Raw genomic sequence first — 72089 nt, forward strand, 5'->3', positions numbered from 1 at the left:
TTCAAATGACACAAAATTATTTAAATTGGGAAGTAAAAGTTCCATGTTTCTCAAGAAATTAGACATCAAAACGACCAACAATCCAATTAAGAAATGGGCTATAGAACTAAACAGAGAATTCTCAACAGAGGAAACTCAAATGGCTGAAAGACATTTAAGGAATTGCTCAGCATCCCTAATCATCAGGGAAATGCAAATCAAAACAACTCTGAGATACCACCTGACGCCTGTCAGAATGGCTAAGATCAAAAACACTGAGGACACTTTATGCTGGAGAGGATGTGGAACTAGGGGAACTCTCCTCCACTGCTGGTGGGAATGCAAGCTTGTACAACCACTTTGGAAATCAATATGGTGCTTTCTTAGAAAATTGGGAATCAATCTCCCCAAGATCCAGCTATACCACTTTTGGGCATATACCCAAGAAATGCTCAATCATACCACAAGAGCACTTGCTCAGCTATGTTCATATCAGCATTGTTTGTAATAGCCAAAACCTGGAAACAACCTAGATGCCCTTCAACTGAAGAATGGATAAACAAATTGTGCACATATACACAATGGAATACTACTCAGCAGAGAAAAACAATGACATCATGAGGTTTGCAGGCAAATGGATGGATCTAGAAAAAATCATCCTGAGTGAGGTAACTCAGACCAGAAAGACAAATATGGTATGTACTCACTTATAGGAGGATACTAGAGGTGGAACAAGGATGACTGGACTGCTATTCACATCACCAGTGAGGCTACCTGGAAAACAGGACCCCAAGAAAGACACGAGGATTGCCCAATGACAGAGAAATGGATGAGATCTACATGAACAGTCTGGACATGAGTGGGAGCAATGAAGGGCGAGGGTTGAGGGAAAGAGAGCGGGAGATCCACCTGGATCAAGAACAGAGAGGGAGAACAAGGAATAGGAGACCATGGTAAATGAAGACCACATGAGAAGAGGAGGAAGCAGAGAGCTAGGGAGGCCCACAGAAATCCACAAAGATACCCCCACAATAGACTGCTGGCAATGGTCGAGAGACAGCCGGAATTGACCTACTCTGGTGATGGGATGGCCAAACACCCTAATAGTTGTGCCAGAAACCCCATCCAAGGACTGAGGAATCTGGATGCAGAGATCCATGGCTAGGCCCCTGGTGGAGCGCTGGGAGTCTAATTAGCGAGAAAGAGGAGGTTTTATATGAGCTAGAATGGTTGAAACCAAGGTTGGATAAAGCACAGGGACAAATAACCAAATGAATGGAAACACATGAACTATGAACCAAAGGCTGAGGGGCCCCCAACTGGATCAGGCCCTCTGAATAGGTGAGACAGTCAATTGACTTGATCTGTTTGGGAGGCATCTAGGCAGTGGTACCAGGTCCTGTGCTCAGTACATGAGTTGGCTGTTTGAAACCTGGGACTTAGGCAGGGATGCTTGGCTCAATCTGGGAGGAGGGGACTGGACCTGCCTGGACTGAGTCTACCAGGTCGATCTCAGTCCTTGAGGGAGTCTTTGCCCTGGAGGAGGTGGGAATGGGGAGTGGGCTGGGGAGAAGGGGAGGGGAGCAGGAAGGGGGAGAACAAGGGAATCCGTGGCTATTATGTAGAACTGAATGGTATTGTAAAATAAAATAAAAGGAAAAAAAAAGTTCCATGTTTCTCTATGTTCTATGAAGACGTTTAATGGTGTCTATTCTTCCAGTTTTTTTTTTTTTCCAAAATATGGGATCACATCAGTTATATTGTTTACAACTTGTATTGAGCAAGACAACAACAAGGTATAATGGCTGATGCCTAGAATCCTAGCTCTTGGTAAGCAGAGGCAAAAGTATCATCACAGTTTTGAGGCCAATTTGATTGAGATCCAGGTCAGCCAGGGCTATATAGTGAGGTCTGTTTAAAAACCAAATGATACCAAACCTAACCTACGAACCAAACACAAGATAGATTTCCATGGCAGTACATATATCTTTACCTAATTTCCTTTAAACTATTCAGAGAATTATACTGAGGGAACGTATATTCATTTTTGGTGTGGAGGACTGATGCCAGGGATATATGCATGCTAGGTATACTGGCTAGTTTTATGTAAACTGGAAACAAGCTAGAGCCATTTGAGAAGAAACCTCAATTGAGAAAATGACCCCACTAGATTGGCTGGTGAGTGAGCCTGTAGTATATTCTCTTGATTGATGATTGATGTGAGAATGCCTAGATCATAGTGGGTGGTGCTACCCCTAGGCAGGTGACCCTGTATGATGTAAGAAAACAGGTTGAGAAAGTCATAGGGAGCAAGATGGTAAGCAGCATTTCTCCATGGCCTCTGAATCAGTTTCTGCCTCCAGGTTCTTACCTCCAGATTCCTGCCCTGACTGCCCTCAGTGATGAAGTGTGATGTGAGAGTTGTATGCTGAAAGAAACCATTTCCTCTCCAAGTTGTTTATGGTCAACTGTGTCTTTTCACAGTAGTAGAAACCCTAACTCATACCCTAGGCAAGAATCCTATTACTGAATGTGGTAGTTTGAATGAAAATGGCTCCCATAGGCTCATATGGAGTGGCACTATTAGGAGGTGTGGCCTTGTTGGAGGAAGTGTGGCCTTGTTGGAGGAAGTGTGTCATTGGAGCTGGGCTGGGTTTCAGAAGCTCAAGCCAAGTCCAGTGTCTTTCACTTCCTGCTACCTGCCAATCCAGATGTAGAACTCTCAGCTACCTCTCGAGTATCATGTCTGCCTACATGCCACCATGCTTCCCACCATGACAATAATGGACTAAACCTCTGAACTGTAAGCCAGCCCCAGTTAAATGTTTCCTAATAAGAGTTGCAATAGTGATGGTGTCGCTTCATAGCAATAGAAACCCTAAGACACTTAACTGTACTTCTAGCCTCGTGAAAGTATACTTTTTCATGTAAACAGCCAGCAATGAATTTATTTTAGGCTCTTTTAAAATAGTTTGCTTCTAGAAATCATGAAAAAAAGGACATTTTAATATATACATTTTAGTCGTGTGTGTCATCATTTTTGTATGATAAATTTATAGATGTGAAATTGCTGTCTACAGTAACACATGCGTTGTCTATTGTAATACATATTATGAAAATTTCCTTGAAAAGGTGAAACTGTGTGTAATCACAGAGAGGGTGTAGGAGAATGACAGTTTTTCCACTCCCTTTGCTTCACTATATATCATCAACATCTTTAAAACATTTTTGAGCTTCAATATTGTAAAACATATTTAAGTTTTGTTCTCATTTCCTTACCTAGAGTCTCTAAAGCCTTGGAATCCTCAGAGTGTTAAGTATCTTTTGTATATTGACTAGATGACTTGTGGCTGAGGTCCCCTATATGGCTAAAGGATAAGGCCAGGTTACTAGAAAGACCTGGTATAGAACATTGAACCACATTTTCCAACTGGAAGGAGGGGAGAGGAGCTGAAATTTGAATTGATCACCAGGGTCCATTTTTATTTTTATTTTTTTTATTTTATTTATTTATTTTTTTTTTTTTTTTTTTTTTTATATTTAGTTCACTCAAAATCATGTGTCCAGTGATAAACGGCACCAGGGCTTCATCATTTTTAATCAGTCACAAATATTGAGTTCATAATTTAAAAAAAAAAAATGACAGACTTGAGTGAGTTTTCCAATAGCTGATCAAATCGAGTTCCCAGATGGTGGATCACCTGGGGAGGGCAAGGAAGCACTATACTTCTTCTCACATATCTAGTCCTACGAATATCGTTTGTGTTAGACTTTTGTCACCATGAAAAAAAAATACTGGAATAAATCAGTTTAATTGAGGGAACATTTATTTTAGCTTGTGACTTAAGAGTTTTCAATCCACCATGGCAAAGAACATGTCAGGGCAAAGCAACTCACATCATGGTGGCCAGAAAAGGCAGGGATGCTGTAGAATATCATTCTGTACACTGTGAATACGTGTTGCTCTCATTGGTTTATAATAAAGCAGTTTTGGCCAATGGCGAGGCAAGATAAGGTTAGGCCGTACAATCAAACTGAGGATGGAGATGAAGAACGGTGGAGTCAGGGCAGACTCCAGCCAGCTGCCACATGTAGAAAATGAGATAACAAGCCACGAGCCCCATGGCAAAGCATAGATAAGAAATATGGATTAATTTAAATATAAGAGCTCATTAATAATAAGCCTGAGCCATCAAACCAAGCATTTTTAATTAATACAAGCCTCTGAGTGATTATTTGGATGTGGCTGCAGGATGAGGTGGGATAGAGAAAAGCCTCCATTTACACAGGGAGGCAAGAGAGAAAGGGAGAGAGGAAAGGAGACAGCTGCAGAGAGGGAAGGATGAAGGGAGACATGGAGGGAGGGAGGGAAGGAGGGAAAAGGAGAGAGAGAATATGAATATGTGCGTATGTACTAGCTTCATTTTCCTTTTACTCCTTTTATTCTATCCAGACCCTCAAAGAATTGCATGATATTACTCACATTTGAGGCTTGCCTTCTACCCCTTAATTTAATCTTTCTGGAAATACTCTAACAAATACATCAAGACATATGATAACTAATTGTCTTACATTCAATCAAATTGGCTGTCAAGATAACCATCACATCTTCCATCTGACCATCTGTGACATCTGTGTCCTTTGCATTTTTTTTATAAATGACAAGTAAGTGTAATTAAGTATTTCTCTGAGTTCTGTGAGCTACTTTAGTAAATTAATTGCCAAGGAGATTGTCATAACCTCCAATTTGTAATTGGTCATTCACAAGCCATGGTCTGTACTTGGGCTTCTAATGTGAGGATAATGGTGTGGGATTAAAGCCTCAACCTCTGGCAGCTGATGCTACCTCTAGTCAGGAGTGTATTGAATTTGAGGATACTCAGGTGGGGGTATCTGTTACACAACAGACTGGTTTGGGGTGGGGAAAATCTTCATACATTTTGTTAACAAGAACTCACAAAAGTATTGTGTGTTATGTAGAACAGTTGGGAAAACAGACTTTGATTTTTCCTTTATATCACAGACAGCCCCTTCTCCCATTAAAATCAGTCATGTGAACTGTGAGATGGAATTTAGCTTCTCTCTTCTCTAATTTTTCCTGGTGTTGTTGGCTGTGGTGGTGATTGTGGTTTTGTCAAATATGTAACTGCCTAGTACTTTCTCTTAACTTTTTATGATGCCTTGCTGCTCTTAATGTGCAGTGATTAATCCCTCCTTAAATTAAAGCACATGTCAAAATAAGGAAGTTAGGGATTTAAAGAGACGAAGTTCTTAGTTTTACACACACACACACACACACACACACACACACACCATGTACCATTTTCTTAAGATAAAATTTTAAGTGGGATTGCTATGATTCTGTAGAATCAATTTCCAAGTGAATTTTCACTAATTCTAGGCTGAGAGCATACATGTATCTTAAACCCAAACATCTTATTTTTATTTCCCAAGCTTCCAGATTCTCTGAGTTTCAGGCTTGGTATTAAACAGACTATTTTACACCTTAACATCATCTCAAACTCAAGATGTTCCCAAACCCAATTCATCATCTCTGCTTTCTCCTATTCTTCAACCTGTCCCCTGCCTTCCTTATCTCAGTGAAGAGCTGGCAGTGTCATCTATTTTTATAAGGCAGAAATTATGACTCCTATTTCACAGTCACCTTCATATCCAGTTTATTCCAAGGCTCACTGATTCTATCTCATGAGTCTGCTTGCTCCTCTCAGCCTTCATTACTATCACATTAGTGTGAAAGAACAACCTTTCTTAACCAAATCACTGTAAAGGCTTCCTCTCTGGGTTTTTAAGAATTTGATTGCTTTTTAAAAAGTAATTGCTATTTATTATGTCAGCATATGAAATGCCATTTAAACTATATTACTATCTATATCTTCACACAGAAAGTCTACTTCACACATACTTAGAATTTAGGCTTGCTTTACTTTGATTCACAGAAGATCAATATTTTATTATTTAACCTTTGCCCTTTTGTACTATTTCACCTTTTTTATTACTGTTTTCATATTTTTTAATTAAACTGGGGGCAGTGACTAGAGAAATAGCTCAGCAGTTAAGAGCACTTGTTGCTATTTCAGAGGCCCCCAGGGTCTGTTTCCAGAACCCACACGGTGGCTCACAATCATCTTGAACTCAAGTTCCAGGGCTTTGGGCGCCCTCTTCTGAACTCTCATGGTACCAGGCACATACGTGTTGCACATACATACATGTAGGCAAAACGTTCACACATGTGAAGTAAAATAAACTGAAAATTATTTCTGTTAGCAGACATTGTGATGTTTTAATACACATATCAAATCTGATCTTGTTCTACTCTCCTCTCACCACTTACGCCCCTCATGTCTGTTTTCCTCCTTTCTGTTCCCCCTTTCCTCCACAAGTAGTTCTTCCTCTGTTTTCTTTCTTTTTAAACTTTGTTATTTGTATTTTACGTGCATTGGTGTTTTGCTTACATGTATGTCTGTGAGAGGGTGTTGGATCTCCTGGAAATGGAGTTACAGACAGTTGTGAGCTGCCGTGTGGTTGCTGGGAGAATTGAACCCTGGTCCTCTGGAAGAGCAGCCAGTGCTCTCAACTACTGAGCCATCTCTACAGACCCTCCCTCTGTTTTCATAACGTTTGTATTCTATTACTCTCTCATGGGTTTTTACTCTCCTCCCTTGCTCCCTCCTCCTTTTAGAACTCTCACTTTCCCTTACACTCTTTCCATCTCTCTCTCTCTCTCTCTCTCTCTCTCTCTCTCTCTCTCTCTCTCTCTCTCTCTCTCTCTCACACACACACACACACACACACACACACAGTTTCAGTTCTGTCGTTGTGATAAAATAGCCCCACAACAAGCAACTCAGGGAGAAAATGTTTATTTTAGCTCACAGTTCCTGGTTACAGTCTATTATTATAGGGAAGTCAAGGTAGCAGGTACTCGAAGCTGCTAGTTACATTAAATCTATGGTAAAGAGCAGAGAGAAATCAAGTCATGCATTTTCTTTTGCTTGCTAGCTTGTGCTCAGCTCCATCACTCCACTCTTACGTAGTTTAGGACTGTCTGCCTAGGAAATGGTAGGCTGGATCTTCCCATACCAATTAAAGATAATCCCCCACGGACATGCCACAGGCCAACCCAATGGAGACAATCCTTCATTGAGACTCTTTCCGGGTGATTCTAGGTTGTGTAAAGTTGACAATTAAAGCTAATCACTGTGTGTGTGTGTGTGTGTGTGTGTGTGTGTGTGTGTGTGTGTGTGTGTGTTCACATTAGGCTCCACTTAATGCCTTTCTGAGTTTGACTTATTTCATTTAACACAATCATCTCCAGATTTGTTCATTTTCCCTCTGTACAAATGTCATGATTTTGTTTTTCTTCACCAATGAATACAACTCAATTGTGTGATGGCACATTTTCTCATCTATTTAGCTATTGGTGGGCATCTAGACTGGCTCTGTGGTACGTTAACTTAGCATTTTAGGTATATGCCCAGAAATGGTATAGATGGATTATGAGGAACCTCCATACTGACATTTATAGTGGTTAATCCAGTGTGCATTCTTTCCAACAGACTCTTCACAGAAGTGTCTTGTTTCCCTATATCCTTGGCAACATTTGCTATTATTATTTACTTTGATAGCCGTGTTGATTAGGGTGAAATGAAATATCGAAAATATGTTGCACAATTTTTCAAATATTTATTTACACTGTATGTTTATTCCTTTGAGAATTGTCTGTTAATGGGTCCATGTATTCATAGGATGATTTTTATATTTTATATTTACAGTTTATTTTTTAAATGATTTATTTACTTTTATGTGCATTTGTGTGAGGGCATCAGAATCTCTAGAACTGGACTTAGAGACAGTTTTGAACTGCCATGTGGGTGCTAGGAATTAACCCGAGTCCTCTGGAAGGGCAGTCAGTGCTCTTAACTGCTGAGCCACCTCTCTAGCCTCTAGAGTTCTTTAAAGCTGCTAAATATTAATATCTATATCTATATCTATATATCCTATTCTGTAGGCACATCTGGACTACTTTTAGGATTTAAAACTGGCTATGCTCTGTTTTATGTCCATGTCAGCCCTCTCCATCAGTAAGCCAATTTCTTCAAATACTTTATCTCTTTGTTCTTATTTAAAAACCATCTGTAAAAACATTATCAACTAATAAGTCAATCAAATTTGCTCTATTATTGTTTCTGAATGTGCCTTAAAAATCACATAGCTGCTATATTTGGTCTCAAAATTTCGTAGCACCCAGTGATTCTTCTGCATTTTACTCTTTGCCTTTTTAAAGATAATTGTTGGATTGACTAAATCAGACTTTCTCCACTTTTCTCAAAACTATGACCTTGTCTACCTTTTCATCCTTAGTGATAAACTCTTCATCTTTGATTTGGATCCCTCTCTTGCCTACCTCCTGTCCAATGTAGTTTCGACTCCATTCCAGCTCTTTTCATATAAAACTTTAATATAACCAATTTGCTCTCATTAAAAAAGCAAAACTCCAGTGAAATAAACAAGCTCTCCATTGACCTTGCCCCCTCCTCCAGCTGTTGTCCTGTTCCTCGTCTGCTCTTTGCAGACAAACCACTAGCAAGACTTGCATATAATCTCTAATTCCACTTGCTCGCCAGCCCTTCTCGGCCATCTGCTTTTTATCACCAGCTGTCCTATAAAATTACCAACACCAAGGTCATGAGTGACCTAATTGTTGCTGAATCAAATAGTAATGCCTTATCTTTACACTTAAATGATTTCTTCCTAGCATTTAGTTACCTTTCAGCTCTCTAAATGTTAGAAGAGAAATTTAAAAAAATCTTACTTAAAATCTAAACACTTAATAGATCGTTCATTTCAATTTTCAGAGAAAATAGAAGATGTAAGGAAAGTTCTTTTTCTTTCAGAAAAATAAATAAATCCAACTCTTTGTAATGTAGATGTTCAAAGAATTCAATTTTCCTTTAATGGAGTTTGCAAATTAAACATATTAAACAGTAATTCATTTGTATTTATTTCATCATGTCTAAAATATTGTACTCTAGCATATGACTCATTTTACTTTGTCAAATTTAAGTAAGTCTGTGGAAATATTCCTATTATATTTATTTATCCTGTGTGGAAGAAGCACATGGAAGTCAGAGGACAACTTGCAGGAATTAGCTCTCTCCTTCCACTCTGTGGGTTCTAGGGATCGAACTCAGGTCTTCAGGTTTGGCAGCAGGTGGCTTTATCCATTGAGCCCTCTTGTCAGACATGAAAATGCTTTTGTAAAAGGAGAAAAATGAGTGCATGGGGGAAATACCTTGATTATTAATCAAGTATGAAAGCTAATTAAAACACGTAATGATACTTCAAAATAATATGCATACTTTGGAAACATACAATACTTCTGAGTTAGTTACTTTTCTGTTGCTGTGATAAAATACCACAATTAAAAGCAGCTTACAGAGGAGGAGTTTATTTTGGCTTCCAGTTCCAGAAGAGTGAAAAAGAGTTCATCATGGCAGGGAAGCATAGCAACAAGCAGCAGACAAGGCAGCAGAGCAGGAAGCTGAGAGCACAGATGCTCAACTGCAGGTACACAGCAGCAGAGTGAGTGGAAACTTGAGTATGACAGGCTATGAACTCTCAAAGCCTGCCTTCAGTGGTGTACTTCCTCCAACAAAGCTCCCTCCTAGACCTCCCCAAACAGTGCCAGTATCTGAGGACCAAACATTTAAATGCCTTAGCCTATGGGGAACATTTCCTATTTAAAACACTACAACAGAGATGGAATATTGCTACAATTCAATCTCCTAAACTGCTAATATATGTGTGTTCATTCTTTTAGAATTTTTTCTATGGCAAAATTAACATACAGTAAGTAATGGTATTTTTAATGAAAAAAATCTAATTATTCACAGCTTATTTCCTTAATGTCTTAGATTGCATTCCAGTTAGTCTACATGGTTCTTCCTCATTTCTCTTAAGTGCTTCAACATTTTTCCATAGCAAGAGTTTATTATAATTCATGGGGTTCTCCTGTAGTACTTGCTGTTTATAAAAGTTTGCTATTACAATGTCATAGGAAACATTAACATACCTTGTGTGAGCATCTCTGAAATGAAATTGTAGAGCCAGAATTAAAATATGTTAATACTACAAAACAGTAATTTTAGTTCTGTAGAAATATGTGGTTATATGTAAGTTTGGGTACGAAAATTAAAGTTTGAAGAAAAGCTCGACCACTCCCCATTTATATATACTTAATCTGTTTTTTTTTTTTTTTTTTTTTTTTTGAGACAGGGTTTCTCTGTGTAGCTTTGCGCCTTTCCTGGAACTCACTTTGTAGACCAGGCTGGCCTCGAACTCACAGAGATCCGCCTGGCTCTGCCTCCCGAGTGCTGGGATTAAAGGCGTGCACCACCACTGCCTGGCAAATTTTGTCTGTCTTTGAGTGTGTGGCTACATTGCTGTTGTGATGTCATTTTATATTTATTAGCTCATATAACCTTGGACAGTCTTGAGGGGGTTGATGTTATTATACTTATTTTTATAGATGAAGACACGAAATCTTTGAGAATGTCTTAGTTACTTTTCTATTGCTGAAGATAAAAGCAGCTAATGGGGAGAATGGGTTATTCGGGGCTTGTTGTCCCAGAGGGCAATGATGAGGCATTGATGGCTAAAGCTGCAATCGGCAAGCTTGCAGCTTGAAACACACAGGAAGGAAAAAGCAAACTGGGAATGATTATCTTCTTCCAGTGGCTTCTTATATCAAGGCCACACCTCCTGAGCATCCCCAAAGAGTACAACCAACTGGGGACCAAGTGTTCAAATAGTTAAGCCTATGTGGGACCTTCTCATTCAAACCACCACAGAGGAGATGGAAAAAGTTATTTATGACTACATGATTAATAGGTACTGGAGTTAGCATTTTAGTCAGAGTGCTGTGCTAGGATCACTTGTATACTACCAAGACTGTTATCCCATTTTTTATGTTGCCAAACAGATGCTCCAAGAGGCTTTAGGCTGCTTGTACTGAGTCAACAGTCAGAAATTAGCATAGCTAAATTTCTAACCTGGGTCTGACTGCAGAGCTTTGGCTTTTTCTTTCAGACTACATTCCCCATATTTTATTTTTAATATATTTTGGAGTTTTGAAATTATGAAAGTAATCTGCTATTATCTCTAAAACAAAGATAGTCATGACCAAGTTTAGAGAAGAATTCATGGAAAAGAAATAATTAATGCTACCCTCCACTAATAACTGCTGTTTTGATTTATTCCTTTTCATTAGTTTCTCTACACACAGGCCCACAGGCCTTTCTTTCTTTCAAACCTTATGGTCTTTGTACACTGTGCTCACAAAAATGTTTGAGTCTAGTTGTGCTCTAAACATTTAAAACTATATTTCTATTTATTTGTGGGGAAGGATCATAGGACAACTTGCAGGAGCCGGTTCTCCCTGTCCACCATGAGATGTGGGTCCTGGGACTGAGCACAAGTCATCAGGCTTATCGTCAAGTGCCTTTAATCACTGCGCCATCTCACCAACCCCTCGTTGCACTTTCATATAGGGATTATTGAAGTACTACAAAGTCTATACAACTATAACTTATACAAATATAACAGCCTGATAACAATGCTTCTAAATACATGCCAGTGTACCTTTTTTTTCAATGATTTGTTTTGTAGACTGAAATAAAAGAGTTTCTATTTTGCTAAAACCACCATTGAAAACATATAAAAACCATTAATAAAACATTTCTGTCTTAGCCACTATGGAAATCAGTGTGGAGATTTCTCAAAACTGAAAATAAACTTTCATATGACCCAGCTGCACCACTCCTGGGTGTATACTCAAAGGCTTCTATAGCCTACAGAAGAGATTCCTGCACACCCCTGATCATTGTTGTTCTATTTACTACAGCTAGATAACCAACAACTGATGAATGGATAAGGAAAATGTGTTACATATATGTGATGGAATATTATTAAACTATAAAGAAAAAAATGAAATCATGGTATCTGTAGAAAAATAGAACTGGAAAATGTTATATTAACTAAGGTTATCCAGGGTCAGAAAGACAAATGCTGCATGTTGTCTTTCCTATGGAAATCCTAGCTTAGAAATATGTGAACAACAAATACAAAATGAAATTAAAGAGAAAATTTCAATGGCGGTACCTAGTGTGGGTTGATAATGCTGCTTTTAGAAGGCTTAGGTTATTAAATGAAAGCTCTGGTGCTAGAAGTCAGCTGCCTTACTACAGGTTGTTGGTTTAAGGAGGCCCCTGAGGCCCCTAAAACCATACAGACCATTGCTCTTGGTTACCTACCAGAAATACACAGTGAGACCATATTTACTGAAGACACCTTCTTAGTCAGACATAGAGAAATGACAGTGGATCTGAGCAGGAATTATCTTTCTTGCAACCTAGTCCTCAAAGTTCCAGAAAGAGCTATGCAGGCTTCTGGGAAAGACTTGTCAACAACAGCCTTATTCAGCTACAGACACCTGTGTTTAACAACACTGCTACTCACACAAGATAAGCCTACTGGTGCTACAGTGATAAGTCTGCTGTTATGTAAACAACCGTGTTCTTGTCTCTGAGACCATTTCCATAGGAAGAGATTCATATCTTACACTGTAAATTTGGTCAAAAGCCTGTGGCTGATGACGTCAAAAGCCCTAGTAAGGGAAGCTTCTGCTGTTTTTACTAGTTGAACACAATATGCTTGTTAAATTCCTTTCTGAATATTTATGTCTGTTCCCACTAGATTAGTGCTGTTGTTAGCTCTGTTCAGAGAAGCTTCTTTTGGCAGTGTGTGGAAGCTACTACAGGGATTTGTACCTGGTCAAAATATTAAGAATAGATGACAGTTGAATCCCAAGCCATGAACGGGATATCTGTATCAGTTTTTCTAGGTCATAGGGAACATGAAAAAGAAGAAGAGAAAAGAATGTAAGAGCCAGAGGAATAGGGGAGAGTACTGTGGAATACTGCCTTTCAGGAATGCCATGGCACAGCCATTGCAGTCATGAAGTTAAGCGGTTGCCTAAGGCCTGCCTAAGGTGGGCTTTGTGAACATTCCATCACAGATGAGAGAGGTGTTCATGGAGTCCCACCTCTCCCGGAGGAGCTGTTGGTGGGTAGTGATTGCTAGGGAAGGGAGAGTCTTTTTTTTTTCCAGTGGTACAGACACTGGCCATTTGTGTATGCTTTAGTAAATAATAACCCACCCATGTTTATTCGAGCAAACCCAATTAAACTTAGTGGTTGTCCACCCTCAAAGCAAAACAAAAAGATATGGCAATACTTTGAGGATTTTTTGGGAAGACAAAGGGGTTATGTGGGAGTGACAGGGGTATGGGGAAAGATGACGGGGGTGAAAGTGTTTGGAGTATATTATATACATGCATGAAATTATCAAAGAAAAAATAAATTAAATTAAAAAATATAGCAGGCCTGTCAGCATCCTGTTGTGGAAGACAGAGGGCTGCTTGAGGATTTATATACAAGTGATGGTTGATGAGGGAGGAAGAGACGTCTTTTCAGTGGTGTAGCTACTGGTAAGGTGGCCACACTCGAGCAAACAAGCTGTGGCCTATGCCCAGGTAAACACTCCTAATGAGACCCATTGAAAGTAGACGGGGTCTGGTTAAGAAGCAGAAAGAGAATAATGGGAGTGGGAAGGGAACAAAGGAAAGTAGTGTAGGAAAATATGACTAAAATACGCTATATACATGTATGAAAATGACATCCTGAAACTCATGTGTAACTGACACATGCTAATAAAACATTTGCATCCTATAGTAAAGGCAGAGGCTTAATATATTTAAAGCATGAAGATTTCCTACAACCTCCACTAGGAAGTTGATCATAAGAGCAAAAGAGTTATTTTGTTTAACTTCTTTATTTTCTTCTTTTTGTATGTGCATGCCTGCATGTGTATTCATGTTCTTGTGTTTGCACAACTTTATGCATGTGTGCATGTGCACATGCCTGCTTATGCATGTGGAGGCCTGAAGACAGCTTGGGGTGTCGATCTCTGTCGCTCTCAACCTTGTTTTTTGAAACAGGGTTTCTCACGGGCCTGGAGCTCGCCAGGTCGGCTAGGCTCCCTGGCCAGAGAGCCCCAGGGGTCTGACATTAAGTAGAGTTAAGTACATCAGAAACAGAAAATCATGAAAATTTGTTAGGTGATTAAATGATTGTTTAAAACAAGTCCTTCCAAGCCCTAGAATTTTTTTTTTCTGTTTGAATCGACCTCCCCAGAACTGAGATTCAAAGTGTGCACTGTCACATCTGACTCATTTATGTAGGTGGTGGGTGATTGACCTCAGGTCCTCAAGCTTGCAGGAAGGACTCTGCTGACAGAGCTGTCTCCCTGATATCCTATTTTAAAGATTGATTTTAAAGTTAGCATAGAGAGTAATGGGTTTTATAATGACACATTCATACATATGCACCATTATACCTAAGTTTTTTATTGCATAATGTAATTTATCACTCTGACTAATGATAAATAACTTACAGGAAATTTATCCCACTATTCAGTAATGTTTCATTATAAAGAATATTTTGGCCAATATGAAAAAAATTAAACTCCATTATGCTGACATTACCGGAAGTGGTGTTAACTTAGCAACAAGTCATCTTTATCAGGCCATTTATTCAGCTGAAAAGAAAGATGATACATTCTGGCTTCTACTTAAGTAGTTACTTAATTCAATAATTTGGTCTGTCACTACTTGAAAAGTGTATTTGCTTTTTCAGCACTGAGTGGCAATGAGGTGTAAGCAGCCTTCTTGGCCCCCACTTTCCCCCTAACAGAAAGCAATACTGAGATTCAACAGTGAACATCATGTGCTTCCTATGTAAACTCGGCTCCAAAACAGTGTGAGAACATATGTAAGACCTGCTCAAAGTATTTCCAGCTCAAACATTTTGCCCTAATAACATGTTGCTTGGATACTGATAAGTAATCTTTTTTTTTTTTTTTTTTGAGCCTCTGCCACAAGGGCAGCAGGGTCAGTAGCATCCCCTGGCCTGTGCTTTACATTTTGTTCTGACCTCTTGGCTGATAGAGGCTTTACACCGTCGTTAAGATGCCTAGCATATCTGAGTTTTTGTTCTCTTCACTTTTGAATCAGATAAACAGGAAACACACTTTGGTGGAGCCCCAGTAGAGGGAGCGGTAGGGGTGGAAGCAGGGGTCATAAGGGAGGAGGTGGTATTAAAGTAATCAATGTGGTAGAGTCCAAGTTGCTTGTACTCTGACTCTGCTGTTCCTGTAGGGTCATAATTTTGGCAATTTGAGCTTCGAGGGCAGCAAGTTCATTTTCAAGTGTAGAGATTTTCTGCGAGGCTTCCTTGTTTGCCAGTGTTACTGTTTTCAGAAAAGCTTCTTCCTGAAACAAATTTGTTGAGGAAACATGCCTGTGTGAGCTTCTCAAAGCAAGGAAAGCCTTCCTCAAGGGAAGGCTTGGGCCTAACCTCTGCCACAAATCTTATTGAGCACTCTTCTTCCTGTATGACTACCCACCCAACATCAGCAAGAGATGACATCACATCCTCTCTTTGGCGATTGGAACTCCATTCTGAGAAGTATTTAGGGAAATTCATACTACCTTATGTGATTCAGTGTCCAAGAGTTCAGGTTCAGTCTACCAGTCATGTGATGAACTAGATGAACCATATGGCTTCCCAGCCCAAACGACCGACTACATGCTTACTCCAATTTGTTGAAAATTCATCTTCTTCCAGAAGTGAATCTAGCCTAGTGCTTAGAGGGCCAAGTCTCCTTACATTTGCATTTCAAGTATTGCAGATGCACGTAGAAGCACATGGTCCATAAAGCACGCGGCTGTATAGTAGTGGTCACTTTCTCCAATTACTCCACAGTTTTCTTTACAGCTGCATAACATCTCATCCTGGATAAGGAATACACTTTGAACAAAACATTTAGAGACAAAAAATCAATAAAGAGCTGTACAATGATGTTAATAACTTAAAAAACATAAATGAAAATAAAATTACTTTTCATGGTTATCAGACAAAGATGAGAAATATAATTGACTCCCAGCACCATGAAGGATTTGGCAAAATATTGGCAAGACATTTTTTTTACATTCTTTTTTTGACACACTTTAAAATAATATTCCACAACAATTAGAGATGGTCAACACCATAACAGGCTTTTTGCGCAGTCCAGCAATTGAACTCAGTTCTTCAGGCTGTGTAGCAAGTCCTTGTATCTGCTGACCCATCTTGCCAGGTGGTTTTTGCTTATTTGTTTGGTTTGGTTTGCATTACATTTTTTTATATATATTTTATTTTACAATACCATTCAGTTCTACATATCAGCCATGGGTTCCCCTATTCTCCCCCCTCCCACCTCCTCCCCTTACCCCCAGCCTACCCCCCATTCCCACCTCCTCCAGGACAAGTCCTCCCTCAAGGACTATGCTCAACGTGGTATACTCAGTCCAGGCAGGTTCAGTCCCTTCCTCCCAGACTGAGCCAAGTGGGCAAGACATTTTTATATTGTGTGAAAGGCATGTAAAATGCTGAATATTTTTGTCTGGAAGATAGATTGGCATGATATGCTACATTCAAATATATTTACACTATATGATTCAAAAATTGTGCTTGTAGAAAATTATCCTTAAGAATCCCATTTTTAACCAAAAATATATGTGCATAAAATTAATTGTAGTAATAAATATAACACTGGAAATCTGGGATAGTGAAATATTAGAAAAAAATAGTGAAAAAGCAGGAATGATAAAATCTCTCCATGTAATGAAGGATAGCTCTATTTCAGTGCAATGCTTTAAAACAACGAAATACCCCAGCATCTAAAGTCCCATGAAGAAATTTTCATTAATTAAAAATAATGTGCTCACCGGGCGGTAGTGGTACATGCCTTTAATCCCAGCACTCGGGAGGCAGAGGCAGGCGGATATCTATGAGTTCGAGGCCAGCCTGGTCTACAGAGTGAGATCCAGGAAAGGCGCAAAGCTACACAGAGAAACCCTGTCTCGAAAAACCAAAAAAAAAATAAAATAAAATAAAAAATAAAAAATAAAAATAATGTGCTCAAGATACACTAAGTAGGGAAAGCTTTTTACAACCAAGTTGTCATTATTTTGTAAAATAATATCTATTTAGAGCTACACAAGCACCCTCAAATTAGTGAAAAACATAAGTTTATTGTTTGTTTTTGTTTTGAAGACAAGGTTTCTCTGGGTAGTCCTGGCTGTCCTAGAACTTGCCCTGTAGATCAGGGTGGCTTGGCCTCCTGAGTACTAGGATTAAAGGCATTCACCACTATGTCCAGCTGTGAAATATAAATTATGTTATATATTATTGTATTTGTATTATTACATTATATATTAGTATATCATATATAACAATGATATTTACTGTTTTAAACTTGAAGTAGGAATGAGAAATTTTATCCTTTTTTGTTTTTAGGTTTCCTAAATTGTCTTTAACGAAAGATGCTATTTGTATAATACAAATTTGAAATGTGATGATATATTATCATCAGAAGCCATTAAAGGTTTTTGTTTGTTTGTTTTGTTTTTGAGACAGGGTTTCTCTGTGTAGCTTTGGAGCCTGTCCTGGAACTCACTCTATAGACCAGGCTGACCTCGAACTCACAGAGATCCGCCTGACTCTGTCTCCCGAGTGCTGGGATTAAAGGAGTGTGTCACCACCGCCTGGCTAAAGTTTTTAAATAAAAATCCTATGCTTTATAATGTGTAACACACTCAGTATACTGCAAGTTCATTTTTGGTTCTCTTCACTCTAGATGACAGTGTGTTGTTTCCAGATAAATTATATGTGACATGTTAAAAGAGTTACACCATACCTTGGTGAGAATGTAAAATGTACTGAAAGATATTTTCAAAAATTCACATTGCTTCCAAAAAATAAGAAATAAGAGATCCAGAAGTACAACTTCTCCAGACTATGGAAATCAGATGCAGGAGCAGTACACGTGGTCTCATCAAGATGCAAGTGGTGGGGGAAACCTCACGTAAGATTTTCCAGTGTGAAGCTAGCTGCCTGGATAAAGAGTCCTTGAAAAGTAGCCACTTACTAACCACAGACATTGAAAGTGGAAAATGTTAAGAGAAAAGCTTGTCTGTTCTCTGGAAGAAAGGGTCAAGGATAGGGTGAGGGTTACGGATGGCTGCTATGTACATAGCTCAGTAATAAAAACCAGTCTTCTGACATTCAACACTGACATCTGGAGCAGCTTTTGCACAACAGCTGAATTAAATCAGTCTTGTCAAAATGCCCTGCTTTCTTGTGAGAGAAACGGCCTATGCAAGAGAAAAATAGCATGCAGGATGACAGGGAACACATGATGAAGGACTTGGGGGAGAACAGAGAATGGCAATTAAAAAAATCTATCTGGAAAGCTTAGTGATAATTGTCCAAACTCTGTCTCTGGTGAGCATTTTCTATATGTATGTGTGAGTGTTTATGTGTGTGTGCTTGTGTGTATTTATGTGTGCATATTCACCTTCTGTGTGGAGACCAGAGGGGAACCTCGTCTTGGGTGTCATTCTTTGAGTGCTTTCCATCTTTCCCTTGCAACAGGGTCTCTCACTGGTCCCCAAAATCAAGCAGACTGGGCTGGCTATCCAGAGACCCCAAGGAGCTGCCTGTCTCTGCTTTACTTCTTCGGGGCTGGGATTACGAGAGCATCCCACCATGCTCAGCTTTAAAGTGTGGGTTCCGGGGATTCAACTCAGCTGCTCATGCTTGTCTGGCAAGCACTCTACCAACTGGAGATTTTCTAAACAGCTTAAGGAAACTGGTCGTATACTTGCCATCATTTATTACTTTTTAAAAAGCAGACCGATAGCAATGAAAAAATAAATTCCTAAGAACCATAGTCACCCCCTCCCCAAGTTATTTAGAAATAAGGATGTAAGCTGATAATTAACTAATAGAAATCGACTAGCAACCGATCACTATCCAACTGTAGGACTAAAGATGAAAAATAAATACTGCATGCAGAATTTCTGTCCCGCTTCCTTCTCCAGCTAAGAACCAGCAAGATTCCTGGAGTGGCACTGATGAAAGGCACTTGAATTTATTGAGCAAAATCTCAGCTATGTCCAAGACATTCATTAGGAGCCTAGGGATAAAAACAGACGTCAGAAGTCCCAGAGTAAACACAGGAAGATATTTTTGGATGAAAACTGAGAAATTGATGGCATAAGTATGAGTCATGAGGAGGCAGAACTTGAGCAAGATACAAGAAGAGGGAAATGAGCTGTAAAATGACCCAAGCCTATTTAAATACACTGGATGTCTGGCCTCCGAGGGAAGGGTACCTGGAGAGAAGCTGGCCATAGAGGGGCACTATACTTCACAGTATTCTTCTGGATAAAAGCAGGTCTGTACAAAAGCCAAAACAACAACTGGGTTGTCAGAAGAAGCCTGGTAGAGAGACAACAGTTGGAAGTTTGTTGTAAAGTCCTGTGTAGTTAGGGTGGTTAACTCCAATGTCAGTGGAGTCACTGGTGTAAGCAGGACCAGTCACTAGGGGCAATGTCTTCCCAGACTCTTTCATGGACAAGTCATAAGGGGAGCTGAAGGTCCTCCTTCGTGAGTTTTCATAGTATATAAAAATCCAAATCCCAGAATCTATGCTCATCTCTGAAAAGTGGGGTCAGAGTGATCAAAGATGGGCTCGATGTGCCCATCTAGCCATCTAATCAGTGGCTATTCTAGGAGAAAAGATCTGGTTAAGAAGATGTCATCTAGAGAGAAAAGTTCCCTCTGCACTATTGTTAGAGCAAATTCTGACCTGTCTTTGACAAAAAAGGAAATGCAAACAAGTAAAACTCACACTCTATGCACATGTGTGTGTCAGAAATGAACTTAAAAGACAAAGAGAGGATTCCCTAACTTGAGAATAAATTATAGTAACATAATTAAGTTAATCTCAAAGGAACTGGAATAAAACATTATCAATATTTTCTATCGGTTTTGTTTGATCTGACACTCAAAGTTTGAGATTCTATTCTGACATTGATAATGAACTACAGGAGCAAAATTTACTGCCAGCTAGAAAACCAATCTCAAGGTTATAAATGTTTACATTTTGTAGACTCAGCAGAAGTAGACAGTTGGCCTATACAAGTTTGAAAGTGCTGTCACTATCCAAAGAGTTATAGGAGCCCTTCCAAACATTACAAAAATGAAAACTTTAAGTTCATTTTTCCTGTTACATTTTAGTGTCCTGAACCTTTTCACTCTTGCAAAGAGTTTATGATTCCAACTTCCAAGAGGCATTGTAAAGAATTACAGGTCGGTATGGAAAATTAGCATCCACTTCATTGAGAAGTTTTGAGTAATACCAATGGTAAAAAGCCATATTAAATATAAGTCAGGCAAATGAGGGACTCTGAATTGAAGATGAAAAACCTCATAACTCAACCAATATTTATTTGGATATGCAGGTCTATGGGCATCAAACTTACTTCCATTCCTCATGATTCCATATTTTGTGGCGATTTATTTTAGTCGGCTAGACTAAAGGTTTGTCTTAAGTACTGTAGGCCAAATCACCACATGCGCTCTCTCGCGCTCTCTCTCTGGCAGTGAAGTTTCATTGAAATGTTTTCACACTTTTGTAATATGCACTCCAACTCCTTGCCTTTTCACCGCAGCTACAAAGTTGAATAGCTAAGGCAGAGACTGCATAAGGCCCGCACAAAGGGCCAGTTCACAAAAGAATTTTGTCAGCTCCTCAGTTAGATGATCAAAGGTGGTGAGGAAAGCTTAATATACTTCCTCCAGAAGGCCTGTTTCCCTTGCCAGACCGACGAATTTTATCTTAGTTCTTTTGCTGTTTAACAAACATGGGAGCTAGAGGTCTTCGTTTTTTATGTGTTATAGTTTTCCTAAAGATAGCATGTAGGAAAGAAAAACACGGCTCCAATTCTTACTAAGAAATACCATTAATGTTTGTGAACAAAAATAAACAGTAGAAGCCTGAGAGAGACCACTGACTATTAAATTCACAGGTATGGATGACTGAGACCTCGGGCTTTCTAATGGAAGCTTGCAGTCCCTGACCCCATCCATTTCGTAAGGGTCTAGGATAAATTGTATTGTATACTGGACTACTAGAGGTAGAAAAAAGCACCTGTTTGTAAAGATGCTCAGGATTGAAAAAGCATGTGAGACTACTGAGATTCTGTGCCACTGCATGAAAGGGCCTCTCATCAACAGAGGCCAAGCAGAAGGGAAGCCACAGCTGCGGGTTATATTTTAAAGTTCTAGGAAAGAGGCCACATGGAAGGTCTATGTTTGTGTTATGAGTCATAGGAAGAGACAGGTGGTAGATCTGGAGCTTAATGTCCGTATGTGATGTCTCTGACTCCCAGGACTGTTCTGAGATGTGTGCAAAGCCAGCTTGGAAAAACAACGAGAGAATTCAAATGCTTCTTTTAATCAGGGGATATTTTATATTTTGGATTGTTTTTAGCCTTAACCTAGAATTCTATGTGTCATCTGTCAGATGCTTTAGTATGCCGTTGTAATGTATCTCAACATTTACTATATGGATCATTTACTCCTGAGTCAGCAAAGATTGACATCAACAGTGTGTTACATAGAACCACCATGTCTACTTAAACTATTGTCTTAATTTTCTTCAAAAAACTTGAAGTAGAAAATAATAGAAACCACCAGGCGGCCGTGGTGCACACCTTTAATCCAAGTACTTGGGAGGCAGAGGCAGGCAGATCTTTGTGAGTTTGAGGCCAGCCTGGTCTACAGAGCGAGATCCAGGATAGGCACTAAAATTACACAGAGAAACCCTGTCTCGAAAAACAAAACAAAACAACAACAACAAAAAAGAAAATAAGAGAAACCTTGAAAAAATAGCAACCAGGAAACAAAGATACAGAACTGCTTCAGGGAAGGAAGTGGAGAGGAGAAAAAAGGAGAGGGAGAAAGCTCAAAAGAGTATACTTGTGGACCACTGTAGAAATATGCAGCTCTCACACTCACAGAATTTTTCATCTCCAAACCTATTATTAACCCAGGGAAGCTGGGTGAAGGACAGCAATGTAGTCCACGATTTTTTAGATAGTTCAACCTTTAATTTCAGTTAGAGAAGATCAACAAAGATATGAACTCCCAATGGTGTGTTGGACCCATACTTTATTCTGTTGCTGTTAGATTTTTCACTTAATTAGAGCTGATTTATGGTGTAGAACTGAGTGAAGAATATCAAGACGTAAATACAATTGTCTAATTTGACTTCCAATTGTGTTGTCTTGGTATTTGAGTCATGCGATTGTGTTTTTGAATGGTGAGCTCACCTGAGACCTGTGAGTTTTTTCTGCAGTCTACAGCCCCATCAGCTAATTTCAGTTCTCAAGCTGGCCAGGCTTCCCCCAGAATGCTGTCTTAGTTTCATCTCCCATTGCTGTGATAAAACACTTTGACAACAGAAAATTAAGGGAGAAAGGGTTTATTTGGTTCACGGTTTGAGGTTACAACCCACCATTGTGGGGAACCCAGGTGGCAGGGAGTTGAGGCAGTTTGTCCCATTACACTTGCCATCAAGAGCAAAGATCAGCAAATTCATACCTGCATGCGAGTGCTCAGCCTCCTTTCTTCATCCTTCTGCAGTCCAGAGCAGAGAGCAATGAGTTCTCTGGAGTGGAAACAGCACAGAAAAACACCAAGGTCATGTGTGAATTTGGGACTCTATTACATATATAATGTGGGATTTCATTAACAAAATATAAGGCTCCCCATAGGAAGAATTACAATAGAAAAGCATTAAAGGAGAAAGCACATAGGCCAAAGCATGTGGCAGCTGCCAGTTAGGTGAATTTCCTTGGTTCTGTAGATATCAGAATCCATGGATAGCCGGGTATCATTTGCATTTCAACAAGTTTTGTTTTTATTTTACATCTTATTTGTGTGTGTGTGTGTATGTATGTGTGTATGTACATGTATGTGCACACATGCACACGTGTGTATGACAACATGCATAAGGGAAGTCAGAGGACAACTTGTGTGAGTTCAGTCTCTCCACTAAGTGGTTTCCTGGATAGAACTCAGGTCATCAAGCTTGGTGGCAAGCACCCTTACCTGATGAGACATTTTGATGGCCCCTTTGCCAGTAGTTAGAAATTTCACAAATAATTGTCATTTGGGTGCCTACTGTGTAGTCTTCTGTTATTTCTGCAAATTATTTTAAAATAACCTTTTGGCCTTAATAGATCTTCTCAGCTGGCATCTCATAGGTCTCCACAGTACTGTAGGACAGCTAGTGCATCCCAGTGGTTACTACAAGCTATAAACAAGGAAATAATTCATCCAAAATCCTATAATAAGTGCTATCCTGGGGCTTTGTACCAAGTAACTATCTTAATGCTAACTTTAGGATCCTTCAAGTTGAATAGGCTGGCACTGAACTTATTATGTAATGCAGACAGGCCTAGAAATTGTCATTCTTCCCCCTTAGGCTCCTGAGTGGTTGGGATCACAGGGCTGTGCTACCAGCCCTGTTTCATCGGTGTGCTTTGTGCTTCCACAGTCCTCCTGACACTCAAAAGACAGCAGAGGGGGCTGGAGAGATGGCCCAGTATCTACTGCTCTTGTGGAAGACCCTAGTTCAGTTGCCAGCATTCATGTCAGGAGGCTTGTGTGTTAGCCCCAATTCCAGGGGATCCAATGCTCCCCACCTCTGAGAGCACCTACACTCACATGCACATACTCACACAAGGCACACACACATACATTAAATTCAAATTAAAATAAGTCCTTTTGAAATGTAGCCAAGATGTCCACATTATGTGCTAGCCTGCCTACGTTGAAGTCCAAAAGGTGAAGAGTAAAAAATTCCATGTCAGTAGGAAACAATGAAAATTATCCTTCATCCCTTTCTAAGTTAGCATTTATTAGATTTCTGTGACACTGCAGTGATGTGTAAAATATTGTTAAATATCAGCAATTTAATATGATTTGGCAAAATATAAATGTGAGTGCACTATATTTCCTACATAAGATGAATATGTGTTGTCTGTTCTTTCAGTAGTTCCAGATGTTTTTTTAATCATATATTTTGGCAATTGCACTATTATAATACCTCCTCTGTCACAGAACAAAGGGGTTAAGATGAAAGCTTTGCTGTTTGATATTGGTTAGAACCTTGGTTAGTCACAGTTTTTCCTTAAATACTCGGACATTCTATAAGGAAGTATCAGAATCTTTTTTATCCCCATCACCTTACTAAGCATACTTTGTAAGGAAGGCTCCATCAAGTTGATTGAATTTTCGAACATTAGAGTGAGTAAGAGGCAGAGTAGGAATTCTACCCCAGCTGTCTTTGACTTATGAGCTTAGGCTCTTCTTATTCTCTCCCATGGCCTCCTTCTTGGGTGATGAGTGTTTAGGAGTCAGACCCCATTTGGTCTTGAATTTTTGAGTAAGGCCTATGTGAGCTCACAGACAACCAGTTATCCATATCTTTCTCAAATGACTATTTGGAAGAGGCGATATTCTATACATATGTGGGATTTAATAGAAATAAGTTATATGTTGAAGCCATAGAATTGAATTTTCAGTGTCTAACACATAAAAATGTTCAATAATTATTTTTGAGTGAGTAAACTGTTAGCATAATTTATTATACATTGTGAGCCACCAAGAAATAAAATTAAGAAGATATCCTTCTTATGTATTTCTATATACATTCATTTATACTTATATCTTATATTTTTTCTAAACATGTGTCAAAGTATTTAGGACAACACTGTATATACTGTTTCACAATCTTTTAAGAATAGCTTTTATTAATTTTGCTGGGTAAAGATTTTCAGGATATTAAACTCAGCTAATAAACAAATCTTTGTGTTTTCACATAGTTCATTTTAGAATAGATACAGTTCTGTGGGATGTTCTGTATGTCCTGTGGGAGCCCGTTCTTGGGTTCCTCGTGGCTTTACCCAGCAGGTCTGCATAGAGGATGATTAGGACCACGGGACTGAGTGCAGGTGTCTGAGATGGTCTACACTTGGCTGTGATGTGGGATGGTCTGTATGTCAAGTTGCTCTGATTGGTCAATAAATAAAACACTGATTGGCCATGGCTAGGCAGGAAGTATAGGCGGGACTAACAGAGAGGAGAAATAAAAGAACAGGAAGGCAGAAGGAGTCACTGCCAGCCGCCACCCTGACAAGCAGCATGAAAAGATGCCAGTAAGCCACGAACCGCGTGGCAGGGTATAGATTTGTAGAAATGGACTAATTTAAGATATAAGAACAGTTAGCAAGAAACCAGCCACAGCCATACAGTTTGTAAGCAATATAAGTCTCTGTGTTTACTTGGTTGGGTCTGAGCGGCTGTGGGGCTGGTGGGTGACAAAGATTTGTCCTGACTGTGGGCAAGGCAAGAAAACTCTAGCTACAATATAGAGCCACTTTCTTTCGGTTGTGGAAAATCTAATCTTGTCAATTGATGGCAAATCCAGATACCTTAGGGTTTGCTAAATCAGGTCAGCATGCACTAAATCAATTTAGACTGGAGTTTAAATTCCCAGGGGTGGAGGATTGTATTGTAGCATTGAATCATAGGTGGTTAGGTTTGGTAAGAATGATTGGTCTGTAAAGAGCTAGGCCTGTGAGGACAAGTAACTACCCTTAAATGAGGGAAGTGAAAAATCTACCCAGTAACCACATTTATCTACCTAATAAAACAATACTCCAGAGAAGACAACACTCACTTGAGGCTTTGAATATGGGGATTATGCTTCCAACCATTTTTATGGGAGTGGCTCCTAGATGAGAAATGTATTTTCTCTGTTAGGAAACAAAGATTTTATAGGGATATTGTATGTGCCAATTATGTTATTACCTTGATGTGTCCCATGCTGTCTCACATATACCTTTTTACCCTATAATGTTCCTCTTATCTGAATATCTGGGATACCACAGCCTCACAAGAATTCTATATATCATCTTAATGTGAGTGTGGTAATTTGAACGAGAATGTTCTCTATAGGAACATATGTTTGAATACTTGTTCCCCAGTTGGTGTCACAGTTTGGGTAGGTTTAGGAAGTGTGGCCTTGCTGGAGGAAGTGCCACTGGGGGTGGACTTTGAGATTCCAAAGCCACACACCATTTCCATTTTGCTTTTACTGTTTCCTGTTTGGGGCTTGAGATGTGAGCCCTCACCTATTCTATTCACTATGTGTGCCTGTTGCTACACTTCCACACCATGATGGAGATGGACTCACCATTCTGGAACCATAAGTCCAAATAAACCCTTTCTTCTATAAGTTACATTGGTTTTGCTGTTTTATCACATAAATAAAAAAGTGACTAATACAGTATATAAAGCAGGATAAAGGTGGCTTCATTTTATATCTTGGTCCTAAAAAGTCTGAGGCAGTTCCATTACATTTTCCTGGTCCCTCAGAACTAGGAGAATTCAACCCAGTTTTCTTGCATTCCCATTAGGGCAAAAAAGTTAGGTGAGCAAGAATGCCTATAGCCCCATGGTCCTGATAGGGGGTTCCAAATTATATATTTGAGGTTTAGATGAGAACTCCAAAATCTAACTTCAAACTCCATGTTTACCCTATATTTGTAAATATTGTTATTATTTATTGGTGAAAAAATGAGCATTGATCAGATCCAGAAATGAAATAACATTTCAAATAAAAGAGGACAAGAGGGAAGGTGGAAAGGATAATTATGATGTTAAAAAGCACATTCTAGCCGGGCAGCAGTGGTGCACACATTTAATCCCAGCAATCGGGAGGCAGAGCCAGGTGGATCTCTGTGAGATCAAGGCCAGGCTGGTCTACAGAGCAAGATCCAGGACAGGCACCAAAGCTACACGGAGAAACCCTGTCTCAAAAAAAAAAAGCACATTCTAGACATCTGTTCAGTAAAGAAACTATTCCTAAGATTCCTAGTGGTTTTCAGAACTCTCTCACATGTGACACAAGCACATACTTCCTATAAAAATGCACATAATACAGACATATGGACCTTAGAACGTGTTTCTATATTTCCCCTTTCTTCCAAAAATCACTTGATTTAGAAATTATTTGATCATTTCTTGCATTTATTGTAATAACCCTTGTTTCTATGCACATACTGTTCGTTTTTCAAAAGGTGCAGAACATTTTTTAAATTGTGTGTGTGTGTGTGTGTGTGTGTGTGTGAGAGAGAGAGAGAGAGAGAGAGAGAGAGAGAGAGAGAGAGAGAGAGAGAGAGAGAGAGAGAGAGAAAGAGAGAGAGGTATGTGGGTGAATGGTGAATGACTCAGAGGGCAACTTTGTATAGGTTCTTACCTTCATGTGAGTTCTAGGGATCAAATCCAGGCTATCAGGCTTCACAGCAAGCACTTTTCCTCACTGAACCATCGTTCCAGCACACTCTGGATTTGTAAGGGCCTTTATAAATTAAAAGTATTAACTGTTTTTTGAATTGAAAAGATAGCTCATCAGGTAAAGGAACTTGCTGTTAAGTCTGATGGCCTGAATTCCACCCCTAGAACCCACACTGTACAGAGAGAGAACTGACCCTTGCAAGTTGTACTCTAACCTCCAAATGTTCACCATGGCTCTTAAAAGTTCCACACATACATGCGCATGCCCAGACAGACAGACAGACAGACACACCCACGAAATTTTAAAACGTGAAAAAAAAATATTAACTATTTTTGAAACCCTTCTGTAACCTCTTCCCTGTAACATAAAGGCCATGCTGACATAAGGAGATTTGGTAATGGGTTCCCAGCATGGCAATGTGGCTCAGCCCAGGTCTGAGAAGCACCAAAATACATTCACCTTCAAAAATGACAAGTTCAATAAGAGAGGTCAGACCAAGAAAAATAATGCAAAATTTCATGATGGAGTTAGGTCAGCACTGAAAACAAGTTCTTGAATGGTGTGTAAAATACAAACCACTGTCAAAGCCTAAGAAGTGTGTTAAATGTTCACAAAAGACAGTGAATGACTCTTTCATATAATGTGTAGACCATGTGCCTGTGAACTTAAAGTCTGTGCAAAATATGAAAAGAAATTTTCATTATTCCCTTCAGTGAAGAACCAGAAACTTCAGCAAATTCTGAAAATCAATGTACTTGAAATATTTTCTTTTAGGTTTTTGTTGCATTTTATTTATTTTTGGTGATTTTTCTCACATAGGATATATTAATATTTTGTTTATATACAAAATTCAACGTAAAATATGGAGAAAGTACAAAGGTATTCACTACTCTCCTGATCGTATATTCCTGAAGGTGAACTGATAAAATGGCTAGAAGCCTATAAAACTCAAAACCAGGGAAATGCAGGGCTTTGTGTAAAGACTAGAGCATTCATTGTCAATGCAGCTTTGAATCTCTGGTCTCACATTTACATGCTAAATAGTATGCTACAAATACATAACTTATCTAAGCCTGTCATCATTTGGGTACTGTAAAAGGATCTAAAATCAAATGTTCTCTTTGTAATCCTTCTATTCCCATTCTTTAGTTCAGGTAGCATGTATTTATACTTTCTATTGACATTGTTGTCATCATCTTCTTCATCATAGCCATCATCATCATCTTCATGTTGTAATCTGGGCAGCACGGCCAGTAAGTAGAAAACAACTAGTCCTTGAATTCTGAAAATGTATCTAATAGATGAAGATGGTGAGAGAGAGAATCCTCTGGATCTTCTCCACTAGGTCCTTGACAATAGGAAAATTACTCACTTAGAAATCTGAGATTGATAATTGAAACTTAGATTATGGTACCTTTCTTTTTTCAGAGTTTCACATTTATTTCAATGGTTCAGCAAATAGATACACACATATATGCATCTACATACATGTCATATATACATACATGGAGATTGACAGTGAGAAAACATGGTAAAACAGTAAAATTGGGAACCTAGGTACAGAGTGTGGAAAAGTTCATTGCACCGCCTGGCTACTTTTAAACACAAGGACACAGATTTCAATAATCACATGAAGCTAGCCTACACTGTCTACAAGTAGAAACACTGGCAATGAAAAATTCAGAACAATGGAATTCTGGGAAGGATAGGCTTATGAGGGAGAACCTCACAGAAGCGTCTAATACTGCAAGTATCTCTACTTGAGTATGAATGTTGGATTTTTTTTTCTAGGTATTAATGATATAGTTCACACATTTTTTCTGAGAATATATTCCCAAACTGGGGTGGGGAAGGCAAAAACAATGGGATGAAGTATATAAAAATATGTTTGAAGGAAAATCACTATACATGATTTATATTTGTGTGTGTGTGTCTGTCTGTCTCTGTCTCTGTCTCTGTCTCTGTCTCTCTCTCTCTCTCTGTGTGTGTGTGTGTAAATAAACTTGTAAAGATGTAAGGGGGTTTTTGCTAGAAAGTCACACACCTGAGGTCAGTCTATAGAAATGTACTTGCAGTGAGCTAATCATCTTAGTTTTCCATGAGATAGTTCTGATATAATCACACTGGATAGTTTGACATTAGGTAATATGTTTTTTCTAAACAATTTCTAAAGCTTATACAACATGCCACAGTAAGTATTTTTACACATATTCTGTATATGCAGCTTAAATTTTACCACGAAAACCTGAAGGTTTGTTGTTCTAATGTTACAGACATTTTCTGTTGCTCATGAGCCCGCTCTGCTTCTTTTGAACAGCCTTTCTGACGCCCTCATGAGGAGGTCAGCATGTCTGTTGAGCTCTCTGCCGCTGACTGTGCTGTCAGGCCACCTGAGTGTCTTCATCTCGTCATCTGAGTCAGTCTCAGCATCCAAATCCTTATCACTGTCTTCCTTCCTTTTGCACCTTCTCCTATGGTTAGAACCTTGATTTTCAGAATTTGCTGAAGTTTCTGGTTCTTTGTTTAAGGGAATAATGACGACTTCTTTCTTTCTACACTTCGCACAGGCTTCAAGTTCACAGGCACATGGTCTATACATTATATGAAAGAGTCATTCACTGTCTTTTGTGAACATTTAACACACTTCTTAGGTGTCCCGGCCAGCGGCATCTTCAGCAGAGACCATAGAAGGGGGAATGGCGAATGAAGGGACAAGAGACACAAAGAATTGACAGCAAGACAGTATTCTGATCAAGCTGCAAAATTTTATTTTTCTCAGGTGGGTTTTATAGTAAGCAGACCAGGAAACTTTCTTTGGGAAAAGATCAGGGGACTGTTGAGTTGCCAAGCAACCCAACCAAGCAACCTAACCACAAAACATTGTTACTAATGGTCACTGTAGCAGAAAGATAAGGAAATGTTGTTTTCTAATAACTCAGGACTTGTTCAGGCATGTCAAAAGTTTCTGGTTAGTGGCTCAATACTGGACAACAGAAACTTAACTCAGGCAGGCAATATGGCATGACTCTTGAAATTGTCCTCGGCACTTAGGCGTTGACAGTGGTTTGTATTTGCTGTATTTTACACACCATTCAAGAACTTGTTTTCAGTGCTGACCTAACTCCATCATGAAATTTTGCATTATTTTTCTTGGTCTGACCTCTCTTATCGAACTTGTCATTTTTGAAGGTGAATGTATTTTGGTGCTTCTCAGACCTGGGCTGAGCCACATTGCCATGCTGGGAACCCATTACCAAATCTCCTTATGTCAGCACAGCCTTTATGTTACAGGGGAGAGGAACTATGATGCCTTTCTTACAGGATTTGTTTTCAAGGAGAATATGAGCAATCTATGCAAGAATGTCTGGCATGGGCTAAGGTTTCTAAGAATGTTATTATTACCTCAGCCAACTAGGCTCCTTTCCTTCCATTACAGAGATGACTTTTACATAAAATAAATAATGTGCCCTTCAATAATCCTTAACAGAACACACATATGTAGGAGAGAGGAAAGCTCGACAACTTTGGGGTGGAAAGAAAAGGCAGAAATTTGAAGTGAATTGTGGGGGTCTTTCAAAGGCACTGGCAGATAAAGTGCTTCCTACTATTGCCTGTGGTAGATGGAATGTGTTTCAAGGGCAACAGCAACAATTTTACCACTTTGCATGTCCGTTGAATGTAGTTTTGCTTCCATTTCACCAAGAAAAGAAATTTAGTTCCCTTTTCCTGGCATTTGGGTTGGTCTAGTGTTTGTTTGGGAGCAACAAAATGAAGCAGAAGTAATGTTGCATTCCAAGCTTTTACTTGCCTCTTGGAATGTTCATTTTTGGAACCTAAGCAAGCAGTTGTTCAGGGGCCCACGTGGGGGAAATGAATCTCCCTGATGTCAGCTTCAGCTGAGTTTATAGCCAGCAGTCTATAACACCTTCTGGTTATGTTTAAAAAGTGGGTTTGATATTTTGACCATCTCATAACCTCAACTGATATCACCTAAAGCAAAAACAAAACAAAACACCCAGGCAAAAACACTATCATGACAGGAACTATAACAAACTGTTGATGTTTTCAGCCTCCATGCTTAGAGTGGTTTATTATGCAACAGAAGATAACCAAATATCACCTCTTCTTGCATTGGTAGGCAATGGGAAGGCCTGTTTACAAAGGCTCTCAACTGGTGAAACCTGAACACTGCTCTCCTCATGAAAGAGCCTATCCTATTCAAGGACTGCTCAGAAACAGCAGATGCCAGTTGTCTATTGAATTTCAAAATTCTGAAAACAAGATGGGGTGTTACCTTGAGATGTTATTGCATAGGTAAATGACTTTGGAGCCTAATGCCTGCAGATGATGCCTTTGAATTTCTTTTGAAATATGGAAAGAATGGCTCTTGTGTTTGAAATAGAAATCAGGCATTAAATGGCTTCTTTCTTCATGATTATTTCACATCATGCATTGACTGCCTTCAGTTCAGATGGAGAACTTAATCAACATCTAAGACAGTGCTTCTCAATCTTCCTAATGCTGTGGCTCTTTAATACAGTTCTTCATGTTATGGTGACTACCCCAACCATAAAATAATTTTTGTTGCTATTTCATAACTGTAATTTTGCTAGTGTTATGAATCATAACATAAATATTTTTGGAGATAGAGGTTTGCCGAAGAGGCCATGGCCCACAGGTTGAGAATGACTGATTTGAGGGGTGGTGTAGTGTTCCAGAATTGTCAATATATCCTCACTAACAAATCCAATGAAAAAAACTTGCCCATCAGCTACTTCTAAAATTCAATTTGTTACAAAACAGAACGGGAAGGAAGAAAAAGAAGTCCTAGACTAAGAAAAATATGCCATACCATTGTAATAGGGGATAAGGCCTTGGGGTATTGTCTGTTTGGACACCTTGTTGTCATGATTACATCTCTGGAATGGAATGTACAGTTGTTCCAGACAGTCACAATAGCATCCATTAACATTCAGCAGATCTGCTCCCTGTTACAAAAGCCTTAGCATCAGGGTCAGTACAAGCAGAACTGACACACAATTCAATTCAAGTATGATTTTAGATATTTGCCTACACACCAAACTTAGATTTTTTGAGGAGGGCCTATACCTTGAGACCAAAAAAAAAAAAATCAGAAGGGAAGGAGTAAAGCAACAGAAATATATGCACATAATTCTTGTAAACAGAAGTAGAGATATAAACGATGCATATATTTGTGTATGTATATGTAATGCATAGTTACCAAACATTGCTGTTTTATAACCAACTATCTTTCAGAATAGTCTCAATCCCAGAGGCTTGCTGAGTTAACTGAATGTGTCAATTATATAAAGGAGTCTTTCAAAGCCTGTCTTTTGTTCTTTAAAATGTTTGTTACACATATTTATTTATAGTATGTGTGCTGTGATACATGTGTAGGCATGAGCAGGCTACAGTGGATATGTGCAAGTAGCAGATGACATTTATGAGTTATTTTTCTCTTTCCACCATGGAGGTCCCAGGGATTGAACTCAGGTCATCAGACTTGGCAGCAAGCACCTTTACCAACCATTGGCTCAAAACCTATATCTTATAAAATTGTTTTCTTGAGCCAGGCAGTGGTGCCACATGATTTAATCCCAGCACTCGGGAGGCAGAGCCAGGTGTATCTCTGTGAGTTCAAGGCCAACATGGTCTACAGAGTGAGATCCAGGACAGGCACCAAAACTACACAGAGAAACCCTGTCTCAAAAAATAAAAAAACAAAAACAAAAACAACAAAATTGATTTCTTGAACACAACAGAGATTTTACTTCTTTTCTAAGAAAGAATTCACTTATCTCTTCAGCATTTCTGAAAACTTTCAAGGGCTTTGTCCTACATCATGTAATACTTAGGAACTGGGGTCTGGACAGAGTTCCTGACCCTTGCTCTCCTATCTCTCCTGAAAACCATCATTACATGTTATGTTTCTGCTTTATCTTAGCATTCTGTGGTTCAAAGAGCACTAGAATCATCCAAGGAATACATGTGCATCATTCTAATATAGAAAGTTTGAATGTGTTAGATAAAGCACTATGAATTCTTCTAGCCAACTCCTATTACACATAAATTTCATTGGGTCATATCCATAATGCCAAAACACATTGGATTTTTATTTTCTCTTACATTTCTGAATGTTCTGTATGATACAGTTAATGCTGTTGGATTAGAGCATTTTCCACTAAGAAAGAGGGGAGATAGAGTGGATGTGTTAGTTTTCTGTTAACCCGACACAAACTAGTCATCTAAGAAGAGGGAACTTCAACTGAGTAAACCTCCCCTCCCCCCCCCCCCCCGCGTCAGCTTGGCTTGTGGGCAGGCCTCTGAGGCATTTCTTTAACTGATAATTGATTGGGAAGAGCCCAGTGCACCGTGGGTGCTGTCATACTTGGGCAGGTGGCCATGGGGTCTAGAAGAAAGGAGGCTGAGCAAGCTGATAAGCAGCACTCCTCTATGGTCTCTGCTTCAGCTTCTGCCTCCAGGTTCCTGCCCTGTTAGTGATAGATTAGAATCTGTGACGTGAAATAAGCCCTTTCTTCCCCAGGTTGCTTTTGGTCATGGTTGGTTTATCACAGCAACAGAGACCTAATTAGAACAGTGGGTAAATGTGAAGAAGCACTGAATTTTCAGACAGAGTGTTCAGAGACGCTGTATTCATTGCTTTCCCTTGGAAACCGAGATCACAATCTCCTTGTGCAGATCAGGAAATTAAGTCTTAGAGATGCTAAGTAAATGTGGCAAGTTTATACACCTTAGATAAAGTAACTGTCAGAAGAGAAATTTTAACCCGTGCCTACCTAATTTCCAAACTCTGGTCTATCCCTCTGCTCCAGCACACGAAACACTTAGATGGTAAGCCATCAAAACTGGGTGACTGTTAAGATTGTAACTTGAGTTGCCTGGTCTTATATGTCAATGTCTGTTATGTTGTAGTTGAATAGCAGGATCTGCTGATTAAAAGAAAAAGATAATGGTTAAGATATGATTTATTCTGGATATTCCTTTCACTTGCGTGGTATACAGCAACTATTTGTTGGATAAATGAAAAAGAAAGAAATGTATATTTGCTAGTTATCAAATAAGCAAACAAAACTGAATAACCATCTTCTTCTTCTCATTTATATTATTTAAAACAGATTAGGCTGGGTTGGACACATACCTATAATCCCAGCACTCAGAAGCACGTGTGTGTGTGTGTGTGTGTGTGTGTGTGTGTGTGTGTGTGTGTGTGTGTGTGTTCTTTGGTGATACTTATCTTCTCCCTTATTGGTCCCCTTTATATTTCCTAGTGGATCATCAGAGAGAAGTAGTTTTCCATCAAGGGTAAGAAATAAATAACAAACCCCAAATTGGACAATGTGCAATGAGTGAGAAATCTTGGAACACTTGGTCCTAAATGGGATGTCTCGATCAAATCTCTCCCCTCAGGACTCAGAGAACCCTGAAGAAGAAGGAGCAGAAAGATTGTTAAGAGCCAGACAGGATGGAAGACACCAAGGGAGCAGGGTCTTCTAGATATAGCAGAACTGACACGCATATGAACTCACAGAGACTGTAGCAGCATGCACAGGGCCTGCTTAGGTCTGTGTCAGATGAGGTCTCAGTGCTGAGAGAAGTGGACACAAGCTCCCATTCATCATCCAGAAGCTATGTCCAGTTGATAACCACTCAAATGAAAAATTAATTCTCTCCAATGGAGTCTCATTGTAGATACAAACCACACTTAAGGGCAGGTCCCATGCCCAGCAGTAGATGGCCAACCATAAATGAACTCAATGGCATTTTTGAAGGGTTCTTTTGTTTTGTTTCTTTTCTTTTCTTTTCTTTTTTTCTTTCTTTTTTTTTTTTTGAGCATTCCCCATTCTGGTCTTTTGCTTGTATATCATGGTTTCTCATTTTGTGCTTTTATTTAATTATTTAATTATTAATTTGTTTTTGTGTGTGTTTCTATTGCTTTTTTCTTTGTCTTTTTGTTTATTTTGTTTTATTATGGTGCTTTCCATTTTTATTTGTCTGTTTGTTTTCTAAAGAGAGAGACAAAGAAGGCATAGAGTTGGAAGGATGGAGAGTTGGAGAAATCTAGGAAGAGATGTAGAGGGGAAACTTGGTGTTAGGTTGAAAAAATTCAATTATTGGTCAAAATGTTCTGATTTTAAGTATTCCATATACAGTCCGTCTTCATATAACAGTAGTTAGCACAGGCTTACTGCAGTAATGTGTAGGCTTGAGACTTGATTTCATATCAAGCCAGTTGAGTATTCTGTGCCTGAAGTCTCTTGTCTTTTCAAAAGGGGATAAGAATATTGTCTGCTTCATTATATGTAGTTAAGAATTAAATATGTTAATGTGGGGAAATATTAGATACACAGCAAATACTCAATGTTAGTTACATTTGTTGTTGCTGTTGTTACTCTAGACCATCTGAGAGGAAATAATGGGGAAAACAATGTTTTTCAGCTCTGAAAATGTTTTATGAAGCAACAATATTAAAACAAGATAAGATTGGCAGAAAATCTGATATATGGTTTAGTGGAACAGAATCAAAACTCAGTCCCAAGAAGCTTTTAGAAAGTGATAAATTTGACATTTCTTATCAGCAAGTAGTATGGATTATTCAGGAAATGATGATGATTCACTTGGTACATTTCTTCATTTAAAAACAAAAAGTTTTACTCTTTTTTTTCACTGTAGAAAAAAGAAAAAAAAGGTTACCATGATCCTGGCGTGAAAACACATGGCTAGCTAACTGTTAAATGGTAGTTTATAAACCCCTTAGAAATACCACCAAATTAAGTTTGATGCATTTTAAGTCTGCTTTACTTAAATTTTCTACTTTCCAAGAAAACATCACATTATAGACAAAAACTAGAATGCTAACTAACTCCATGTGTTTTTAGAGCTGTGGGGGTCTGTGCAGACTTGAGAGGAGCTGAATCTAGACAGCAATATGGAAGTGCTTAGTCATATAAAAATACACATGCTCAATGAATCAGCAGAAACTCCAGGCTGGATATCTCACAGATATTTTCATATCACCAAATAGGGGAATATGTATGAGAATATATAGGTGTGGTGATGCAACATTAAAGGCAACTTAGGTGTCTATTTAAGGAGTAGTTGAAAATATTGGTCTGTTGTTGAGAGAGATTCGAAGTGCTGCTTCCCATTTTGATTACTCATTTTCCTTATCTATAAATCAGCTTTATCTTCAACCATCACTGAACTCAGCTCCTGTTTCCTTAACCACCAAAATAAAGGGATTGTTTGATCATCATGGTGTTGCTACATTCTTTTTTACGTCCTCAGTTGCATGAGTTCAATGATCTTTCCTATATTTTTGTGTCTCTGCTCCATTGCAGTTAGGATAATGGCTTTGAACAGCAGTTCAAACACTGGAGTACTGATGACTGTGTCTGAGATAAATTATTGCTGTTATATCTTCAAAATCCTAGAGATAGTCAGGCTAGAATTCACTTATGCCCTGAGTGGAGTCCTGAGTGGAGATATCTTAAGTGATAGTGTATCTATCAAAACCAGAACAAAACATGACATCTTCACTGAAATTTTACTTGGAAAGAAAAGGTTAGAGCGAACTAGATATGAAGCCCAGCTTATCATGGTACTTTTCCTCCTTTTAAATATTGACCATTATTTTAAGTTATAAATTATAAGACAATATGTAGTAGTTAACATATGAAAAATGTTCATGGCAAGTATAAACAACTGAATTACTTTAGGAATACCTGAAGTAATGTAAAAGTATAGTTTTTACAACCAAATAGCATCATGCAATGCCTATATCTACTCATTAAATTCTCTTGTAATTTAATGGTACAAACCTGCTTTTCCAGCCTTCTTTCTACAGCAACTGGCTGAGTCATAGTGTTTTTAGAGAGGCTTTGCTGTGCCAAACTCTGTCTGCTAAGAAAGAGATAAAAACTGAAATAAGAAAATAAATAACTCTCTTTGCAGAATCTAAAGCAGGCAGAGTATTTGGAACTGTTTGTTTTCTGCATCTGTACTGGGTCAGTCCTTACATAAGTCTTATACAATTCAGTGGTTTTACTTAGGGGCCAAGTGAGGCCAAGACTAGCCTCAGAATCAACAATACCTACCTAACCATTTGTTTTCATCTCTCTGTCCCTTGGTTCCAAAACTAGGAGAGTAACTACGTATGCTTTTCAGGATGGGTGTGCAACTTTCAGAAGAAGCATCTGTAGCATCTTGCCAAGTTCAAGGATGTTTATCAAGGAATTCTTAGCAATGAGTATCCCAGGAATGAGAATACCTCAGTGATCAGCTGACAGAGCAATACTGTTCTTTTGAGGAGATGGGAAGGTGAAAAATTGGTATGGATTTTGGTTAAATGTGGTGCTGATTTGGAGTTATAGTTGATTTGTCATAATGGTGTGGATAAAAGAATTTCATTTCAGTTTTATGTGTTCTTCACCAAATTAGAACTATGCTGCATGGCTGGTGACTCCCAATCCTGAGGTCGTTTTGTTAGTTATCCCCATGCTGCTTTATAATGTAGTTAGGTTTACTGATGCCTTTCACTACTGATCACTCTGAGGTGTATTCACGGTTATTTTTGTGGCTCTATGCTTTTGCTCAATGCTATCTAAGGGCTGCACTTTCTAACAGGACACAGTACAGCCATACTCCTCACTTCCCTGGGGCTTTTTTCCCACTTAATTCCAGTTTATGGACTTTAAATTGGTACAACCTTTCTAGGTAGCAGGAGGGGAATTAAATTAAACATGTGTATACCATTTGAGGTAGCAATTCCATGTCTTGAAATGTACCCTAAGGAAAGCGTTAAGGATGTGCACAAGAGTGTGGAAACAATAAAATTCATCAACCTAAATGGCATTTTTTGGCTTTACCACCAATGCAAATTTATTGGAGAGTAGTAGGAACCCAAAGAATATCAGTGAATAGAGTATAGAGAGGCATAGAGAAGCATTCTATGGACACACACACACACACTCTCTCTCTCACACACACACACACACACACTCAAGCACTCACGCACACACCCATCAAACCAGACACCACGGTTTATTCATGAAAGCTTACCAAGGATCCATACACATTTCAGAGGCACAAAGGAGGTGAACTCATAAATAAGCTAGATCTATTCCAAATGCAAATGACAAATACACCTTAGCAATAGAAAATGACTAAATGGCATTCATTTTGTTTATTATAGGAAGCATGTGTTAGTTCTAAAGTAAATTATGGAAGATTTATATTTTTTACCTTTTGATTCTTTATGGATCAATGCTATGCATGAACTAAAGCAAAATTAAGCAACAAAGTTCTGTAGAGAAATGTCATAAAGTTCTCATTAAGTATATAAGTCCCTATAATTTTAAAAATATATTGAGCTTGTTCAGTATGTCTTAAGCCAAGTTAAAATATAATTAAATTGTAAAAGCCCAAACACACTTTTTGATATCATAAAAATTATCCTAAGAATTAGCATTACTTTTAAAATGTAATTCAGAGTGTAGTTATGATGCTTTAGAGGTACAATACATTGCAATGGTAGATAAAACCTGGACTTAATCTCAGCAGAGACTGGATTTTTAAACAGTGTGGAGACTGTGAAAGACTTTTGCATTATGATATGGCCACAAGGCTAAGGAGGTCAGTAGGTAGAATGTCCAGGTGTTTGAGTGCTTGGTTCTCAGTGTGGAGAGGCTTAAGGAGCGTGGCTTTGCTAGAGGAAGCGAGTCTCTGGGGTGGGCTTGGAGGTTTCAAAAGCCTCCTACCATTCCCCCCAAAACCATTCACTCTCTTTGATTTCTGTTTATGGTTCAAAATATGAGCTCTCAGCTGTTCCTGCTGCCCTACCTCGACCTTTCTGCTACACTTCCCTACTTTAATTGTGATGGACTCTTCACCCTCTGGAACTGTAGGCCCCAAATAAACCCTCCCTTCTACAGGTTGCCTTGATCATGGTGCTTTCTCACAGCAATAGAAAGATAACTGATACAGAAGTAATGGTTTCTCCAGCCAAACTACTGACCTTTTTTTTTAATCTCATCTGTATTTACCTTTTAAAGTAGAATATGACCGAGCACTATATTTCCATTCAGAAGACTTGCTGGGTTACAAGACCTAGGGAGACTTTTTTTTTTTAATGAGTATCTTGCCTTGTAAAAGAATAAAGGAAAATGATTCTTGGTTAATGTAAAAAACATAAAATATAACCCCTAGCTTCTTGTGTGCTTGGGAAAGGATCTCAGACTTGAAGCAGAAAAAAGTTCTTATTCAAATCCTATTCAAAGAAGACATTGAACAACAACAACAACAAAAGAAAATAGAATATGTAAATTGTTCAAATCACACCCCCAAGAATGAGATAATCCCAGAAACCAAGCACCATGTTTAGGTGAAAGGGCTTTTGAAGAAAAATAAATGAATAAAAATTCATTATGACTGAACCATAATTAATGCCAAAAATACTTGTTCAATTTAATTTTTGTTTGTTTGTTTGACACAAGGTCTTACTATATAACCCTGCTGGACCTTGAGCTCACAGAGATCACCTGTCTCTGCCTCCTCCCATGAATGCTGGGATTAAAGGTATATGCTACCACACCAGGTCCTGTTCAATTTATTTCTATCTAACGGATTCTTCAGCAAGGTTTGTGGATTCTTGTCTGATGTATCTAGTGTCAAAACTTATAATAAAGGTAACCACAAAGTTCAGGAAAACTATAGGTCAGAAACCTAGCTTGATTAGGGAGAAAGGAGGGGATTAGACAGAGTGGGTAGGAAGGATGAAGGAGGGGACTGGGGTGGGGGAATAAATATGAGCAAGGAACAATGATATACATTCATCAAAATGTCATAATGAAATCTGTTATTTTCTACACCAACTTAAAACTTTAACGATAGAAAAAGGAAGAAAGAAACGCGCAAGCAAGCAAGAACAAAGTGATTGAGCTATGGCAATGGCTTGGTTAGTAAAGTGTTGTTTTGCAAGCATGAGGACCTGCTGCTAAACCCCAGAACTCATGTTTTTTAAAAAAAAGCCAGATGGGGTGGGGTGTGCTTGTAATCACAGCACTGGGGAGGCTGGAGAAGCAGAGACAGGTAGATCTCTGGGGCTTGGTGGTTAGCCAGGCTAGCCTACTTGGGGAGTTCTAGGCCAGTAAAAGACCTTGCCAACCCTCCTCGCAAATAAAAGGTGGACATCACTTCAGGCACCACACTCAATGTTGTCCTCTTGCATCCACACTCAAGGGTACACATGTGCATAGACACCTGCACACACATGCACACACACACACACACACACACACACACACACACTCAAGAAAAGGCATCAATCAAGTTGTAAAAAAACAGGAGCCAGACCAAAACGTGAAGCTCAGCTTCCAGAAGACAACTACTTCACCTCAGGAAGTCTTTAGCAATGATACAATAATCTACTCTTTTTTTTTTTCTTTTTGACTTATGAAATCTTAAAACTTTTTTTTTTTTTTTGAGACAGGGTTTCTTTGTGTAGCTTTGCGCCTTTCCTGGGACTCACTTGGTAGCCCAGGCTGGCCTCGAACTCATAGAGATCCGCCTGCCTTCGCCTCCCGAGTGCTGGGATTAAAGGCGTGCACCACCACCGCCCGGCTAAAACTTTTATTTGTGTTTCTTTTGCTATAGTATTTGGGGTATTGTTTCATAGGTGTATTCAGAATAAAACATCATAAAAACTGAAAGTTACCATTTACCTGCCTTTTGGTGGTTAAAAACAAGTCTCACTATAAAAAAAATGTCCATATAGTCGATGGCTCACTGACCATTTGAAACTGAAGGATGTCTGTTCAATAACAGACCTACACTGGAAGCATATCAAGCTATATGTTCACCTTCATGTCTGCAATACATGCAAATAATTCCACTTTTCTTTAGTTTTTTCCCATAGTTTTATTCTATGATATGATCTACCAACTACAGAATGAATGAGATTTTTACCTTGACTTTATATGTTATGGTTATTACACTAATTTTGACCATGATGCTAAATCTTGACAAAAATACCTATTTTTTTGAGAATTCTTGATCGTTTGTCTGCCTGTATAACTGATACAGTTATTGAAATTACAACCCTAAATAATTATTAACTACCTAATTTAAGCTAAGATACCATAAACAAAAAATCCTGTGCAAGTGTTTTAATAGAAAGTTGGTTTTTATTATTAAGAGAAATGTCTGCGGTTATTAATTCTAAATGTTTGAAGAATACACTAGGGTGGAGTAATTGCCAATCTATTGGGAGATTAGACAAAGTACATTCAAAGCTCATGAGGCCATAAGACACAGTGGGACTTTCTTTTAGAACAAGTCCATGCTTAGTGTCCCTGATCTGTAATTTACAATGTTGGTGATCTGGTTCTAGTAGATTAAATTGTACATCAGGAAGAAGCTATTATTCACTTCCTTGAATATTTGTTTTCATGGTTAAAGGGGGTGGGACAAAATTCCTATGATATTGAGTGACTTTGATATTCATTTCTACTTTCAAGATGACCTTCCCAGATTTTCAGATACTAAGCTGTCACCCGACCTTACTCACCACTTCAGGATCTCTTCATATGGCCCTACACACAGGTCTCCTGGCACAAAAAGTGATATTTCCTCTCTTTTATCTTCCGCATCACCTGAAAGAGCTATTAATGAGGGGATCCATGGGCCTACAAATAGTAAGTGAGCTAAAGTAATCCTAACTCAAGCCCTAGAAAGTAATCTTCTAAAAGATGTGTGTGTGTGGGGGGGGGTGCTCAGTATCCTCCGGGGAAAGTGAGAGACTGAAGAAATGACTTCTTCTTCAGATTCTCTTCTTCCTCCTCCTCATCCTCCTCATTGTTGTTATTATTATTATTACTACTTCTACTATTACACATATTGATTTCTTCTCCTTCCTGCGTGAAACTGGAGGTCAGGGGAAAACTTGCAGGAGTCTGTCCTCTCCTTCCACCATATGTGTCTTGGGGATCGAACTCAGGTTGTCAGACTTGGCAGCAGGTGCCTTTAACTGCTGAGGCATTTTGCTAAGCCGTCCTTCTTTCTACCCGTGTATGACTTTGGAAAACTAACTCACTGTCTGTGAGCCTGAATTTGACCACTGTAAAATGAGGGAAATTGATTCCATTGCCACAGAGCTGTGTGAAGGAAATAAGAAAATTAGGCATGTAGTATACCTTTAACAAATTTTTGCTCTCCCAACCATGACTACATCCCATTATAAAAAAGATTTTGACATAAAACAAAGAGCCAAACTGTTAGCAGTGGAATGGAAAAGTAACAAGAAATGAAACACAAATCTATACAATGTATTAGTTCAGTTGCCATCTTCAAGTGGTGAAATAAGTTGTCTGAGAAATTTGGGAAAAATTGAAAAAAAATCCACACTATCTGTTCTATATGACTTTCTTCCTGGATCATTCTGCTTTCTTCTTTTAAAAAAGTATCAAATTATAATTTTAAAGTTGTGTGTATTTGTGTATGGCTGTAAGTGGTTATATGCTTTATAAATGTAGTGCCCTTGGAAGCCAGAAGAGAGTGTCAGATCCCCTAAAGATAGTTAACACAAGTGTCACTTGCTTGATATGGGTGCTCAGAATCAAACTCGGGTCCTCTGGAAGATCAGTGAGCTGTCTCTGGCCTGTCACTCTACTTTCTAATTCAAGAACTTTAGAAAACCATTTTTAATAAGCTCAAGAAAGAAGAAATAGAACAGAGAAACAAACCACAATAGAGCATAGGATACTGAATGAGTCACTGCCTGTACGGTGGCCTCACCTCTTAGACTAAGCCACATGCAATATAACTGGTTAGGGGAGTTTGGCCTTGGATGCTACTATTTTCTAGTTGCATAATTGTAGCTGGAGTTTTGTCTCTGGGTCCCACCAAGCCCAGCAGTCTGACAGCCCACTTACAAAATAAACACACAGACGCTTATATTATTTAAACTGTTTGGCCCAATGGCTCAGGCTTCTAGCTATCTAGTTCTTACATCTTAAATTAACCCATTTCTATTCATCTAAAAGTTGCCACATGGCTCATGGCTTACCAGTATCTTAACATCTTCTCATGGAAGTGGCTGGCAGCGTCTCCTGACTCTCTGCCTTCCTGTTCCCAGAATTCTCTTCTCTGCTTGTCCTGCCTATACTTCCTGCCTGGCTACTGGCCAAATAGCATTTTATTTATACAGAGTGATATCCACAGCACATACTTTTTGGCAAATTTCTTAACTTCCTTTATATCCATTAATAATCTTTTAAATAGCTGCTATAATAGCAAAAATTCTGATTAAATTATACTTCAAAATTAAATGAGAAAATCCATTTAAGGGATATAGTAAAATATCTGGCTCTAAGTGCTCAATAAATATTATTCTTTAATATTAAACCTTTCAAGCAAAAAGAACAAATGGCCTCAGGCTGGAAGGGATGTAATGCCTGACCTTAGATAACAAGGTTCTGTGAAGATGCAGTATTCAATTGGTTGCTTTTAATTTTTGTGTATGCATATTTATTTGGGAGTGAGTACATGGAGATGCCCTGAAGTGAGAAACAGGACCCAATGAGGGAAAAAAAGAGGCATTAAGGGAGACAGGTAAGAAGGGTTATGGAGCACATTTGATAGGAAAAGGGAAGGGGAAATACCTTGAGTGGAAGAGTTCAAGCACAGATTAAATCAGGAAAGTGATGGAGAAACCAGGGTAAGAGGACAATCAACCCAAACTAAGCATGTATGTAAAACCCATAAGAAAGTCTGCTATTTTTCATGCTAAAATAAGTAAAAAGGATTAACATATACAAAGACAGGATGTAAATGAAAAAAGTAACAGAACCAAGTGCATAAAAATTTTGTGTATTTCATAAATAAATACAGCACTTATTACTTGAAGATTCATACAGAATAACAATTGATTTAGGGTCACATACAAATTGTTTACTAACAAAAGAATGAGAGATATTAGCCTCATTCTATATGTTATAATGTAAAGGTCAAGTATCAATACATAATACCAGATAAGCATCCAGTATTGTTCTAGTTACATAAAATGCATATGCAACTATACATATATGTGCATATGTGTGATTGCTTCTGTTTGTGTTAGGATGCAACAAAGTATGAAAACTGCTTATCAATGAATGTGATTGGGGATTACTTATGGTTTTTTTTAAATACAGGTCTGTACATTTGTTTCTTTTTATTTTACATGTAGGAATAGTGTGTCTGCATGGATGTGCATGCATTGCATGCATGCAGTACCTTTAGAGTCCAGAAGATGGTAGCTGAGCCCTGAATTAGAATTACAGATGCCTGTTAGGTGCTGAGAACAGAATTCAGGTCTTCTGCAAAAGGAACAAGTGCCCTTAAGCACCAAGCAGTCTCTCCAGACCCTCGGTCTGTACTTTACTATCCCACATGAATGAGATTACTTTAAAAAGAGAAAACTCTTTTTTTGAGACAGGGTGTCACTACATAGTGCTGGCTAACTTGGAACAAACTGTTCAGACTAGATTGGACTTGAACTCACCTAGATCCTTTTGCCTTTGTCTTTCACATTCTGGGAGGGATTAAAGACATGCACCACCATACCTGCTACCTCTGAAAATTTTTAAAAATCTTTTTTAGTCTCACAATATGAATAATTATAAATTTCAATGTATAAGAGTTGCAGCTTAAATGTTCTCTTTCATATGTTTAGCAGTAGCATAGAATTTATTAAAATTTATTTTATTGAGAAATAACACATATGGATCTTGTGTTCTTATTTGTAACTGAGTAACATTTCATGCCGTGAGAAATTGCCAAGACTTTGTTCAATAGAAAAATGTTGGGTTTTTTTTTTGAGCCTGTGAATCTTTGATCTAGCCATTCTGTCCTGAGGAAGTTTCCCTTGCAACACAGCAGGTTTTAAGAATTTTGTATAATCACTGTGATTATGTATGTAGTTTTGAAAATTTTATGTGATTTTTCCACAGGACAAATGCTGAAAAGAAAAAAAAGAAAAGACACCCCCTACCCCCCAACCCCCAACCCCCACCCCCCACCCCGAGCAAAGGCATATCACGTTGCCAAATACAGATGGAAAACATTCAGTACCAGTTTGCAGTCACGTTCTCTAGTCTGTTTGGGAAAGAAGAGGGAAAGACTTCAGGGGCCAAATGCACTGTGAGGAATGCCAAGGCTCAGTGCACAGCTACCACACTCCCCCAACTCTGGGTACTGTTCTTTATGTGTCAGGCACTGGGATTACTGCAATAGTAGTAGTCGTATCTCCCTTTAACTTCACAAAAGTTCTATTCTACAGATGAGGAAACTGAGGCTCTGAAAGGTGGAGAACCTTGCTTCATTGAAATTTATATGCCATCACTCAAGAAATATGTTATTTTAGGCGTTACTAACAAAGACAAAATTTTTGCTACTGTAGTGGTAAGATACCTATGACTGAGTTATTATACTTTTTTGAAATCACATCTTAGAATCTATGAACTATTCTATGTACAGTGGTTAATAATAGCCTGTTCGTAACATGAAAAATGAGATTAGGATCTATTTCTTTAGTATACAAAGCTCTATGTCCTTACCCAAAGACGAAAACCTCAATATTAAGTCCCTCTTGTCCTATGGTGTGGTAGAGTAGAAAAATACTCTTTTCTGAAAACTAGAAGTTGTTTTTTCCTTCTGTATAGTATGTGTGTGACTTTGGGACAGTGACTGCATATCTATCTGACACATTTCCCCAAGTATGAACAAATGGAATCTACTGTCAGCATCACTTGGAGCCATACAAAGATCCTTTTCATCTAAAATTACTCCCTGTTTGACACAGTTTCATGTTACTCTGAATCTGTCCTATGTATTCTCTACAGAACAATGAAAAAGTCTCTTCTTATGTTTTGGTCTGGGCAAGAAGCCATTGTGGTTAGATGGGGTGGTAGAAGTTGCTCTATTTGGAAGATGCCTGAAGTATGATTGCTAAGTAACAGGATTTACCCCTCCACTCATCTACTTAATAAAATCCATATTGCCATATGTGGATTACTTTTAATGTAGAACACATACACGCAGAAATGGAAAGTGTTGGGCTGTTAGAAATAACTCAAGCAAGACCTTGTAAAGGGTAAACCTATCAATTACATGGACATTTTTTTTTCATCAAAAAGTAGAAAATAAATGGTTTGGTTGGCTTTTAAAATTATAGCTGAAAGAAAGGCTGTGGGAGGACACAAGAAAGGTAAAATTCAAAAGGCTGAAAGTTTAGACTTTCCCCCTCCATTTTCTTTTGTACCTTTATTCTAATGATAAAATACTACTTATCCTGTTACAAGGTAACAAGCCATGAGTGAAGTAAAATGTAAAAGACTCTTTGTTGTGTTCTTAGTCATGACGGACTGGTACATACTGCTTGACACAATCACTGATCATATGTCCTGATGCACAGACATGGAGCACTGTGTTTGTCTTCTGCTTATATGGTTAAAGGGGCTAAAGTGAGATGGTTCACACTACACACCTCCAGAAAGGGCTATGGAGCAAAATGCTAGATGGGAAAGAGAAATGGGAAAGCTTTGTTTCGATGTCACATATCAAATAACTCGCGTTTTCTCACCTATGGGATCTGTTACTTCTGTTGAGGTACTGTTTTTAGGCTCTCTCTTAGAATTTAATTCTAAGAGAATTAATTTTATAGGTGTGTTTTGCCTCTTGGTATCTACAGGGAATTTGTCCTTGTTTACTTTAAATCATCTTTAGGTTATTTACGATACTTGGTATAATATAAACACGATGTAAATAGTTGATATACTGCATGGTTAAGGGGATAACAACAAGTATTCTGTAAGTGCTCAATATAGATGCAACTTTATTTTGAATATTTTGATCTGTGGTGATTGGGTTTCTGGAATCTGTAGACAGAAGGCTGACTGCATACTTTAGAATTAGCTGGTGAATATTTTAACTCTTGTCTTAGGGACTGCTGCAATGCCAATTTTTATAACCACTTCATTTGCAAGGTACTTGAGGAGCATTTTATTTCTCCAATTTTCATTGTAGAATCCAATCCATTAAATCAAGCTTGTTAGTTTTGTTTTTCAAACCTTCTGTATCTTTACTGCTTTTTCTTGCCTACTTGATCTATCAATTACCGAGAGAGGAATGTTAAGAACTCTTACTGTAATGGTACATTTGCCAATTTCTTTTTGTAATTTGTTGATTCTTTGCTGTAGATTTTGAAGCTGTGTTTTTAGGAGGCATAAAAGCATAAAACTGAGATACTTTTCTAGAGAATTCTACCTTTCAGCATTCTGTTCTGAGCCACATTATCCTTAATAATGTCTTTTGCCTTAAAGGCCATTTTTTTCTGATAAAAATATATAGCTACAGTAGATTTCCACAAATTTTCCCAGCATGTCTTTTTCTGTCTCTTTACTTTAAACATTTCCATGTTGTTATATTTCAGTTGTAAATCTTGCTTACTACGTATATATGGTTTTTTTCTCTGTGTGTTACTGAATTTTAGTTGAGACTCTTGTAAATTGCATGTAACTGGACTTAAAAAGTCAATTATGCACTGCTTTAAAAAAACCTAGATAAATTAGTTTATAAATAGTATGATTTCTTATGTATTTGCATTCTTTTTGCCATCTTGTACTTTTATTTTCCTGCTTTTTTGGTGAATCTTCTGAATTTTACCTTTCTGGCATTTTTGTAAATTTTCTTTACCTCTTGAATTCTTTATATTACTTCTATTCCTCTAATACATTAATTCACTAATATTTTAATCATTATTAAGAATTTGCTTTACCACATGCTTTATTTATATTAAATGTCATGAAAAGTAATTTCATTTATTTATTTATTTATTATTTGAGACAGGGTTTCTCTGTGTAGCTTAGCGCCTTTCCTGGAACTCGCTTTGGAGACCAGGCTGGCCTTGCACTCACAGAGATCCGCCTGCCTCTGCCTCCCAATTGCTGGGATTAAAGGCATGCACCACCACTGCCCGGCTTCATTTATTATTTTTATTGGAGCCTATTCATCATACATAGTGGTGGGTTTCATAACGATATTTTCATTCAAGTACATCATGTACTTTGACCATAGCCCACCATACTCTTCTAGTCTCTCTTCCTTCCCCTCCTGTGATTCTCCTTCCTTTTCTCAAATAGAACTAATAAGTTTTGTTTTTGCACTATGTATAAAATTTATTTTGTACACACTTAAATAAGATCTAGGAGCTACATATGACAGGGAGCAAGCAATATTTGCATTTTTCAGCTTGGTGTATTTCACTTAATGTCATTTCCAGTTGCATCAGTTTTACTGCAAATGTCATAATGCCATTCTTCATGGCTAAACAGAACTCCATTGTGTATATATACCGCATTTTCTTTGTCCATTCCTCTATTGACAGACACTTAGGTCAATGATTCCATAACTTGACTACTACAGATACTGCTATAATAAACATGAATGTGCAGACATTTTGTTGTATGCTCACATATTTTCTTTGGACATATACTCCCAGGAATGATATTGCTGAATCATATAGCAGTTCTAACTTCAGTGTTTACAGGAGCTTCTATACTGGTTTCCCTAGTGGGTCAATTAATTTACATTCCTAACAGCTCTGTGTGTTCCCCCTCCCCCCTACCCATACACAAGGATTCTCTCTTATTTGTTTTCTTAGTGATAGATATTCTGACTAGGATGAGTTGGAATCTTTATGTAGCTTCAGTTTGAATTTTATGGATAGTTATAAGTGTGTTCACTTCTTCATTGATAATTATTTGTTCATCTAATTAGTCTACTTATTGATTTTTATAGCTCTGTAGACACTGTAAATATTCATTTATTCTGTCAGATGTGTAGGTAGCAAAGAATTCATCCTATTCTGTAGGTTGGCCTTGGCTCTGTTAATTGTTCTGATTTCTTTGCAGATGTTTTTCAATTGGATGCAATCCCATCTGCCAATCCTTGTTATTATTTCCCCAATTATTGGAATATTTCAGAAAGCCCTTGTTTACACCTGTATATTGAATTGTTTTCTGTATGTTTTCCTCTTAAAATTTTTAAGGTTTAAAATCTTACATTACAGGCTTTGACTCATTTTAAGTAGTTTTTGTATAAAGTGAGAGATGGAAGGTATTTTTCCCCTATGTATATTTTTTATAACTTTGTAAAAAAATGAGGTGAGGTTGCTGTAGCTTTTTAGTCCTCTGTCTATCCTACTGGTCTAAGTGTTCTTTGTTGTGTCACCACCTGCTGTTTTTGTCACTATGGCTCTATAGTACAGTTTGAGGTCAGGCACTGGGATACCTCCAGCAGTGGTCTCTCTGGGAAGGATTCCTTTGACTGTTTGGAGCCTTTTGTTTGTCAAAATAATTTTTAGGATTATTTTCTCCAGTTCTATGAGCCATGCCACAGAAATTTTGTTTGGCATTGTTATGAACGTGTACATCATTTTCAATATAACAGCCATTTTCAAAATATTAATTTTTGCCAGTTCTTGAGCATGGGAGGTCTCTTCATATTTTAATGTATTCTTCAATTTTTCTCTTGAGTGTTTTAGAGTTTTTATTGTAGAGGTCTTTCATCAGCCTGGTTATGTAGTATGAATCCTAATTGGTGTTAATAATAAAAACCCAGAGTCAGATATCAGTGTGAAAGCTGAAAGATCAGAGAAGCAGAGCAGCCAGCCACTAGCTCTTACCACTACAAAATCCTCAGCCAAAATGGTTGAACTCTTGTCTTCTCCTGCCTTATATTCCTTTCTTCACCCAGCCATATCACTTCCTGTCTCAACTTCCCTAGTGCTGAGATTAAAGGCATGAGATCTCAAGGGCTGGGATTAAAGGTGTGTGCCACCACTGCCTGGCTTCTATGGCTAACTAGTGGCTAACTCCACCCTCTGATCTTCAGGTAAGCTTTATTTGTTAAAGCACAAACAAAATATCACCACATGGCTAAGTCTATTCCTAGGTATTTTCTTTGTTTTGAGGCTGTTGTGAACGGCATCATTTCCTTATTTTCTTTCACAGCATGTTTATTATTGGAATATATGCAAGGTACTGATTTTTTTAATGTTGGTTTTGCACACAGAGAGAGCTTGCACAAGAGTGAATGGAAATGATCAAATGTGAACACTTTTGGTCTTAGCTATTTTTAAATGTTTCCTGTGGCTTCTGATAAGTGTTCTCCTGTGTGTTGTACCAGACTATTCAACTCTGAATTGGTCTTAACTGTGCTGCATTTTTCTAAATTCAGGCTTTGGGGATATATAAGTTTGAGAAGTGAGTACAGCTGGCAAACCATAAACATCTGTCACAAGTCAAGTTTTGTTGTGTTCTCCTATTGTCAGTTACCAACACCCCCAGTCTCATCTTGCTTTTGCCCCTATAGTTTGAAATTTCTCTTATTTGTTTATTTATTTTATTTGACAATTTCACACACATAAATATATTAAATTTTTGACATTTTTCTCCCTGTCTCATACACCTCTCTCTTCTGCTGAAATGTTTTTTTCTTCCCTCTGTGATGGTTTTAGTTGTCAATTTGATACAATCAAGAACTGCCTGGAATGTGAGTCTCAATGAGAAATTGTCTAGTTTAGGTTGCCTGTGGGTGTGTCTGTGAAGAGGTGACTTTATTACATTAATTAAAGTAGAAAGAACTGTTTATTGTGGGTGGCACCATTCCCTAGGTGGGGGATCATTACCTATATAAGAGTAGAGAAAGTGAGCTGAGTATTGGCATGCATGAATTAATCCATTGCTCTCTGATGTGAACTGTGCTTGTAATGTGACTAGCTGATTCAGGTCCTGTTGCCTTGACTTTCCAGTCGTAATGGAATAGAATCTGGAATTGTGAGCCAAATAAACCCTTGTTTTTGCCAGAATACTTTATCAGAGCAACAGGAGAAGAAAGCAATAGAGTTTCCTATCTTTATTTTTGTGACCTACTGAGTTTGCTTCACTTTGCTTACACAAGGATGAGTGGGACATTATTTACAAGAGCCTGGGCGATTTAGTAATGGCCACACCACTGAAGAAAATGACAGCTCTTCCTCTAGCAACCATTTACTGCCTCATGAGCCACTCTCCATCCTCGATGGAGTGATTACCAGTCCTCTCAGAGAAGGAATTCCTTACAAGGAAAAGCATGCTCCCAATGAAGTGTAGAAGGTAATGTAATATGATTTACAATGGTGCAAATAAAGACAGAGTTACCCCAAATCATCACAATATATTGAAAGTAGTGAAGAGTTTCCAAGCGTCAGAAAGGAGACTTGAAAATTAACTGTGCTTGTCACTGGGTTGTGGGGTTGCTAGTTAGTTGCATTTACTACTCCATCTGTGAAGGCCTTTTCACTATTGTTTAAACTGAAAATCAATGTCTATTATAATTATGAAACAAAGACTGTAAAAGTATGCCCCACAATCAAGGCAACTCAGAGTGAAGCAGTGGGAAGACTTAGGATTTTAGAGTCAGAAATTTGGGCTTTGCCAATGACTGAGAGCATGCTTTTCTATCTAAGAAATTTCTTCTCTCAGATTCTTTGGTGGGCTTTGATTAAATATGAAACGCCTTTGAAATTACAGAGATGACTTAATCAGCTATGCTTTGACGTGAAACTATTTCTCTCTATCTATTTGTCTATCTATCTTCTCTCTTATCTGTCTATTCTGTGAAAAGAAAAGAAAAGCAGTATGCTGATAGTGCAGTGAGTGAAAGGAATTCAATGTTACATAATTTCAACTATAACTCAGTGTCTTGTTATACCTGCAGTTAATTAGAAAGTATATGTAGGATTTAAAATCTTTTCTTGTTTGTAATGTTTTTCCTGTCTTCAAAACTTCAATATCTTGGAAATGTTTTTAAGAGTAGCTGCCACAAATTAAAGTGTTTAGCGTGCTCAACTTTATTCTATCTAGAAAATTTCAATGAGCTTTGCTCTGCCAAACTCTCTGCTGCAAAGAAGAGATTGGCATTTCACTCTTCCACAGAATCTTTCCGAGAAGAGAAGGCATCCACCCATAGTCCTCTTCACTGCCAATAGCTTCCCCCACAAACATTCCCAGCTGTCTTGTATGAACTAAATCTAGACGTCCACTTCTTACTTGATCTGTGACCCAGTAGTCCCTCTCAAAAGTAGAAGAGCCAAAACCTAGGACCAACATTCAGATACTTGAAAGTTTCAGAATCTTCCATTGTGTGAGGCCACAGGCATGAGGAGTTAGGAGCTTCCATTCACTGAACTCTTTTGAAACAAAACTATTTGTCTTAAAGTGGTGAAGTTGATGGAGTTAGTGTTAGAGCTTTGAAGTTCCTAGGGTCATTGGAGTGTGTTGGGAAGATGTCCCACAGGAAGTGATGTTTCAGCTGAGACTGGAGGACTAATAAATTCAGTCAAGGAAGAGTGAGTGAAAGGAGGAGTTATTGAGAGATGTTAGTCAGATACAACAGGCAGGAAACATTCTATGACCCGGTTCATCCTTGGGGAATTCTTGTGTGGAAACCCACTACCCTGCAGTTGGGCGTGTCTAAAAAGTCTTCTTCTATACTTGTCCTGTGAAACGTCACAATTGCAGCAAATGCCCTAACTCATTCTCCTCTCTACTCTGACCCCAAGTCAGTCTTCACAGTGGAGTGTTACCTTTGTCACCAGGACTTACATCTGTGGAATTAGAGCAAAGAAGAAAACCATTAAATAAAATCAGTCACCATTTTGTTTTACTCATTCTTGCACATCTTGTAATGCAAAGCAACTCTCAATAAGGCATTTCTTTCACTTTCATAAATAATATCTTTTATTAAAGAAAGGCAGAAGTTGGAGATCAGTACCATCTAGTGACCACATCTGGAATGACTACTGGTTCATCATTTAGCAGGAAGCCTTGGAAAATACTGTCCTCCCACCAGTAGAAGGATTTTTCTAGAAATTTCTATGGTAAATGAAGTGACTCAGAGCCTATAGATATTAAATTATTTTAAACTGTGTGCTAGAAGTTTTCCATGATAATGGGAGACTCTATGTTGACTAATTTGAGTATGTGTGAGATAGCAAGCCAATCAGTGAAACACAAATGTCTGAATCTAAATAAAGACTGCTAAAATTTCCTCGTTGCTTCAAAAGTGTGTATACAAGTTGTAGAATATTTCACTATGCAAAGATGTGTTGCATTTGTTTATGTTGAGGAATATTTGTTTAACTATGTAAACATGTGTTGCATTTGTTTAATTATGTAAAGATGTGTTGCTGTTTTACCTCGCCTGTCTAAGGCACCTGATTGGTCTAATGAAAAGCTGGACAGCCAATGGGTGAGGGAGGAGGTGTAGGTGGAACTTCTAGGCAAGGAAAATAAGTAGGAAGAGAAATTTAGGCTCAGGAAAGAAAAAGGAGAAAGAAAAGGAGACGCTAGGGAGATGCCAGGGACCAGCCAGCCAGACATGGAGGAAGCAGGAAAGTAGGACATACAGAAAGGTAAAAAGCCCAGAGGCAAAATGTAGATGAATAGAAACAGGTTAAGTTAAGTTATAAGAGCTAATGGGACAAGCATAAGCTAAAGGCTGAGCTTTCATAATTAATAATAAGTCTCTGTGTCATTATTTGGGAGCTAGTTGGTGGCCCAAAGAAAATGCCAACTACATATACACATATAGAGAGAGCATATACATGTTTATGTCCAGACATGCATTTTGCCAAACTTTTCTATCATCACATCCAATTAATAATGCACAACAATATTGTAAAATTTTATGGTTTTCCTTTGGATTTCAAAATTAATCTTTTTGTTTCAAAAATAACTGCAATGGAGAAATAATTACTTCCTAGAGAAAATCTCTGTGTTGTCTTTTATCCTGATATATAGAAAGATGTCAATATGTGGTAATTTAGCTCATATTTTCTTCATATATTTCTGTGTGTCTCCTGATATATAAGTTATCACATAAATTTGTATAGTGTTTTTCAAATGTTGAATCATTACATCTGATAATGTATTTACATGTATATTCTTTTTAAATTTTTCTTTATTCTTGAGAATTTCATGCATGTATAAAGTGGAAATATGGTCATATCTACCCCATTTCCTTTGTTCAGCTCCTCCCATCTCCTTTTCAACATGCCTCTGCCCAGCTTCTAATTTTATGTCTTTTTTTTGTTTTTGATAGCCCACTAAGTCTAGTTAGTGTTGCCCATATGTGAATGGATGTGGGAACATCCAGTGGAACATGGGAAACCTACCAGTGACCATATCCTCACTAAAGAATGATTCTCCCTTGCCAGTACTTGTCCCCAGCCAGTAGCTCATCAGTAAGAGACCTGGAGATTCTCTACCTTCTCTACTCTGTTTTTTGCTAGAATTTTAGTTTCCTTGATTTTGTGAAGTAAACCACAGCTCTTGTGAAACCATGGGTATGTAACATGTGTTTTAATTTATGTACATTACAGTTTTCTTCTCTTTTTCCTATGTTTTATTATAGTGCAAGATTATTGTGGAATCATTTCACTGTAAAGTTTCAATACATTTTGAAACATTCTGATTTATTTATGTATTATGTATATAAATTGTCTGCCTGTAAAATATTCTGGAAATTTTTCACATAATTCACATTTCCTTAGAGTTATTATCTGGATTTTAATAAAGTCTCTTTTTCACTTTCCATCAATGTTTCTAGCTAAATTTACAATCTCATGTGCTATAAATATTGTCACTAATTATGTGTATTTATAACTTCATGATCACTGTCACAAAGAAAACATATAGCTTTGCCTATAATGTTCATGAATGGATGATTTTGTCTAGGAAGTTTTGTGTAATATTTGTTTACATTGTGAAGATATGTCTTTGCCAAGGTGCCTTCTGATTGGTTTAATAAAGAGCTGAATGGCCAAGAGTTAAGCAGGAGATATATGCGGGACTTCTGGGCAGAGAGAGAGGCACAGAACAAATCAGAGGTACAGAATGAAAGAAAGATAAAAAGCTATGTGGTAGAATGTAAATTAAAAAATATGGGTTAATTTAAGATGTAAGACCTAATTAGGAACAAGCCTAAGCTGTAAACCGAGCCTTCATAATTAATATAAGTCTTCATGTCATTATTTGGGAGCTGGTAGGCAGGACAGAGAAAGGCTCATTACAGGGAAGTGTGTATGATTGTGGTTTTTAGAATCAAGTGTGGAAAGTAAAGATATTTCTAAGAGTGATAAGAAGGAGAAAGAAGTTAGCACAGAGAGAGTACCGTATAATAAGAATGAGATGATAAAATCTTTCAAGAAAGAGAATTCATCTTTGAAACTTTCTGTCCTATGTGCTGGTCTGTCTCTGTGATTTCACCATTTGAAAATATTTATTTATTTATCTGATTTATTTCATTTAGTGTGTGTGTGTGTGTATGTGTGTGTGTGTGTTTGCACACGTGCATGCGCTCGAGCATGTGTTTGCCACTGTGTTCCTATGGAGGTGAGAGTTCTCTCCATTTACCATTCCTAGGAATCAAACTGAGGTCATCAGTCTTGGCTGCAAGCACCTTTACTCACTGAGCCACATCATTAACTTGATTTCACCCTTCACTTCAGCATTCAAGAAGCAATTTCCATATGTTTGATAAAGAAATGTCAATTATGTGTTTACTTGATAGAAGCTTGAAGTTTAGATCCCAGATCAACCACAAGTCACAAGCCTTTCATTCAATTCCCTGGTGCTGGCCTCTGCTCTAACATATAATATATAGTCTATGTGTGGAGATAGGTCACCGTGATCAGGGAGAGCTTTTGTGATTACATTCAGTTAAAACGTTCACATCAACTCCTGAGCACTCCCTGCCCCTCTTCCATGCTTTATGGTTTCTCTGATTGAAGTGGCATCGTCTTCATTCTTATCCATGTGCTGCTTCTCAGTGCTTCCCATGTACTATTCTATGTATTTCTTTACATGAACATTGAGAAAGACATGATATTATTGCTGTTATTTCGATTATTAGCTTTACCTTTGAGATGAGGAATGGGAGGGAATGAGAGGTTTAAAGTTAAAATGGAAGCTTTGTATTTTATTGTATATTATTTTGAAACACTACTTCACTTTTAGCTGATACATAATAATAATTATGCATATTTTGGAGCAAGGTGTGATATTTAAAACATAATTTTTAAGATGTGAATTTTAGCATATCCATCACTTCAAACATTTACTTCCTTGTCACAAGAGCATTTCGAATGCCCTCTTTTAGTTCTTGTGAAATATACACTATGGTATTATTAACTACAATAAACTCAATATTGCAATTGTCCTTCTATATTATAGAATGCCCAGAATTATTCCTCCTATGTGTCATTCTACAACCATTGGTCATTGTTCTCCTCACCATTGCACACAATCCTCTGATTGCCACGATTCTACTCTGAATGTCTACAGATGAGCATTTTTAGATTCCTCAGATATGTGAGATCATGAGGCATTTGTCTTTCTGTGCTTTGATTAAAATTTCACACACGTACACTCTGCTTTATTTTTAAAAATAAATATTTGGCCTATAATTCTACCTCTGGGTATATACAGAGAGTTGAAAACAGTTGTTTAAGCCAAAGGTTGTTCATGAATATTTATACAATATTATTCATCATTTTAGCCGGCAGGTGGAAACACCCAAATGTCAAGCAGTGGATAAATATGCAAACAAAACGTGATATAGCTACTCAATAGAATGTGATCCTGCTATAAAATTACTGATGTATACTATACCATGATGAAATCCTGAAACTATTACTGCATGGTTCTGTTGATATGAAATGTCCTTAGTGAATATAGGGACAGGGACTGGAGAGACGGCTCAGTGATAAGGAACACTGGCTGCTCTTCAAGAGGACCCAGGTTCAATGTCCATAACCCATATGGCAGTTCACAACCATCTCTAACTCCAGGCTCAGGGAATCTGACGCCTTCTTCTGGCCACTGTGGACACCAAGTATGCACATGGTGTCCAGGCATGCATGCAGGCAAAGCATCCATATGCATAATACATATTTAAAATAGACATAGAATAGATAGGTGGCTGCTTCTGTGGGGGGGAGGATGAGAGGGGTAGTAAAGGGCAAGAGTGTCTCCTTATGGTCACGAAAGTGTTAAAAATGAATTGTGTAGTTATGGTTGCACATTTTTGCAACTATATTAAAAACCTTGGATTGTTACACTTTAAAGAGGTGTATTATAAAGTGTATGGTTGTGAATTACATATCAACAAATAGTTACAAAATGTAATTTTTGAGAAAAAAAAAACTGGTTTTGATTCCTGACATTTTAGTACAAGGAGTTCTTGGGCCCACCATGGCAAAGTTTTCAAATTGATCCTCAGGGCTGCTATAGTAGGGCAAGAATTTTTATTCATTTTGTTTACCATTATACCTGTCATTTAGTAGACAAGTACATTCCCATGAGGAACTCTTCAGTATTTAAAGTAGCCAGTAGAATGCAAGCTTCAGGACAGAGGAAATTTCATCTGTTTTCTTCAGTGATATTTTCTGTTGTTCTTGAGCAGTGTCTAGCACAAGCAAGGTACTCAGCATTTGTAAAATGAGTGTACTGCTTCTTCTGACTCAAGTCCAATGGAAACTACTGTATTCAATATTCATCCCCATGGAAAACAGAGAAAGAGAAAAATACATGAAAACGAAGCAACTGATAATGAATACAACCTGAGCACTCAAAGACGAAGAAATGGCAATTTTGTGAAAAGTTTTCCAAACCCCTTAACAATGAAAGGAATTGAAGGAAGGAATAGTAAGTTTGGTTCCATTCATTGAAACTAAACTCCCATCAGCACATTAAGATATTCAGTTTATGCCTCCCCTACAGACAGTCACACACAGAGAAAGAACGGTGCATGGGAGACTGAAGGGTATTCAGGCATTGTGAGGTGGAGGTCCACTGATAGTGGTCCAGGTGGCTGTTTAGAAAGTCCTGAGCAGCCGGGCGGTGGTGGCGCACGCCTTTAATCCCAGCACTCGGGAGGCAGAGCCAGGTGGATCTCTGTGAGTTCGAGGCCAGCCTGGGCTACCAAGTGAGTTCCAGGAAAGGTGCAAAGCTACACGGAGAAACCCTGTCTCGAAAAACCAAAAAAAAAAAAAAAAAAAAAGAAAAGAAAAGAAAGTCCTGAGCAATGGCAACACCAATAGACATGCTAACATGGAAGGTATCCATTTCAAGGGGCCTCAGTCCTGGGAAAAGAACTCCAGGCAGCTAAGGAATGCTGAGAGTGGGAGAAAGAGTCTTCCCCAGGGAGGAGCCTCCAAATTAATTATCCAATACTGCATGGTCAGCCCTGAAAAAACATACATACAAGCAACATTATATGGACTGAGCAGGTTGTATTTACATTTTTAGAAACGTATACATATATGTAAAAACAGTTGAAGAAATAGAGGCTATGGATTTGAGAGAAAGCGGGGCAGGGGGGGGGGGTCGGAACACGGGAAGGGCTGCATAGAGGAAAGAGAAGGGAGGAATGCTATAATTATATTTTAAAAACGGCAGTAACTCTGCTGCTTGAGGACATGACCATGACACAAATAAACAAAGTCCTTTCCACTCCATAGCTCATGTTGATGTGAGATTAGTGAAAGGTAATAAACAAATAAGAAATAAAATATAGGGTGTGAGAAATGGTGTAATTTGGAGGCCAGTGACATGAGAAGCATGAGATTGGCATCCAAAATAGCAGATTTTCATCCGAGCTCTGCTCTCTGAAAAGCTGTGTGGGGAAAGCGATAATAGGGGGAAATTAGTTGACAGGTACAAAATTACTGCTAGATAAGAGGAATAATTTTTAGTATTCTATATCACAGCAGGGTGACTATAGTAAATAACATCACTGTATACTTCGAAACAACCTGAAGAGGTCCTAAATGTTCTCATAACAAACAGATGCTAAATATCTGAGGCAATGCATGCCAATTATCCCAATCTGATCACTGCACATTGAATACACGTTTAGAAATGCCACGCTACACCCTCAAAATATGAACAATTATTATGTGCCCATTAAAAACAGAATGAAACTTAAAAACCCAAATGAGCAAAAAGACCTTTTGAAAACTGCTGTGTGTGAGCAAGGACAAGCAAGAAATACAGTCAAGCAAAACACCTATGATTTTGAGAGCAGCATTTAGCACTTAAGTTAATGCTTTTCTGTAGGCCACAAGTCAAAATTACTAACAGAGAAAACATCAGGAGTTGCTTCTCTTACCTGCAATCCAAATCCATTAAATCCATTCCCCGTGCTTTTAGGCACTTAGAGTTATGTTGAATATTTCTGATATAATTCTTATAAGGGCATAAAGCAAACTGTTTTTGAAACCAGGCAAAGGCTTCCCAGACCAATTTCTCTCTCTCTAAAATGAGCTAGTCCAATAGAAATACAGTTGGCATACGTCTCTCTGGATTTGAGAAAAATATCATGCATATGATAACAATTAATGAAAAAAAGAAGCTATGAATTTGAAGGATAGCAGGGTGGGGTATATGAAAGTTTTGGAAAGAGGAGAAGGAAAGGAGAAGCATTGTACTTAAGTTACAATCTCAAAAAAAAAAAGTGTCCTTGGGAGTCATTTTATTGCTACATTTCTTTAGGAGAACAATAGTATTTCCTTTCCCCCTAGGCCACTCACACAGTGTCAGGCATGGGCTTCATCTCATGGAGTGGGCTTTAAATCCGATCAGATAGTGGTTGGCTCCTCCCACACCTACTGTAACACAGTTGCACCAGTGAATCTTGCAGATGGGTCACCGCTGTAGATCGCAGTGTTTGTTGCTGGGTTGATGACAGTATGTAGTGTCTTTCAGACTGTGAATAATGTCTCTAGTGGCGAAGCCTCTAGTCAGGCACCAGCTCAACTTCTCTGAATTCAATGGGATATCTAAGTGTTGTCATCAGCTATAAGGCCTGTGCTGGCTAGTTTTGTGTCAACTTGATACAAGCTAGAGTCACTGGAGAGGAAGAAGCCTCCCTTGAGAAAATGCCTCAATAAGATCAGGCTATAGGCAAGCCTATAAGGTATTTTCTTAGTTAGTGATTAATGTGGGAAGGCCCAGCCCATTGTGGGTGGGGCCAACCCTGGACAGGTCCTGAGTTCTATAAGAAAGCAGGCTGAGCAAGCCATGGGGCACAAGCCAGTAAGCAGCACCCCTCCGCGGCCTCTGCATCAGCTCCTGCTTCCAGGTTCCTGTCCTGTTTGAGTTCCTGTTCTGGCTTCCTTCAATAATGAAGATGATGAACAGCAATATGGAAGCATAAGCCTAATAAACTCTTTCCTCTCCAACTTGCTTTTTGGTCATGGTGTTTTATCACAGCATTAGAAACCCTAACTAAGACAGGGCCTAAGACAGTTTGTGGAGAGATGCTGATAATGGACTAAACCTCTGAAACTGCAAGCAAGCACCAATTAAATGCTTTCTTTTATAAGAGTTGCCGTGGTCAGGGTGTTTCTTCACAGCAATAGAACACCGACTAAGACATACCATATTTGTCTTTTGGGGTCTAGGTTACCTCATTTGGGATGATTTGTTCTAGTTTCATCCATTTTCCTGCCAATTTCACAACTTCATTTTTTTTAACAACTAAGTAATATCCTATTGTGTAAATATACCACACTTTCTTTATTCATTCATCCATTGATGGACATCTAGACTGTTTCCAATTTCTGACTCATGACTATAGTAGAGCAGCAATGAACGTGGTTGAGAATGTGTCCTTGTGGTAGGGTGAAGTTCCTTTTCGGTATATGCCCAAGAGTAGTATAGCTGAATCTTGAGGTAGATCGATTCCCAGCTTCCTTATGAACCACCACACTGATTTCCATAGTGGATGTACAAGTTTGGACTCCCACCAGCAATGACAGCTGTCATTTGCTTTATTGATCTTTATTGACTGGTATAAGATGATGAATATAGCAATAAAATGACTGTTAATAACATTTTGCTAGACTCAGGTCAGTGTCTTGCACAGCTATCATCAGAGAAGTTTCCTTCTGAAGTAGTTGGGTACATACACAGAAACCCACAACTGGACAATGTGCAGTGAGTGAGAGGCCTTACAACACTCAATCCTAAATGGGATGTCTCCATCAAATCCCTCCCCTTGTGGCTCAGGGAACTCTGTAGAAGAGGATGCAGAAAGATTGTAAGAGCCAGGGGGATGGAAGACACCAAGGAAACAGGGCCTTCTAGACACAAAACTAAACCACATATGAACTCATAAAGACTGTGGCAGCATGCACAGTATCTGCATGGGTCTGCACCAGATGGGGTACCAGTGCTAAGCAGGGAAAGTAGACAGAAGCTCCAATCCCTAATCCAGAACCTATCTCCAATTGATAACTGCTTGCAAATGAAAAAGTAGTTTTCTCCAATGGAGTCTCACTGGGTATACAAACCACACTTAAGGGCAGGCCAACACCAAATGAACTTAAATTTTGAAGAGGTTTTTTTTTTTTTTTTTTTTTTTTTTTTTTTTTTTTTTTTTTTTGCTTCATAATTCTTTGTCTGGGCTTTTGTTTCTCCCCTAAAATGTCTTTTGCTTACATATTATGCTGTCTGGTTTCGTGTTTTTTATGGGATTTTCTGTGTGTGCAAATGTGTGTGTCTCTGTGTCTATGTGTGTTTCTTGTGCTTTTCTTTGGCTCTTTTTCTACTGTTCATTTGTTTGTTTTGTCCTTTTCTGGTTTGTTTTTTACTTTATCTCATTGTTTGTTCTTTTTTTTTATAAGACAAAAATTTAATGAAAATTGGTCAGTGGGTATATATGATCCATGGTGCTAGTCATAAGAAACTGTCACAGAAATGTTAAACAGAAGAGATAGTGAAGAAAATGTTACATATTGTCATCATCTGATTCATCTTCTTCCTTCAAAGATTCCTTGGCATATTTCTCTGCTTCCTCTCTTATATCTTTTGGAACAATTTCACGTCTTCCTTTAGTTAATTCACCAACCCAGCTGAGCTCTAGTTCAAAAGCTTTATCCTTAACTTCATCATGTACTATATAAATTATTTTTGCAACTTCTTTAACTACATCACGGCAAGTCATTTCTTTCATCTGAAGCTTTTCTATTTCTGTCTTTGCAGCTTGCCTGGCTTTGCCAATGGCACAGCACCAATAACCATATGAAACACCAGACAGATCAATCATATAGAGCTGTGCACCGTCATTCGCACTGTAAGACCCTAACATGAAACTGCAGCCAAAAGGTCTAACAGCACTGTAGAGTGTATAAGCATGTACGTACATGGCCACTCTGTCTGCAAGATGTTTGAGAGGAATGTTGTAGCCGAAGTTGGATCTAAAGTTGGACGCTTCTTCTCTTGCTATGTCTGCTAAGGACCGAGCATCAGCCAGCAGACCTGCGACAGCCATTCCAACATGTCGATCAACATTAAAAAGTCGTTTATTGGAGCCTTCTTCATAAAGTTTAGAAAGGACTAATTTTTCTACCCCAAACACAACACCATCTTTACATCTGATCCCAATAGCTGTTTTCTACAGCCTTCATAGCATACTCAACTTGAAAGACTCTTCCATCAGGAGAAAACGTGGAGGCTGACAGGTCATACCCGGTCCCGATGGAGCTCATGGTGCCGACCCCGGAGGCCGCCGAGCGCTCATTGTTTGTTCTTTTTAGATGCCTGTTTCTCTAATGAGAAAGAACAAGAAAAGATGTGGATTTGGGCATCTGAGCAGATAGGAAGATCTGGGAGGAGAGGAAAATGCAATTGGAATATATCATTAAAAACCCATCTATTTTCAATAAAATATAAAACAATAAAAAATCAAATTCTAAAATGTGTATTTATTGCTGTTTTCTGTTTGTTTGCTCACTTGCTTGCGTGCTTGATTTTTAGACAGGATCTTACTATGGCTTGGAACTTGCTATGTAGGCTGGGCAGCTCTTGAATTTACAGTGATCCTCCTCACTCTGCCTCCCAAAAGATGGGATTAAGGGTGTGTGTTTCATTACAGGTTTAAATGCATCATGTTCTCAGAAAGAATGTGTGGTGCTTATGGCAACTGCATTGAGAATGGAAGCAGAGAGTTTTCATGAAATGGATAGCAGTCTTAATCTTTTCCCACATACTTAAAATTATTCTTAATTGAAAAATATTAATTGTCTATATTTATTGGGTAGAAGGTGATATTTCAGGATATATTTGTATGTATACACAGTATGGAATGATTAGACCAAACTAACATCTCTACTGCCTCACCTACTTTTATTTTTTTATTGGAGATTTTTTTTTTTTAATTTGGGGAGTAGCTAAAGATTGTCCTGTGTGAGAAGGAATGTTCGGGGAGAGTTTAAAGTGAAGCAGAGCCAGCCTGTGGAAGAGTGGGGCAGGCACTGAGTTTCCTTTAGAGGCCCGCCCGGGCAAAGGTCATAAGGAGATACTCGGAAGTCATGGTGGGAAGCTGAAAGGCATGAGTGACTTAGAAACACATATTGAGTGACACAGAGAAGGAGACCTGAAAAGAGCCCTTAAGTGTGCCATAAAAGAGCACAAGCAAGAAGTCAGGACAACCAGAAGAACAACAAAACCAGCTCGACCACAAGGATAGTGAAAATCAGGAGGATGTGTCCCGGAGACTGCGTGTGAAGGAATTTCACTTAGGTCTTGGTGTGTTATAAGTGTTATGGTAGGAATCATGTTGTGTTATGTTGTGTTGAGAGTGGAGCCTCACACATGCTAAGTAAGTACTCTAGCACAAAGCTCTATCCTCAACTCTCTCTCTCTCTCTCTCTCTCTCTCTCTCTCTCTCTCTCTCTCTCTCTTGTGTTTTTTTTTTTTGAGACAGGGTTTCTCTGTGTAGCTTTGCGCCTTTCCTGGAACTCACTTGGTAGCCCAGGCTGGCCTCGAACTCACAGAGATTCGCCTGCCTCTGCCTCCCGAGTGCTGGGATTAAAGACGTGCGCCACTACCGCCACCCGGCTTCAACTCTCTTCTTACTTCTTTTTTGGAGACAGGATCTCACTAAACTAAGTGCCCGGGCTGACTCTGAACTCATTCTGCAGCCCAGGCAGGCCTTGGACTTGTAATTCTCCTGCCTCAGCCTCTTAAGTAGCTGAGATTAGAGAACTGCTCCGTCCGGGCTAGCAAAGAAAGTAATTTTAAAAGGGACTTCTCAGCAGTGTAAAAACAGTAGGGAAGTAGAGCAGTGGAAGAACAGAGACAGGAGGCCATGATGAGATAGCTCAGGGGTAAAGGCACTTGCTGTGGGAGCCTGACAACCTAAGCTAAATCCCTGGTGGTTCACACGGTGGAAGGGGAGGGCTGACTGACTCCTCCAGATGTCCTCAGTACTGTGGCACACACACACACACACACACACACACACACACACACACACACACGCACACGCACACAGACACACGTGCGCGCGCATGCACACACACACTCACACGCACACACACACACTGCGCACACACACGCATGCACGCGCGCACACGCACACAGACACACACGCGCACACACACGCACACATGCACACACACACACACAGACACACACGCACACACACACACACACACACACACACACACATTAAATTTAATCTAAATTTAAAATACAGAATAGAGATGGAGAATGTTTTGAAATAATACTTCATTTTTACATTTTTATTTGTGTGTGTACACGCACGTGCATGCATGTGTGCTTGAATGTTCCATAGCAGGCACGTGGAGGTCAGAAGAGTAGCTTGTGGGAGTAGAGTCTCTTCTCCTACCACGTGGATTCCAGTGATCAGAGATCATCGTGCTTGGTGGTATTTCATCTTTTTCTTGATGATAAGGAAAGCAGCAGCAGTCATAGCAAGAGTGTGAGTCAGTCAAGGTGCCCTTCAACTGACGACGGCCACAATCATGTGAACAGGTTAGACACTGCTACTCAGTTCCAGTCAGTCCTATGCCGGAGGGTTTTCAGGTTTCCTGTGATTAAGCCAAGATGTGCCAGGAAATTGTATTTATATATGCTATTCTCCAGTTTTTAGATATTAACAACTATTTAAAAAACAAAAGCCATGGGGACAAAAATGTGTTCCTCCAAATCAACACTTTTTTTTTCTGTTATAAACCGGTATTTATTGAAGGAATTTAAGATGGAAGGCAGATAGGTTAAAAATCCAAAGATAGACATGATCCATATTTCATAATCAGCTCCATGTAATCAAAAGTACAATTAAAACTGTAAGTATAAAAAAGGGGGAAACAAGATTAAGAGTAGAGGCATGAAAAAGCTACCTTACCTATGCTGTCCAAACATAAGCAATGGGAAGTGTTGTTTTAATGCACAAGTTATAATAGAAGTTAATGAAAATGTTTACCAAAAGGCTATAGCTAGCCGGGCGTTGGCGGCGCACGCCTTTAATCCCAGCACTCGGGAGGCAGAGGCAGACGGATCTCTGTGAGTTCCAGGCCAGCCTGGGCTACCAAGTGAGTTCCAGGAGAGGCACAAAGCTACACAGAGAAACCCCGTCTCAAAAAAAAAAAAAAAAAAAAAAAAAGCTATAGCTATCAAGGATAAATATGATATTCAATAAGAAAAAAACAGAGACACTATGGTCAGCCCCCAAGAGTCTTCTTAAAATGACAACAGCTATTTTGGCTTGCCAATCTACTGTCACTTCCTTGCATTTTACAGAGGTCCTCAGTTTCTTCGGATTCTGTTGGATACTTCCTACTGGCAAGGAGTGATAATCTGTATTCTATAGATCAGGAAATCAAGAACTCCAAACATGGATTAGGAATAAGTAACCTTCTATTTGTGCAAATCCCAGCTCTAACTTTACATAGCGAAGAAGGAAATGTCAAAAGGATGTGTGAGATATACAAAGTCAGGAATAGTCTTTGCTGAGTCTTCAGTAAATACTATCTTTACAACCTTATTAACGTGAAAGACTAGGGCTACTTTTAGCCTTGTTTATAAACTTTGAATTTTTAATATGTGGACAGTGCTTACACAGAAAGAAATTTATCACTTGACTCTGAAAAATATCTATCATTTTATGAAAATTAAGCATACAGCATACAGAAAACATTATTTCTAGTTGCTTTTTCTCAAGCTCAATAATTAAGTTTAATGCAATCACCAACTCAAGACTATTTTCATATAGAACAGTATTTTTGCTTATGGATTATATATATTCAAACCATACAGATTGAGAACGTTATGTTGCCTGGTTTCCTGTTCAAGAATATTTGATAAAATTTCCAGTCCCCGTATAAATACTTTCCACTAAGTTCTCAAAATAAATATGTCTGAAGACAAAGGAGTCTTTGTTCCCTGTTGAGACAATCCATTTTCACACACTGGGAAGAGAAATGATTTGGCAGAAGGCATGAGTACAGGCTGTTATTTTAAAGTGAAGAGGTGAGAATGTGTGCATGGAAACACAGTTTTCTCTGTCGTTTATAAAAGATGAGGTTGTACACTGAGAGAAAGATGGAGAATTCTGATTTGATTACCTTCTAGCACAATGGTGCCCATGTTGTCGCACTATGCACTCAGATATTGCAAATCCTGAAGAGCTCTGCCACTAACTGGTCAGGTTTTGCTCACAAGCTCCATCTTCATCTGCACTGTGGTCCTGTTGGGAATACCCAATTTATCAGACAGTATAATCCACTTTGGCCTCCATCCAGTCACGCTATGTCCTGAGGTTCTGGGCATATATGTGATTATGGGATGGGGAGACAAGGGACAGTGGTAGCTTGCTTATCCAGTGGCAGCAAGATGCTCCCTTCACTGCAAGTACAGCCAATCTTGACCGTGGCCATTTTACTTTGTATAGGCCTTTCTCAGCATAGTGTTTTCATAGACTGCATATTGTATATTTATCATTATATATGCATGCATCTAACATTGATTACATGTACAAATGAGTACTAAATTAACACACAGAAAGAGATTATTGCTAAGCAGCAAAACTCCTGCCTAAAGTGATTTAAAAGGGGATTATTAGAGGAACTACACAATGTGCTCAGAAAACACTAAGCCTTTAAGAAATTTTCCTAGCTGGGCCTGGTAGTACATTCCTGTAATCCCAGAATTTGGTGGGTGGAGGCCATCCTGGGCTTTGTGGGCCCCTGTCTAAAAAGATAAAGGGTGGAGGACAGAAAATAAATACAACTACTAAAGAACTTTGAAAATATACACACAAGAAATGCAGTCCACAAACATTTACATAATTACAAGCTTTTGTGCTGTTCTTAAAGCAGATGTTTCCTGCTGATATTTGGCAAAAGAAAGGACACTTGTGCCATTTCTTTTTATTACGTGGTGAGTTATCTCATCTGATTCTTCTCTCCTCAGTATAGTATTAGAGAAACACACACTCATTTCATATCTATGGAAGAAATGTAGCCACTATTTTCCAAGTCACCATGTCAGTAGGATCTGGAAATGGGAGTTTGTGCTTCAAAGAGGAAAAGTGGAAGGGCAAACGGGCCCTTGAACACACACTGCATGAAAGTGAGAGATTCAGCCCTGGGAGCCATTATTTATTAACAAATGAAACATCATGTACATGTTCATTCTTCTCTGTCCATATGAAAAATTCAAATGTTTTAGTGCTATTCATTTCATACATACATACATACATACATCTGTTTACAAGATTATGGTTTTCAATTGCAGCAAAGACAGACTATTGAGATCACTGCCACCTGCTGGTCAAATCTAGAACTACATCTCTGAGTGTCTGCTCTGCAAAGGTTTGGGAAGGTAGGAGGGGTCTGGGCCTGACCCACCAGTTTTCTAGAAGCCTGAATGGCACAGCCAGCCACTTCTGCAGGAGAGGTTGCTGCCTGGATCTCTAAGCTTCTGGAAGGAAGGAAATTCCATCTCTGTTTCAGACAAAGAGAATGGGGCCACTGTGAGTGTCTGTGAAGAAGAGTAGGTCTGCGTTTGGGTGTGCATAGTATTTGGTGGGCTGGCTTTTCCTTCTCCTCCTCCTCCCTCAGCTTAGACACTATGAATCTCTTTACCAGAACGGTAGACTTGTATGAAATTGGATGGAGGCTGGAGAGAGGGCCCAGGTTAGGAGCCTTAATGCTCTTGCAGGTGCAGTTCCCGTCATTCATGTGGAGGCTCACAGGCATCTCTAACTCCAGTTCCAAGGCATCTGTTGCCCTCTTCTGGCCCCCATGCATACTCTACCCATGTGGTTCACTTCATTTGCATACAGGCAAAACTTACACACATTTTAAAAAATCTTTTAAAAACTGGATAAGATCATAAGAAAACCTTCCCTCCTTCCAAAATGTATCTCACTTCCCTAAATCACAAATCCAGTACATTTTTAAATTAAACTTTTAAAGTAGCATTCAAACTAGTGGTTTTCTTCATGGCGTTTTCATACAAAGTTTGTCTGTATTTGCCCCTCCCTCATCTCCCCTACTTCCCTCCTGCTGTTCCCCTCTCCTGCAAATGCCTCTCCTCTGCTTTCATATCATATGGATTCCATGATATGGAAGACCTTCTCTTTTATTCCCACTTCTTTAAGATTTCTTCCCTTCCATGATCCCCTTTCTAATTTCATGACTGACAATCCCAATGTATGTACATATATGTTCATTTAAATCTGGGATTCATATATGGGAAACAACATGTGGTATTTGTCTTTCTGAGTCTTGCTTATTTTTGCTGAACAAAATGATTCCTGGTTGCATCCATTTTCCAGCAAAGGCTATCACTTGGGTTTCCTTCACGGCTAATTAAAATGGCAGTGTGCATATATATTCATGTTAGCTTTATGCCTCCATCTATTTGTGAGCTTCTAAGCTGCTTCTATTTCTTAGCTATTTTGGACAGTGAAGCAGTAAACACAGGCATGCAAGTATTTTTGTGGAAAGACTTGGAATCCTTTGGGTATATATCTAGGACTGGTAGAGCTGGATCATATTTTGGTTCTATTTTTAAGCAAAGGTAATATGTCTGTAACTGAGAAATACAAAACAATAAATATACCATGTGAAAATGAAAATATCTTGTCTTCCCCTGCTGAGGCATGTTCTGTGAAATGATTTTTCTTCATAAAAGACATTGTTTTCTGCAAATAGACATGGGAATGCATATGTACAGTTTTGCAGAGATGTGGCAACACTAAACCTTACATGCAATTTATTGTTTTGAGAATAAAATTATTCATAGTTTAATTTATGCTCATTTTTGTTAATCTAGTATCATGAGTATGCTAGCATTCTTATAGTTTTCTATGAGACTTAAAATTTTTGTTTTCTTTTCTCTTTCTTTATATATGAAGTGCTTTCTGAGGAATATTTGAATAATGTCTTTCTATTTTTCATATATCATTTAGATTTTTGTCACCAATTTTTATGATGAAGAAATCAATCTGGTGGATTGTAAAAAGTTTTGAAGAATTATAGGAGGGAGAGGTTGCTACTTGATGGGCAGATTTTCCCTAAAATCCGTCCAATAACACGAAGAGAACACAGTAGGAAAAGACCGTGTTTCACAGTCCCTGGCCTGTTTTTCATAGGTTTAGCTCTGGGGGAAGGGGTAGCCCTCTTACTTTCTGTAGTTTTAGGTTTTCTTGTGTCTGATTAAGGATCCGTATTACTTGCCTTATACGTTTACTATCACAGTTAGAGGAATTGCGGTATAAAGCTCTCCAGGTACAATGCTTAGACAAGCGAGAGTTTTCTTCTCCCACGCCATTTTCTCACTATCTGAAACTAGTACTTGCACTTAGATTGTCCATCATATTAGGAAGTAAGAATTTTCATGTCTACTTGCCCAGAAGGCTGTTATCCTCCCAGAAGGCTCTAGTCAAACACGGTGACTAGTCTGGTGGCCCTTTGCACTCCCTGATCAGCCCAAAGCACACTGGACACCCCCCCCCCCCCCCCGCAAACCAGCATCATGAGCTTGTTAATTTACAGAACCTATCTTAATGGAAGATGTCACATGTAGTCAATCTATAGAACCCATCTTTATGGATGATGCCACATATATTTTATAAAGAGTTTTGATGAAATCACATCTTAAGCAATATTGTGCACATGGGATTAAGTTGCACACGAGATTAAGTTAATTATCACTAGGAAAATTTTCACCAAATTGTGCTGTGCTTAAATATGCCTAAAATAAACTACCTGGGGTCAGACTTTCAAAGTTTGAACCAACTGCCGGGTAGTGGTGGCACACGCCTTTAATCTCAGCACTGGGGAGGCAGAGCCAAGCGGATCTCTGTGAGTTCGAGGCCAGCCTGGTCTACAGAGCGAGATCCAGTATAGGTGCCAAAGCTACACAGAGAAACCCTGTCTCGAAAACAAAACAAAACAAAACAAACAAACAAAAAACAAACAAAAAAAAGTTTGAACCAACACCAGCAACTATTTAGTCGTGTTGAACCAAACTGCCTTCTTGGCTCCTGTGGGTCTTACTCTGCTGGTCATGGGGATTGCAGAGACACCCATAGAACAGAACTGAAAGAATGAATAAAATGAATAGAATAGGGCGGTGGAATTAATAGAAGCAACATGATTTGATTGAGCAACTGACTACAGAATGATTAGAAAGCAAAGCACAAGAAAATCCAAAAAAAAAAAAATAGAATATGATATTAGAGTAGTTTACCGGCTGTATTCCAGGTAGTTCAATAAAGGTTGTCTCCTGACAGAAAAGTCAAGCAAGAATCCATTAGTTGTTCAGTCCATGAGACCGGATGCCTCAGGAGTCCCCATCTCGTGCTAGACCTAGAGTCCCAAGGAATTCCAAGAGAGCTGCTGGGATGCAGTCTACATTGGAACTCTGAAAAAGGAGGTTCAAACACAAGTGGAGGAATACCTCAGCAGCAGGACAGATAACTTGCCAGTGAGAATGAAATCAAGCAGGCAAAAAGCAAAAGTATCCCTCTTCCATGTCCTTTTATGTGGGCTGCCACAAGAAGGTCTGGCCAAATTTGGGGTGAGTCTTTCCACTTCAAATGATCCAATTAAAAAAAAAATCCCTTACACCCATGCCCAGCTGCTTGGTTTGAGTTGATTCCAGATGTATTCAAACTGACCACCAAGATTAGTCATCACACATCGAAATAAGGATTGTCGTTCACAAGCTTAGGGCTGATTAGCAGTAAAGTGGAACCAAAGTGTTTTCTTCACAGAGTTGTCTGGGGAAATGAGAAGCCACGGGAGATTCCATGTGGCATTCTTTTTCTTGAAGCTGAGGTGGCTGTAACAGAAAGTAACCATGAGCACGAGAGCAGATCAAGTGCGGTAGGTACTGTAGCAACAGGGAGGTGAGAGTGTGCAGACCTTCTTGTTGTGTTAGCCATGGCAACTTTCTGGTCTTGTAGGATAAGGTACCTTAGGGAACTTGGGAGGAGGACAGAGAATCCACACACGATTTCCTACTATTACATATACTTTCCTCTCCTTGTTATCTTTGCCTCGTATAATATTTTGTAAGAGGAAAAAAAAGACTCTAAAGAAGTAAAAGAGAAGATTGTGTTTGAACCAAGGGGCAGCATAGGGGAACCCATCCTAATAGCAGAGCTGCAAGACATAAAACTGAATCCAGTAACCTGTGTGCTGATGCCTGTGGAGAAGCCCGTCCTCAGAAATAGAAGTATCTACGTTTGTGTGTATGCACCAAAGTACAGGA

The 72089-nt window shown here is 38.6% G+C and overlaps 1 protein-coding gene and 3 pseudogenes across 1 annotated transcript; 1 reads left to right on the plus strand and 3 right to left on the minus strand.

Annotated features, from left to right (window-relative positions):
• Nucleotides 1-15193: 15193 nt before the first annotated feature.
• LOC114685836 lies at nt 15194-15733 on the minus strand (annotated as a pseudogene).
• Nucleotides 15734-27772: 12039 nt separating this feature from the next.
• Nucleotides 27773-28016, plus strand: LOC114685835 (uncharacterized protein C9orf85 homolog). Its single transcript, XM_037198791.1, is given in 2 exon segments — nt 27773-27904; nt 27906-28016. Coding segments are annotated over 2 exon segments (243 nt in total).
• Nucleotides 28017-29662: 1646 nt separating this feature from the next.
• On the minus strand, nt 29663-30626 carry LOC114685834 (annotated as a pseudogene).
• Nucleotides 30627-62168: 31542 nt separating this feature from the next.
• LOC114685840 lies at nt 62169-63071 on the minus strand (annotated as a pseudogene).
• Nucleotides 63072-72089: the final 9018 nt, after the last annotated feature.

Source organism: Peromyscus leucopus, chromosome X (genome assembly GCF_004664715.2).
Source record: "Peromyscus leucopus breed LL Stock chromosome X, UCI_PerLeu_2.1, whole genome shotgun sequence".
In the NCBI taxonomy this organism is placed as follows: Eukaryota; Metazoa; Chordata; class Mammalia; order Rodentia; family Cricetidae; genus Peromyscus; species Peromyscus leucopus.